General features: G+C 36.1%; 1 long non-coding RNA gene across 1 annotated transcript; it reads left to right on the top strand.

The window, feature by feature from the left end:
- Positions 1–40,874: 40,874 nt before the first annotated feature.
- On the top strand, positions 40,875–43,164 carry LOC122197037 (uncharacterized). The gene is made up of 3 exons (XR_006189812.2): positions 40,875–41,544; positions 41,632–41,788; positions 42,381–43,164. It is a non-coding gene; the product is annotated as an uncharacterized LOC122197037 (long non-coding RNA).
- The last annotated feature ends 28,925 nt before the right edge of the window (positions 43,165–72,089 follow it).

Consider the following 72,089-nt stretch of genomic DNA (forward strand, 5'->3'; position numbering starts at 1 on the left):
GTACCCAACTCGTCATGGAACTTCTTCCAGAACTTAGAAGTAAACCGTACATCTCTGTCTGAAATCACGGAGACCGGCACTCCGTGCCGCGCCACCACCTCTCGGATTTAGATATCGGCCAACTTCTCAGCTGAAATACTCTCCTGGATCGGTATGAAGTGGGCGCTCTTAGTCAATTGATCCATGATGACCCATATATAATCCACTCCCCGTGCGGTCCTGGGAAGCTTGGTGATGAAATCCATTGTGATGTCTTCCCATTTCCACAACGGAATCTCCAATGGCTGCATCTTGACGTGGCACCTCTGGTGCTCGGCCTTGACCTTCCTGCAAGTCAAGCACCGCTCCACATACCAAGCTATATCCCGCTTCATGCAGGGCCACCAATAGTCTAGATGAAGATCCCTATACATCTTTGTCGCCCCCAGATGAATGGAGAATCGAGATTTGTGCACCTCCTCCATCAAAACCTGGCACACACCCCCGTGATATGGCACCCACACCCTACGGTGTAGTGTCAGAAATCCTATATTGTCATAGTCGAATGAGGAAACCTGTCCCACAATCTGCTCGCTTTTCCGATGTTCCTCCTTCATGGCCGCCTGCTGGGCCTCCCGAATCCGCTCCAACAACGGAGTCACCACTGTCATCCTTAGGCAGATATCTTGGATCGGCGCTGCCTTGTGGCTAAGCGCGTCAGCCACCACATTGGCTTTCCCCGGATGGTAAAGGATCTCACAATCATAATCCTTTACCATGTGAAGCCACCGACGTTGTCTCATGTTCAGATTCGGCTGGTCCATAAGATACCTCAGGCTCTTGTGGTCCGTGTAGATGGTACAACGAACCCCATAGAGGTAATGACGGCAAATCTTGAGGGCGAACACAACAGCCCCTAGCTCCAAATCATGTGTCAGGTAGTTCTCCTTGTGAAGCTTTAGTTGCCTCGAAGCCTAAGCAATAACGTTCCCTCTCTACATCAACACTACACCCAAACCCGAGATGGACGCATCGCAGTACACAACAAAATCCTCCATGCCCTTTGGCAGGGCTAAGATTGGTGCCTCGCACAATCTCTGTCTCAACGTCTCAAATGCGGCCTGCTGCTCGGGCCCCCAACAAAAAACCACGGCTTTCCTCGTCAGCCTGATCAGGGGTAAGGCTATCTTGGAGTAGTCCTGAATGAATCTCTGATAGTAGTCTGCCAATCCTAGGAAGCTCCGAATCTCAAATGGAGACCTCAGGACCTCCCATCTCATCATGGCCTCTACCTTGGCCGGATCCACTGATATCCCATCCTGGTTGACAAGGTACCCCAGAAACCACGGCTTTCCTCGTCAGCCTGATCAGGGGTACGGCTATCTTGGAGTAGTCCTGAATGAATCTCCGATAGTAGTCTGCCAATCCTAGGAAGCTCCGAATCTCGGATGGAGACCTCGGGACCTCCCATCTCATCACGGCCTCTACCTTGGCCGGATCCACTGATATCCCATCCTGGTTGACAAGGTGCCCCAAAAACTGCACCTCGCGCAACCAGAACTCACACTTGGAGAACTTAGCATATAAGCTCTCCCTCATCAAAGTACTCAAAACCTCACGCAAGTGCTCCTCATGCTGCTCTCGCATCTTGGAATAAACCAAGATATCGTCAATGAAAACAATCACAGAACAATCCAACATCGGCCGGCACACGTGATTCATGAGATCTATGAACGCGGCAGGAGCATTGGTGAGCCCAAAAGGCATCACCACAAACTCGTAATGACCATAGCGTGTCCGAAAAGCAGTCTTCTGCACATCCTCCTCTCCGACCCTCATCTGATGATACTCTGATTGCAAATCAATCTTGGAGAACCAAGATGCTCCCTGAAGCTGGTCGAATAGGTCATCGATCCTCAGGAGTGGGTAACAGTTCTTCACTGTTACCTTATTCAGCTCCCGATAGTATATACACATCCGATGCGACCCGTCCTTCTCCTTCACAAACAGAATCGGGGCTCCCCTGGGTGAACTGATCGGTCTAATGAATCCCTTTGTCTAACAGCTCCTGCAGCTATGTAGACAACTCCTGCATCTCAGGAGGAGCCAACCGATACGGCGCCTTGGTTATCGGAGCCGCACCAGGGACTAGGTCGATCCTAAACTCCACCTGCCTCTCTAGAGGTATCCCAGGAAACTGCATGGGGAATACATCCATAAACTCCCGCACCACGGGTACATCGCCCACTGTCGCCTTACCCGCCTCCCGGGTGTCCATAACATAAGCGATATATCCTGCGCAACCTTGCTGAAGGTAGCGCCTAGCTCTCGCTGCTGAACATACAGCTGGTCCTCGTTTTGGCCTCTCGCCATGAACTACCTACTCTCCCCCACTTTGGGTCCTGATCCGTACCAGCTGATGTGGAAAATCTATCACTGCCCCATTAGGGCTCAACCAATCCATTCCTATAATAACCTCGTTCCCCCGCAACGGTATGGGAACCAAGTCTACCAGGTAACGTTCCTCGAACAGCCTCAAAACACAATCTTGGTAGACCTCCGATGCTCGCACTGATCGGTCGTCTGCAATCTCGACCTCTAGAGGGCAGTCCAACATGCCCGCAGACTCAGGAAACTTCTTGTTAAGCACAAGAGAGACAAATGATCGGGTAGCACCCGAATCAAACAACACCTGAATTGCAATACCGTTCACATGGAATGATCCTAAACGCATATACATAGAGCACATATCAATATCATAACATCATACAAATAAATCAGATGGAAAGAATCATACCCATCACCACATCGGGTCCAGCATGTGCCTCCTCGGCTGTCAGCTGAAATGCTCGGCTGCGAACCACTGGAGCCTCCGACATGACCTTCCGTCCATCCATAACCCGTGATGTCGCTGACGTTGGCGCCACTGCCGGCGCTGCTGCTGCTGCTATCAACCTGGGACAATTGGCCTTTTTATGGCCCTTCTGATTGCAATGGAAGCAAATCAGGTCTGGTGTCTGAATCGCAGAAGCAGGGGCAGTACAATCTCTACCAAAATGCCCAACCTTGCCGCACTTATAGCAGCCTGAACCCGACCCAGTGTGAAAAACTCCCTCATGTGGCCGCCCGCATTTCCCACAGCGGTCCCGCCCTGACTGGCCTTTCGGCCTACCATCGGATCCCTTGGGCTTCTTCCCCGAAGCCCCCATCGTCTGCCCCTCAGCGACCTTTCTTTTCCGTATGTGCTCCAAATCAATCTCTCTCTCCCTAGCCCTAGCAATCATGGAATCCAGGGTAGGGCAAACAGAGAAACTAACATGCTCCCGAATATCAGCCCACAGCATGTCATGGTATCGGGTCCTCTTCATATCCTCATTCCCCGCATACTGGGGTACCAACAAGGCCCTCTCCCAGAAATTGGCGGTGATCTCCGCCACAGTCTCTGTAGTCTGCCTCATATCCAAGAACTCTCTGGCCAACTGTTGAAGCTTCACAGCTGGTGCAAACTCAGCCCTGAATCAGGTCACGAAATCTGACCATGTCATAGCCTCAATGGCTGGGGCTCCCAACGTATCGCCAATCAACTCCCACCAATCTCTGGCTCTATCCCTCAAACAACCTGCAGCAAAACGGACCTTCTACCCTTCCGGGCAGAAGCTCGTCAGCTGCGCATACTCGATGTCTGTGATCCATCTCCTAGCAGAAATGGGGTCCTTCACCCCATGAAAATCCGGTGCACTACTCCCACGGAAGTCCTTAAAGGACATTGTACGTGTACCCACCTGGCTAGACACTAGATCACTCCTTAATGCCCGAAGGCGATCCTCCATCAGATCAATAATCCCTTCCTTGATCGACCCAAAAATGACCAGGGTCGCCTCAAGGATACCTCTCGTAATCTCAGACGCGATGAACTCGCATAACCCATCATCGACGTGCTCGGATCCCGCTCCCAAACCCGATCTTGAACCAGATCCTGATCCCCTGCTCCATCACGTGTGACCACCATTCTGAAAATAATAACATAATTTTCAAGATCACATATACCCCCGAAAGGTCTCACACACTCTCCAAGTTTCCAGGTTCCATCTCGGCCTTCCTTGAATCGAGTACGGATCCTCTGCTTTCAGTAGTACGGACCCATACTACCTTCCACATTTATCCGTACTTTCCTCAAGGATTTCCTTGACTTCACCAAGTACCTTTTCACCGATGCTCTTCCCACTGATCACATCCTAGGTTTCCCTAGGGCACTCACCGACATACTCCCCGCCATCAGCTGCATTAGGAGTCCTTACCGCGTCCCCCTAACTAGTTTGCGGATACTGTTACATATCCGTTCACTAGTTAGTCGAAGTTTGCCAGAACCCCCATAGCACAAGCAAGCAGCATTCGTGCGTTGAGTAACCAAACCAGGCATAACCTACACAGGCCATCCTACAGCTGACTAAACAGTCCTAGCATACAGCTCAAACAACAGGAATATAAGGCATCCTTCCTAGATCCTTAGCCCTAACAAGCATGCAATTATCAGAATCATATATCAGGCACACAAGGCATCCTCCTAGATCCTTAGTCCTATTCTAGCATGCAGTTTTCTGAGTCAAAACCATACAACATAACATAACAAGTATGGGTATCTTGGGGAAAACTTACTTGATCCCGGCCGGTCACACGCATAACACACTTCGTGTTTCTTAAAACATCCCATTTTAGATTTTAGAAAACCATTTTCCTTGTAAAAATCTTTTAGTCCCTCGGTTTGAGTCTAGACACCCCCGTGGGTGTATCCGAATCCCTCAAACCAGGGCTCTGATACCAACTTGTAACATCCCAAATTTCGAGGCCAAAAAATTTCATTTTTGAATTTAACATATAATAAAGCGTGTTACTAAAACATTGTCAAAGTTACATTAATTATAAAACATAAGTTTATGTCTCAAAACAATATCATCGGAAACAAGAAAATCAGAGTACGATCCCATCAAAATCCACTGCAGAAATCATGTGTGTGATGCGCCGCTGCGCCGCCAACTCTTTCCCCTTTGACGAAGAGGTACCTAAAACCACAACTAAAACTGTAAGCACGAAGCTTAGTGAGTTCCCCCATCATACCACATACCATACAATACCATCGGTATCTTTCAACCGGTAATCATCACCGGTATCTTTCAACCGGTAATCATCATCGGTATCTTTCAACCGGTAACTGGGGTCTATTCCACCCCCTACTACTAGCATACAACAACAAGGTATAGGCATACAATCAGACATATCCGAGTACTCACCTACCCTTCGGTCCTAAGGACCACTGTCAGGAGAAAACTATCCCTATCATACACGTAACATATCATATAGATATATCTCATGACCAAACACGTATCCATACCAAGATAATTATCACAAAACAATCATCTTCTAAAATACTCCTACTTGGTGGGCCATCATTGTGGCCTTAGACCTACCCCTACTGGAAGGTAACTCACCTCGAAAGGCTGGCTGCTGAAAAGCTGATCTGCAAATGTCTGACTGCTACTCCGGTGATCCTTCGGCTATATTTCCATAAAGCACTTAATCAGACATTGATACTATTTCCAGGGTAAAATGACTATTTTACCCCTGACCGATTCCAAACTAAAATCAAGTTAAAGTCAAAGTCAACTTCCAGTTGGCCCGGCTCGCCGAGTTGGCTTGCCAACTCGTCGAGTCCATATCCAGTCGATTGTCCCTACTCCCGTCTCTACTCGTCGAGTTAGGCATTGACTCGTCGAGTTCACTTCCTAACTGATACTCAATGGTCCTTCATCCAACCCGCCGAGTTGTATGAACAACTCATCGTGTTGATCTTCATCCGATGAACACTCTAGGCTATGACTCGCCGAGTTGTATGAACAACTCGTCGAGTCTGTTCTTGAGGCAAGAAGATTGCCTTGGACTCGCCGAGTCAGGGCATTGACTCGCCCAGTCCCTCCATTGTTGAGTCTGGCTTCCGACTTACTGAGTCCACCTATGGCTCACTGTTCTACTCACATACTCGAAAAGGGGAAAAATCGAGGACTCGCGACTAGACTCGTCGAGTCCGAAGAACAACTCGTCGAGTCACATACATGCAATCTCTATGCACTCGATTCTGCGTGAATCCAGTGCATTCCATTCATAGATCTGGGTTCCTAGGGCTCGATTAACACGTAAAGTTTCCTGCTTTACGTGTATATAATCATTAATGGGGATTTTAAGGCTCAAAACACACTAAAAGGGGTAGATCTAGGGCTTTTATGCAATATGGCCCCATAAAGGTATTAGATCCAGGCTTCTGGAACTCGAACATAGCTAGATCTAGCAGCTATTCAACCCATTATGATCCCTATACTACTAACAAGCTTTGAAATGGTTCAAAGATAGTTTTTATGGTGTTCTAATGGGGATTTGAGCATGGAAACAAAATAGATCCAAATTATACCTCAAATTTCTAATTAACATAATAAATCAAATTTCTATTTTTTTTTAATTTTCATTTTTTTAATGGAGATTTTTTACTTTTTTCTAGAAAACATGATTTTTTAAAAAATGGAAAAAAAACATTTGTAAAAAACTACAATTTTTTTAAAATAAACAACATTTTTTTAAAAAACTGTATTTTTTCCAAAAAAACTACATTTTTTTTATAAAAAAACTGCAACTTTTTTCAAAAAAAAAACTGTATTTTTTATAAAAAAAAATTGCATTTTTTTAAAAAGTAAATATTTAAAAATCATTAAATTAAAAAAAAAACTAGAATATTTAAAAAAAACTTTAACTTTTTAACCAAAAGAATCAAAGTTTTAGGTGCATATATGCATATTTTTTCAAATTTGTATATGCATATTTGTTATACTATAATATTCGTAAGTAAATCATAAAAAATCTCATTTTTTTAATCAATCTATAAACATAATAATATAAAAATTTTATTTGATACAAAATATAATATAAAAATAAAAAATGATACAAAGATTCACAGTCTTGTCATTTTTTCATATCAAAATTTTCATATTTTCTTCAATGTATCACTTTTTACATCTTCAATATTTTTCCACAAATTCTTCAAAATCTACAATAAAATTAAAAAAAATAATTAATGCAAGAACACTCACAAAAATGCACATGTATATATATCATGTAAGATTCACATGTGATTATATCATGTAAGATTCACATATTAATTATATAATGTGATATTCACATGTGATTGTATATTTTAAGATTCAAATGTGAAATTGACAAGATAATTTAATAAATAATTAACGAAGAATACGCACACAAAATGCATGTGTGCATCTAGACATAGTTCATATGTGATTCACTTGTGATTTAAATGTGAATCACATGTAATTCATAAGTTATTCACTTGTGATTTACATATGAATCACATGTAATTGATATGTGATTTACATGTGATTCATATGTGAATTACATGTGATTCATATGTGAATTACATGTGAATCACATGTAATTGATATGTGTTTCACTTTTGATTACATGTGAATCACATGTTATTAATATGTGAATTACATGCGAATCACATGTACTTCATATGTGAATTACATGTTATTTACATATGAATCACATGTAATTCATATGTGTTTCACTCGTGATTTACATGTGAATCATATATGAATTACATGTTATTTACATATGAATCACATGTAATTCATATGACTCGTGATTTATATATGAATCACGTCTGATTCATATGTAAATTAATTGTGAATCACATGTAATTCATGTGAATTACAAGTGAATCACATGTAATTCATATGTGTTTCACTCGTGATTTACATGTGAATTACATGTGAATTAAATGTGATTTTCATGTGAATCACATGTAATTCATATGTGAATTACATGTTATTTACATGTGAATCACATGTAATTCATGTGTTGCACTCATGATTTACATGTGATTCATATGTGAATTACATGTAATTTACATGTGAATCACATGTAATTCTTATGTGATTCACGTTTGATTTACATATAAACTAAACTTGAGTGCTTTCAAAGATGATCAAATAAGTAACTTTGTGCTCACAGGGAAACAGGATGACAGTTTCAACAAAGCACTCAAACACATAGCTTTGGTAGTAAGATCCTATGTGTAGTAGTTGATTGCAAATTCAACAACATCATTTTCAGTTACCTATCCATGAAAACTCAAAAATTAACAAATATATCATATGCATAATATGTCAATTATCATAAGAAAGACAGAAAGAAAACTAACAGTTATAACAATCAAACACATCAACAACATAATATTCAGTTACATGTTCATAAAAACTCAAAAATTAACAAATATGTCATATGCATAATATTTCAATCGTCATAAGAATGACAAAAAGAAAACTAGCAGTTATAACAATCAAACACATCAACAAAATCATTTTCAGTTACCTGTTCATAAAAACTCAAAAATTAACAAATATATCATATGCATAATATGTCAATTGTCATAAGATGACTTATTTCAATGAAAAATTTAGAAAATTAAACTCAAAAATTCACAAAACTAATGAATTATAGGAATTAAAAGTTAGAGAAATGTTCAGTACCTAGAAATCTGAACATTAAGAAAAATTGTTGGCAGTAATTTCTTCAAGCATTAAAAGAAGTAATAATCCAACAAAAAAATTCATGGCCTGAATGTAATACAACAGATTAGCATCATTAAGCAATTTCATTACATTTCACATAGTCTATAAGAATATCTAAAAAAAATGTACAATATTAGTTGTCAAATGAGTTTAATACTAACTTGACAATAACCAACAGAGGGGTTATGGTTAGCATATGCGGTGAGTAAACGTCTCAAAACATTTACCACCTTCATTTAGAGCATGGTGACCTGGAAAAGTCTGAGGCAAATCCTGTAAAAACAAAACAGTATATCTGATCTGATTAGGAATTGAACAAAAAAAAAAAAAACTAGGACTAATGTATCAAGACAGTAACCTGTTAACATATTTGATGAATATCATGAAGATTTATCCATTCATACAACGCTATAAAAAAAACCAATAACTTAAATTTCAGCCACTTTAAGTAGAATCATATAGTTAGTACCTGTGTGATGGCTTTATTGGCAACGAGTTCATCGACATTTTCAATGTTGACATGGACAGAATCCTAAATTGGAATTGGTTCATCATTCATGAAGTCAAAGTGAAGTTAACATGTGATATTTCTCATTGAGGCATTTCATCAAACAATTTTAGTGTAAACAAATATCTATATTTTTCAATAACACAGGTGTCTATTTTTAATACCTACAATCAACACAAGGATTTAGCTCTTTTAAAAAACATATTGATTAAATTGGCTCAACTTAACAATTAGGAAAAAACAATTCATAAAGGTCAAAAAAAGGTCGGGAGTCAACAATAGAAACCAATGATACCTAAATTCTGATCGAAAATGGATCATCTTCTTCGTTCAGGTCTTCAATCCACAGTGGAGGACGAGATGAAGTCGGTGATTACGGTGTACTCTGGGGAACAAATTGATGGAGGATAAAACGATTCAAAATCATAGCATCTTCATTGGAGTTTTTTCTATGAAGAACGTGAGATCAAGGAGTTCAGCAACAATGAAACTTCGATCATTGGGGGATTTCATATTTCATATAGATTGATGATTGATGATGATAGTTTGATCGATTAGGATCTGGAAATCGACGATAAATGTGGTTCGACGTTTATCTTCATCGTATTCGTGTGAGTAGAAGCAATTTTAGAATCGAAATCATGGAATTGGATGAAGGATTGAAGGCAATTCGACGGAGGTGAGTCGTCGGGGGATGGATCGTAGGTTTGAGCAAGAGAGGAAAAGGGGGAGGCGAGAGAGAGATGAAAATTTATTTTATTAGATATTAGATTTAAGAATTCATTAAATTATATTTTTATTCCTATAATACCCTTGAATGAATTAATTAAGATACCCCTCCTTTTTTTGTCTACTTATCTACAAAAACGTCACTTTGCATCTCGACCCTTCCTTTTTTTGATCCAATGTTCCACCTGTAGTTCTCGGGTTCTTGGGAAACTTTGAGTTCTCAAATGATTCTTCCTCTCTCTCTCTCTCTTTATATATATATATATATATATATATATATATATATATATATATATATATATATATATATATATATATATATATATATAAGATGAGGTTCAATAGATAACCATAATTAACCAAGGAACCAATCTTTTTTTTCAACTTTTAGAACTTATTTTTTATCAAAAAAAAAACTAAAAATACTGAAATTCATAACTTTTTATCCTTTTTCCAATGATATCAAATTCGAATTTCTTTTTTAACGTCAAATTCACAATGTGAATACAGATTTACACGGTGAATCCGGAAAACATTTTTCACATTCACAATGTTAATATATGAATTTAGATATTTTTAGATTTTTTTTTCGATAAAGAATAAGCTCTAGAAATTGAAAACAAGATTTGGTTCCTTGAAGAACCAATAATTATGGTTCTCTATTGAACTTTTCTATATATATATATATATATATATATATATATATATATATATATATATATATATATATATATATATATATATATATATATATATATATATATATATATAAAGGTTGTAAAAATCGCTCGACGTTAGCTAGTGAGTGGACTGGGGTTAAGAGATTAATCGGCTAGGCGAAGATTAATCGAGGGATTAATCCGGGACTATTAATTGCTAATTTGTTAGATTATAAAAAATTAAATAGGACTAATATCATATAAAAGTTCATAAATACCACTAATATCATAACAAAATAGGTTAATATGATAAATACAACACTAATCATACTCAAATAGTTTCTATTGAGATATAACTTCTTCAAAGTGTTAAAATTTCATCGGGTTCTACTGTTTCAGTCATTTTGTATGCATGGATTAATCGCTAGGCGCTCTCTAATCGGTTGAGTAGTGCCTAGGGATTAATCGGAGATTAATCAAGATCTAATCGGGATTTTTACAACATTGATATATATAGGGGAGAGTTCAATTGCGGAAAAAAAAAGGTTGAGAGTGGGGGAATAATTCTCTGTCACTCATTTATTTTTGCCGTAAAAGCCTCCGTCGTACCAGCGGAAATGGGAAAAGAATAGACATGTGTTTTCCAACAAAATATATTTCCTTAAACTATCCTAATCATTACCTTAATATATATACAAAAACATAGTCTTTTTCGTTTTTTTTAATTTTAAGAAGCTATTTTTATCGAAAAATTATTTTAAATATACCAAAATTCATGATTTTTATTCTCTACAAATAGACATCCATATTGATATAGTTTTAAAATAAAATAAAAAATTTATTTTTTTTATATTTTCAGCTAACGTTATTCATAAGTGAATAAAAATGAATCAAGTTTTTTCTACAGTACATTCGTTATTCACTTGTGAATAAAAACTATGATTAATTTTTTTTACATTTTAAGTATCATTCATATATGAATATAGCATATACTAAACATAGTATATTCATATTTAAATATTAGACGATTCATTTACTTGTGAATATTACATAGTATATTCACTTGTGAATATTAGATGGTATATTCACTTATGAATATTAGATAATATTTTTCATATCTGAATATTACATAGTATTACATGGTATATCACATGTGAATAATACATAGTATATTCACTTGTGAATATTAGATGATATATTCACCTATGAATATTACACAGTATATTGACATATGAATATTACAATGTGTTTTCACAAATATATGTAATTTTTATATGTTATTCACATATGAATAACATACAGACTTGCATATTCGTTTTTTTTAATAATCATATACTGATTCAAGTGAGAAAACATATTCATATATGAATATAACGTTGTAATTTAGTTTATGCATTTCATCAAACAGTTGGAGTGCATACAAGTTAACTATTTTAAAAATGTTAAAAACATCAAGTTATCAATTCCAAATCATCATATACTTCCGATTTCGACTTCAAATGCGACCTATGTCTGATCGATTTCTCATTTTGATTTTGATTTCCAAAAATCCGATTGGGAACCTGTGAGTACCGATTCTGAGTCCTTCAATGTCGACCGTGACTGCAAGTCAAGAACTCCAATTCCAATTTCATGAACATCAAAGAAATTCCGATTCCAACTGATTTCGTTTGCGAATCTGGGAAATTCCAGTTCCAAACTTTAACAAATCGATGAAATTGATGAATTTGGGTTGCGAATTTGTCTTGAACGACGAACCTCCCATCTACGAATATTGATGATTGATTAACACTGGATGACATTGATGATAGTTTAGTTGAAGAAATTTGGATGATTGTTGAAGGTTGGAGGAGAAATTTTGAGGATGAACGAACTGTTATCGAATTCTCTATAGTTACGTATTTGACATTGAAGGTTATTAACATATTTACAAGTTTGACACCGTGTCTTTTTTATGCTTAGATAAATGAGTAGCTGAGAATGATTCCCCCATTCTCAACATTTTTTATTTTTCTCAATTGAACCCACCTCTCTCTCTCTCTCTCTCTCTCTCTCTCTCTCTCTATATATATATATATATATATATATATATATATATATATATATATATATATATATATATATATATATATATATATATATATATATATATATATATATATATATATATATATATATATATATATATATATATCGCATTAGTTCTACTACTAAAAGTTGAATCAATAATTTAATAACAAATATAGTATTTAATATCGTTATTGTTGGTATCTAACAAGCTTTGAAGTATTAATCCGAATATAGTATTTAGTAATGTAACGATCTTAGGGAAGTAAGAATATGAGGGAAAATATTTTCGGATATATGTAATATTTATAAAGGAAAAGCTTACAATTTAGTTTATTAATCAAAATAACATAGTTTAAAATGGTTCTATACACATACATGACAACCATATATATATATATATATATATATATATATATATATATATATATATATATATATATATATATATATATATATATATATATATATATATATATATATATATCCCTATTCTAATAAATAAATATTATATCATTTGTCATGTAGATATATTAGGCAACTCATTTCAAAATTCAAATGTGTCTCGTATCTATTGTGTGTTAGAATACACCAATAACAATTTAATAAAAATTATATATATATTAAATGATATCCATCAGGGGCGGGCCTAAGGGTGGTCTACGGTGGCACCGACAACCCCTAACTTTTTCGACCGCAGTGAAAAAGTTTTTAAAATTTTTATTTTTTCTACTACCATTCAACCCCTAACTCTCCTGTCTAACCCTACTGTAAAATCTTGTGTGAGCCCTTGATATCCATACTTATAATTCATTTTTATGGAAATTAATTAAATTCGTTATTAATGTCAACAACAATATTTTTTTGGAATGAATTCGTATCTAGAAAAATGAGAGTGTAATCTAACAGAATGAGAGTGTATTCTTTGTTCATATTTCATGCAACTTTATTGTATTTTAAGTGAGTTGGTCCTAAAACAAACAATGAATCCATACATAAAAACCTAAGTATGAATTTATTCTGAAAAACTGTTAATCTTGACATTAATAACGAATTTAATTAGTTACATAAAAAAATATAACTATAGATATCATTTAATATACATTCAATTATGGAAATAATTTAATATCTATTTTTATTTTTAATTAAATAATTATTTAATTTTAATCAACTTGTATTGATGCATTATAACCCATAATAAATATAAGAAACATATTAACCTATCTATATATATATATATATATATATATATATATATATATATATATATATATATATATATATATATATATTAAAAATGGGATCGAAGAAACTTATTTTAATGGGACAAGTGGAACAAATATTTATTCAATTTCGGTATGTTCCCTAAATACTTTAATGTGGGAGTGGGACATCCGCCGACGGAAAACGACAAAAGTTGGATTAACATAGGTACAGTTGAGTAAGTGCATTGACTGAATTACCTTTACCGGGTGTGTAACAAAGCGACATAGCAATTTTTTTTTTTTTTAATCACAAAAAGGTGTGAAATCCGTGTATTACACGAATTGATTTAAAAAAATTTAAATATTAAATTAAAATGTAAACAGAAAAATATTTGTTAATGTACAATTTTAAAATAAAAATGGAATTACGTATTTATTAGAATTTAAGATCATATATATTATATTTAATACCTTACATATATAAATATATGATTTTAATTTTAAAAATTGTAACAAACCAAAAATTGACAAATGGATAATATTTACTTCAAAAATGTCATAAAATGAAAAGTGTCAAAACTCATGAGAGATTGACATGTGGCAAAAAAACATTCATTTATTAAGGAGGATAAGAAAAAATCAACTTAACGTACTTTAAATAGATATTATTTTTGCAGGAATTAAAAAAGCAACTTTTATCTTTATAAAAAAAAATTGACTTAATTTACGTCTGTTTTTATATTACTTAATGTAATGATATTTATAAAAATATTCGATTTTATTTTTGTCTATGATTATTGTTTTCAAATGACCATAATATTATATTCTCCAACAAATCGTTAAGTTTCCTTTTTCTTTTTACCCTTTTATCTTTTAGTTATTTTTTTAAAATTATACATATTAATGTATAAAAAACATATTTATATATGAAAACATGTTTGTATGCAATATCTTTTACGTATTTATACTTCTAAGAATTTTTTTTTTATACTTTTAAAAAACATAGAAATATGTATTTGCACATTAGAAGTATAAATATATTTTTAGAAGTATAATCATATTTTGCAAAAATATAAATATGTAATTAGAAGTATAAATGCATATTAATATTTCTAAAAAAAATACATATTTATACTTCTAAGAATATATTTTGACATACTTCAAAACTATATGTACATATTAATATTTCTAAATGAAAAATATAAAAATCCATTTTTATAGTTCTAAAAACTCTCTCTCTCTCTCTCTCTCTCTCTCTCTCTCTCTCTCTCTCTCACACACACACACACACACACACACATATATATATATATATATATATATATATATATATATATATATATATCTTTCAAAACTTGATCAAATGTAATTTGACCAAATTGTATGAGAGTTTGTGATGTTAGTGTAATGTAAGTATGAATGGTAATAAAAGTGAGACAAATCAGTTACAAGGAAAGCCGTTGATGCTTTGTAGGATCTTCGACATAAAAACATGGGAGACGATAATAATCACCTCCCTTGATGTGTTTTATTGATATTAATATGAGATTACAAAGATTATAAAAGTAATACGAGTATAAGAGAAATGCTAGGGCCAATTGTGTATATTGTGTGCTAGATAAATGTGTTATTTATAGTCTAGTGTAAGTAACAAGAAGTCTGATAATTCCGAGATCCTCCGAAATCAACATATGGACATTATTTGACTTGGTATTCCGAGTCTTTTGTCTGGTTGACATGACTCTCCGTTGAGTTTGGGTCTTGCGTTGATTAGTTCTGCACATGTGAGAAAAATAAAGAAAATATAGTCGTTATAAGTGTTAAGAAATATTAGTAGTAATAATCAGGATCCAATTATATGTTTAAGGATCCTGAGGCTTCAGAAATATTTAAGGATCCTAGATATGATTCAAGGAATTATACCTACGAAATATAAATGTTAGTTTTAATATTTGGAGGTATAATTTAATTTAAAAAATAAAAGAGATAAAACAATTTGAACTTCAAACCATAGTCAGATTGGTTTTATCCGTTCCATAAGCATCATTACCTAGTCAAATCATTTTCTCTCTTTTCTGCTACTTATGTTAAATTGGGTTAATAACCGTAACTCCTTCCACCTTCCCCAATACTTCCTACGATCGTCTCCGGCCATATTCACGGGTAACTTCTTTCTCTTGTTTTGGTTTTATTCTATTCTTTACTCTGATCATGAGCAAGAAGGCGACTCGTTCTCGTGCCAACGTTATGGCTCCTCTAGAGATTGATTTCATTGATCAGGGGATTTTGGCCTATGATGAAGTCTGCTCCTTCAGTGACGAGGACATGCAGTTTCTCAAAATCTGATTAACAATCGTAGCTCTCAAAAGCCGTTGTCGAACTCTAACCTAGTCAGTTGTGTGTCCTTAAGATAAGGGATCATATAACCCTCTGTTCTGCAAGATATCATGTGGACAAACACATGGAATAGAACTATTCTCATTTTCCAACAATTTGTTTCCCGATTTCTGATTTGTATGACAAGGAACTTAATTCAACACATCAATTTAGTCCTGACCGGGCCCGACATATAAGTCAACACCAAATCATCGAGGGGCCCAAGATATCGCTTTTACCCCTTGAGATAAAAGGAATGGATAAACTTTGACTTATATGCTTGTACTATTTATTCATAAAATCATACACAACAACATGTTTTATAACATCAAGTTACTGATGCATTTAGCATTATCAATGCACAACCAACTCATAAACAACAACTCATATATCTCAGTTTAAAGACTATATGATATTATCGTCACACAATTACTCATGATAAATTCCATGAAGTAATTCAAATGAGCGTGGGTTTAATCCAATACTCAAATCCCCATTTCAGGAGTACTCATGAACGTTGTAGCAAACCATTGATATGTCTAAATACTCAGACAATCTGCAAGCCAATTTATGACAGTCTTAATTCACTACTTACTTCCAAAGTATGATCGACTGTGGATAATTTGAATAATCAAATTATTCTGGAAGTAAAACATGCAAAGTTGAAACACAAAATAGAAAATTGACAAAATATAGAAAACAATATTTATATATAAATCTCCATTATATAATCGCCAAATGTCAATTACATTTATCTATTACAAGTTTTTAAATATCTATATAATCACTAAAATTAATATCGTCCTTCAGATCAATGCTCCTTGCATGCTGAACGTGCTTAATCCTACTCAGACTCTTTGTGAGGGGATCTGCAGGATTCTCTTGAACTGATACCCTCTTGACAACGAGTAGTCCTTCTTCTACTCGATGTCTGATGAAGTGGTATTTTTTGTCGATATGTCTGGATCTTCCATGATCCCTTGGTTCCTTGGTCAAGGAAACCGCTCCTTCATTATCACAAAAAATCTCCATGGGATCCTTTATGACTAGCACAAATCCAAGGTCTCCAATGAAGTTTTTCAACTATATAGCCTCCTTTGACGCTTCGCTCGCGGCTATATAATCTAACTCACACGTTGAATCAGCCACGGTCTCCTGTTTGGAACTTTTCCAAGTTACTACTCCTCCATTGAGTGTAAAGACCCAACCAGGCAGAGAGCAGAAGTTGTCTCAGTCTGTCTGAAAAATGGTGTCACTATAACTAGTAACTCTCAATTCATCACTCCCACTAGGAACTAGGACCCAATCCTTTTTCCTTTGTAGATACATAAGAATGTTCTTTACCTCTATCTAGTGAGCTTTACCCAGGTGCCTTGATATCGGCTAACCATGCTCAAAGCAAAAGCCACATCAGGGCAAGTACATGTCATAGCATACATGATTGAGCCAACGGAGGAAGCATATGGAACTCTACTGATTTCTGCCATCTCGGCATCAGTACTTAGACTCTGAGTCTTACTCAGCTTAGTATTGCTCTGGATAGATAACTCTCCTTTATTGGAATTTTCCATGTTAAAACGCTTTAACATTTATCTAAGTAAGTACATTTACTAAGTCCAATTAGTCTTCTACTCCTATTTCTCACTCCTAAAGAAGCTAAACTCTTTAACCTTCTCATGAAAGCAAAGATTCCATCTGCGAGAAGCTTGCTTCAATTCATAGATTCATTTCTCAAGCTTACACGCTGTATTGGGGTATTTAGCATCCTCAAAACCTTTTGGCTGACACATGTAAACATTTTCAGCCAGCTTCCTATTGAGGAAACGGTTTTAACATCCATCTGCAAGATTTCATAATCATGAAACGTAGCTATGGATAACATAACCCTAATAGACTTGATCTTGGTCACTGGTGAGAAGGTCTCATTGTAGTCAGCCCCTGGGGTTTGAGTAAAGCCCTTCGCAACCAGTCGTTCCTTAAATGTGTGCACCTTTTCCATCCATGTTGGTCTTCTTCTTGAATATCCATTTATGCCCAACTGTCTTGTGACCTGGTACATTGTCAACCAAGTTCCAAACTTAATTGCCATACATGGATTGGATTTCGCTGTCCATTGCCTCTTTCCATTTAGCAAACTCTGATCCCGCCATGGCTTCCTTGTAGTTAGCAGGTTCATCCAAATTTATCAATGTACTATCATTGATAAACGTATCACCTTATGCAATTATATGGAAACCATACAACATGGGAGGAACGCTAACCATACTAGAACGCCTAAGAGATAACGATTCGTCAATTGGTTCAACAGGAATTTCTTCCTCGGGTTGAGTGCCAGTGTTATAAGTTTATTTATCTCTTGACTCTTGAATTTCTTCAAGATCAATTATACACCCACTATCCTCTTTGAATATGAGTTCCCTCTTGCGGAAAACTCTCCTTCGTGATATGAAGATCACGTTTTCACTAGATCTGTAGAACAAGTATCTAAAGGACTTATGTGGGTAGCCGATGAAAATATGCTGCTCACTTTGAGGTTCAAGATTGTCGTGAGTCTCTCTTCTAACGAAAGCTTCACAACCCCTAACCTTGATATGTGCCAAAAAGGGAACCATCCCTATCCACATCTTGTGAGGTGTTTTGGCAACCTTATTTGTTGGGACTAGATTAAGAATATGGGCGGCAGTCTCTAAGCCATACCCCCAGAACGATAGCAGAAGCGAAGCTCGACTCATCATGGAACGAACCATGTCCAATAAGGTTCGATTACGCCTCTCAGCCACACAATTAAGCTGTGGTGTCCTAGGAAGTGTCAATTGTGAAAAAATTTCACATTCCTTGAGGTAGTCGTGGAACTCGATACTAAGATACTCAGCACCACTATCGGATCTGAGCATCTTGATCTTCCTGACCAATTGATTCTTGACTTCATGTTTGAACTCTTTGAACTTTTCAAATGTTTCTGACTTATACTTGATTAAGTAGATATATCCATATCTACTATAATCATCGGTAAAAGTCACATAAAATCAATTTGCATCCCTTGTGGTGGATCTAAAGGGCCCACACACATCGATGTGTATGAGATCCAATAATTCCTCACCTCTTTCACATGAACTAGTGAAAGGTGATTTAGTAATCTTTCAAAGAAAACAAGATTTGCATGTTAGTTGATTTTAATCCTTAATTATTAACCAAAAAATATAAATTAAAGCTAGGATCCATATTTTCGATTCGAATTCTAAAGAAGGATGTCGTAATTAAATTCGAATCTATTTTAGGTAGGTAAGGCATTTACCAATTTCAATATTATGAAACTCCTAGAACTTTTGAGATTCATTTAACTATTCAATGACATGTTTAATCTCAATTACGCTCTCACTTTGTGACTGGGATGCCGAGGATCACAAATGAGATGTGAATAACCATGCAAATTATCTTCGTACTCTTGATGTCATTTATCATCTGAAATTAATGTGTATGTTAACCACACGTGCTCCATTAATTCAATGATAATTTACGAGACACCTATTGCCAATAATATTAGTCCCATATTAGTGTGCCAGTTAACCACACACGCTCCACTAACGACCAATAAGGTGCAATGTGTAATTTCATGGGTTAGCATCAAATTCACATTTCTCCTGAAGTAACTAAGAGTGGGATTTTTAGAAAAATCATTTAGTTGCTTTATAATTCATTATACTTATTAATGAGGATTATTATTTCCTATCAAACCCTTTCGATTAACGACCCTCCTCCAATCAAGGGAGCGGTGGGTAAGAGTCGATACCCAATGGCGGTGATATTATAGGCTGGTTCCTTAAACTCCCCTTATAAACTGGCTTTGTGAATGAGGCGTACTAGTGGTTCGACTGACTAGTCTTATATATATATGGTAATATTAGACTTTTAATGTTAAATATAATATAAGTATATTTTAAAACATTTTAAAATAGCAAGGGTTTAATCTTTTAATAAATTAAACTTTTAATTTAATTAAATTTAAACGTATTTTGGATTTATTAATTGTATTAGATCAATTTGTAACAGATCTGATGACTCGCATGCCTTGAGCATGACAAGTCGGATTAGATCAATTTGATGAGAATAAGATCAAGAACATTCTTATGTGTCCTAGGAGAATAGATGAAATGATCTTGACATTATGGAATATATCATTGTAAAAGTTTCAATGATGTTGAGTTCCTCGCTGATAAAGACGATCGTGTCAGCAATTAGAATTCATGCTTTTACTGAATGGTGACGTATTAGATTGGAAGAGTACCAAGTAATACACCATAGTGGATTTGGTACACTTAGAGTATATTGCAGTTGGTTAAATTGCAAAGAAGTCAGTGTGACTAAAAGAGATTTATTAGTGACATCTTTATTGAAAGTCAATCGTTGATGGTCCTTTTGAACTTTCTTGTGACTATAAGGGTGAACTTACCTCGAGTATGGATTCCAAGTCATAGAAGCTCTCTTGACATATACTCAATAAGTACCAAAACATTTGATAGCGACTCAAATATAAAGACATCATATTCAATTAGTCATATCGAAAGATAATCTTGTTGATCCATTCCATAAGCCAATGTCATTGACCAATTCTGACAATCAAACAAAGTCGAGAGGCATTAGATTTTAAAATGAATTGCCTTAAATACTCTTAGTTTAGTTTGTTTTAAACTTGAGAACTAAAGCAGTATAAGTTTTAATTTGATTTGGTGATTATTATGTGGAGATCTTAATATATGATGGAGTTCAGTCATTTCGATTAGCATATCACTATGTTCTCCTTTTGCATGTTTGGAACCCACTTCCCGAGTATTAATTTACTCAAACGTCCACATCCAGTCATACTCTTGGAAGTAAGTAGTGATTTAAGACTATCGTGAGTATTACTGGATTGTCCATAATGATTGGACATAGCATAGAGATTACGCTAAAACTCATTAGTGCTTAATAAAGATTTAAGTATTGGACCAACCTGCACTTAGAAATTACTTCATGGATTTAGTCAAAAGTAATTCTAAGATGATAATATCCTTTATTCTTCAAACCTAGATACATGTGGGGTTTTGCGCTATGATTCTGTTATGCATTGGTCTACTACAACGTTATCTGTAATTGGTAGTCATAAAGGGTATGTCCATGTATGACACGATTAAATAGACAAAAACTATGTAGTCGAAGTTTATTCGTTCCTTCTGCCTTAGAAAGAGAAGCTATATCTATGGTCCCTTCGATGATTTGGTGCTGACATCTAAAGTGCTTGGCCGAGCCCTGACTGGAATTGATGTATTCAATTTATAAGTCAGATGCAGTCGTCACAAATCTATATCGGGAAACATAATATTCAATTCTGAGATTGACCATTACCCATGTCTCGAATTCATATAGATATCACAGAACAAAGGGATAGTTGATCACTTATCTAAGGGATGAATCTTGATTAGATCAAGAGTTCGATAGTTGCATTGGATGGCCAACTCTCTGTTGATTATAGGAGATGTATTGGTCCTCGTATAATTGATGACTTGTCCATGTGGGAGATTGTTGGAATAGTGTCCATGGTCATTAACTAATGGTAATATCTCTAATAATAACAGGGTCCTTTTGGATTGCCCTCAAGACCCAAATTGAGTAGAATAAATAAAGGATAAATTGGTTTATTAATTATTATGGTTAACAATTAATTAGAAACTAATTACAAATACATTTTGAGAATTAAGTAACAGTTTAATTAATTAAAAGGTTGAGTATTCATTAATCGATATTCGGTTAATCAGGAATGATCAAGAACCCTTATGGGATTAGGGTTGGATGAAAATCACTTCATCCCACATGGGAAAGGATTGAAATTTCGTGGTTATGCTCCCCTCCCACATGGGAAACAGTACAAAACCCAGGAAGGGATCCAAGGCTATAAATAGGGCCTTAGGGATTTCAATCCTCCTTGCACCTTGGATTGAAGTTTCGCCAACCCTTATTCCTCCCCCTCTTAGGAAAGATTTCTAAACCATCTTTGGGTTTGAAATTGACCCTTCTCCTAGTTATTTTTATTCCACTCTTTGGTGTCATTGGGCGTGATACCATTAGAAGGATTCTGGTTTTGGACCTCTCATCCAAGCAACTATGTGGAGGATCAAGATCTCAAGCATGCAGATCAAGGGCTACATAAGAGTTATGTTTTCTTCCTTATGTTTTTGTTTTCTAGAGTTGATGTAATTTGCATGAAACCATAGATCCATAGGTTGCGTGTACACTTAGGTACATCATAGTGTCGATTTTTCCGCTACCCAGTTTAAAATGTATTTGATGCGTTGAAAAACCAACATAAACAATATATGTTAAGTATTATAGTGTTATTATAATACCTTTTAAATACTTGCGGTACGGGGAACCTGGTTTGAAGGGCCGCATAGAGTTGTTGGATTTCAGAACAACTTAAATACCAAAATGTTCCAGCCCTCCGGTGTTTCACGTCTTTCCCCTGTCTCTACAAAGTGGTTAAAAAGGATTATTTCACACTTATATAATACAAGAAAACAATATTATTTAGACTAATAAGTAGTCGCAATGAATATTAAACTAAGATCTTGTGATAATGACACTAGGATTCGTCGAACGAAAATAACATTATTAGAAGCAAAGCGCTGCCCGAGTTTGGAATCGTCACTTTAACAAGTGAGTGCATGGTTACTATCATATTACACATAGATATAAATTATTTAAAATAAATTATGTGATATATGTGCATATTATCTGTGCTCTTGATATCTATGGTGGATGCACGTTGTATACATGTTTTTACTTGATTTAAACTGTAAATGTATTTTATACTTATCATTATGTTAGGAAAGATGGATAGATGAAATAGATGATGAGCGATGACATAAAATGAAGAGAGGTCTCGATGTTTAAGATGATCCAGTCATCTAGCAGAGTATGGATAACGACCACTGACTATTCTAGACAGTCTAGTGGAGCGCTGGCAGGCTAACAACCTGGAGGTGTTTTTAAACTAGGTACTCACCAGGTGTACTCCATCCCCCTCATGGTTTCCTTTTTGACATATATTGCTGAGGAATCCCCTATGCAGTGCTGTCACCAGGATGAAAAAATCCTTAGGCTAGGTCCCATAATTTAAATGCTTTAGAGACAGAAAGTGAGGAAACGGGAACGAGTAATCGAGTGGATTGATTGATGAAATTAATAAACTTAATTATTGTGGGTTAAAAGCCCTATTTGCTCACCAGGCTCTGAAGTCTAACCCACTCAATTTCTTGCATTATAGGTAGTGGCAAAAGAGCACATGACTGTTGATCTGATGAGAGATCTATGAATTATAGGCCATTAGATTAATAGATGTTGTAAGGCCTATACTATTTCTATTTATGCTTATGTACTGTATTGACAATGACATCCCAACATTTTTTAATATAATGAAAACACATTCTTTCGCGAATGCTTTGATAGTTTACTTATCATATTTTTGGGAACAAATTCTACAACATATTTCTTCAAAAGTATACTTTGAGTTTCAAATAAAACATAAATAAATCGGTCTTTTCTGTCCATGAAAATGGGGATGCCACATTGATGATATGCTCATTACATACAAGGACATGGTTGGAATAAATGAGTTTGAGATGAGGAGTTTAGGAGCTACAAAGAAGATAATTGTAATGGAGATTTGAAGGGATCAAAGAGCAGGGCGGTTGTGTATTTCTCAACGAAAGGACATTTAGAAAGTCTTGCAGGCATTCTACCTTTACCAATCCAAACTAGTTAGAACTTCTTTTACAGCACACTTTAAGCTTTGTCCAAGTACTATGCCCACAACTAATGAAGAAAGGAAATAAATGAGCAGGGTTCCATACTCTAATGTTGTTGGATGTTACGTGTACGCTATGGTCTATAATAGACCTGACTTGACTCATTTAGTTAGTGTAGTAAGTAGGTTTATGAGCAATCATGGAAAGACACACTGGTAATTAGTCAAGTGGATCTTGTGATACTTTAAGAGAATGCTAAATGTTTTATTGGTGTATGGAGCTAATACTAAAAGTGACTTGGTTGGATATGTAGATTCATACTATGGTGTTTTATTGAATCGTAGGTCATGTGTATTTTCACCTTTTTCGGATGTGCCATCAGTTGATAGTCAACATTACAAGATATTGTTGCTTTGTCTACAATGGAATTAGAGTACATGTCTATGAATTAAGCAATAAAGGAAGATATATGGTTGTACACTCTTATTCGTAGTCTTGGTCTGAAGACATAGAAGCCTATCTTAAACTGTAACAGTCAGAGTGCACTAAATCCTGCAAAAATCATATATATCATGAGAATATGAAGAACATCGATGTTAGTTTGAATTTTATTCATGACATTTTCGAAATAGACAAGTACTTTATACTGAAGATAAATACCAAGTGAACCCAACATATATACTGAGAAAGCTATTGTCCATAGAGAAGTTCAAGCATTGCTTGGACTTGGTTGATGTTCGTATGAGTTAGGTCCCTTCGGGGATGGAAGGCATGAAAGGATAGGAGATTCTTGTTTAAGTTGGAGTTTAATGGATACTAAAGTCATGTTGGAGATTGTTAAATATGACTTGAGTATTTGGAGTATTCGCATGTAGCATTTAAGTTCACTGGAGAACTTTGAACTCAATGGAGCACTAAGGGTTCATGGATCATGTGACAAAGGAACAGATCATTTGATCAGAGAATTGATCATCTGACAAAGGACGGATCATGTGACAAGGGAACGAATCTTCTAAAAGGGTGTCGTATAGAGCAACTATGAGTGGAATGGAGCATCTTGGTGCATGGTTGCACCATCTATGATCAAGATGCGCCATATTTTTCTTGGATGTGCCACTTAGAAGACAAGGTGCGCCATTGAGAATCATGATGCACCATTCCTTAATCAAATGTGCCCTCATACTTGGATGCACCACTTAGAAGACAAGGTGCGACATTGAGAATCATGATGCACCATTCCTTAATCAAGTTCACCGTCTATAGCCTAGATGCATAATTATTAAAGCTAAATGTGCCATTATGCACAGGGTGCGCCAACTTGGAGTCCAGATGAACCATTTGAGATGGAGACGTGACAACATTGAAAAGGATGCACCACCCAGAGGATGAGCGATCTCTTAATCAAAATGCGCCATCTACATGACCGATGCACCATCTTGATGAAATGATGCACCATTTGGTTCCTTGATGTGCCATGGTACACTTGATGAGCAACTTATGTTGTGATGTCCCCTATGATGCTCAAGATTGTTCAAGGATGCTCAGAAGTTGAAGATGCTGAAGGATTATTTCTTTATGCTCCATTATGGTGGTTGGCGTGCCATGGTGATCTTGATGTGCCACTCTTGTGTCATGACGAGCCACTATAGATCATGACACTCCATCATGTATGTTGTTGATGTTCATGCAATGTATATCAACGATGAAGGTTCCATAAGCTATTGTATGGTGGATTGTGATTGGTTGACACCATTCATCCACATATGGACCAATGGGCTTGGCCGATTATGGTTTTAGGTCTGATCCCTTCAATATAAATTAGGATGCTTGCTAGTCATTGTTTGTGTCTTGAATTCTAAAGTGATAGACAAATCTTTGTTGAATTATTCTCGTAACCTCTGTTTGAGAGCTCATAAATAAAGAATACTCCCTTTCTTCCGGTGGACGTAGGTCACCTTGACCAAACCATGTAAATAATGTGTCTTGTGTTCTTTTGGTTTTGCTCGTTTTCCTCTTTACTTCCTAACGATTCCTTTCTAAGATGATTAATTCCTTTTTCAAATGATCCATTCACTTCATAGGTGCTCTATGCACTTTTAAGTCCTCCATTAAACTCAAAATGCTCCATTGAATTCCAAGTGCACCATTAAACCCAAATGCTACATGAGAATGCTTCAAATGCTCAAGTCACATTTAACATAGTGTTTTTTGAAACTCGCTACAAAGGATTTGGTGTTTTTGATCATCTGAGTAAACTGAACGATAAAGTATCGATTACTTCAACCAACCCAAAATGGAATCACATTGATTCCATTATAAATATGTGCATATATGAAACCATCTCCTAGTTTCTCCTTCAGACGATTCTTAAGAAAATGCCATTACTAGACATGTATAGATAAGCTTTATGATCTTTCTTGATAATAAAGATGAAAATGTCATTTAATTAGATAATGAATTTCAAAATATTAATATTAGGGATTTGACTATTACCGATTACTACAATCTCATCTAAACTATTATTGGCATACTTAACAACAATGATGTGACTATTTCGGATAAAAACGTTGTCACTTACACCATCAACGGGCTATCCCCTAAATTTTACTACGTTGTCTGTTTAATTCTTCGTTGATCTAATATTTTTGTTTGTTAGAAACTTTTTCCATTCTTTTACTAAAAGAACAAAGGATAAATTAGGTTAGAACTAGCTTGTTTAAACGTCCCACTTAGATCATTCTTCGTCTTCAAAAACTTTAAATACTTATCATACAAGCAACAATCATGTTTCTTGTGGAGGATTTCAACGTGATAACAGATATAGAAAAAAAAAAGCGACTATGTAACAGGAGGACATGGTGGCTATGTCACAATACAATACCCTGTAAGGTGTGGGTTTGGGATGGTGTCTCTGGGTATATCCCATCAGACAATTATAGTTGCCTAATGCACTTTTGGGCCGTTTTTCTTTAAATAGGGCCTGCTACCAATGCCAACACCTACCCATCATTTTGTCGGGCCTTGTTAGTATCCATTTTAGTCTACTAGCTGGACAGGGGCGAACGCAAGGTTGCATGGGAAAGTTAGAGGTTGAATGGTAGTAGAAAAAATAAAATTTTCGAACAATTTCAACTGCGGCCGGAAAAGTTAGGGGTTGCCGGTGTCACCGTGGACCACCCCTAGGTCCGCCCCTGTAGCTGGACCACTCAACCTTATTATGACCAATTGACACCTCCTCCATCCATTTTGGCCCATAAGCCTCCGTTCCACATATATTTGACCCAATAGTAACTTCCTACGACCCACATACTACTGAGAATGCCTCTAATAACCAAACATTCCTCTTGTCCTAAAGTCTTGGATTGGCCTAATGGATCTGGATCAAAAAATTGGTTCAAGAACAACATACCACTCTTCTGAAAATGCTCAATTAAGTGAAATTAAATAATATGGGCAACAAGTGATGGTACATAAACTATAGTGCAACCTCCTATCTTCATGTCGATGCAAGTATACAAAAAACGGTTAATGATAATTTCTTGCCTTCTTTTATATTAGTTAGTGATGCTTCACTAATTTCTGTAAAAATTGCGGGAAATTCCACTCTTACTCTATCACATCCTTACCCTCCTCTATCTCCATCAAATTCTTATTACTCGATATATTATTAAAAAAATTAATTTGTGTTCGTCGTTTCACTCATGAAACTAAATGTTTTATCAAATTTGATGCTTTTGGATTTTTTGTGAAGGATTATTAGACAAGATAACCTCTTCTACAATGTGATAGATCAAACGACCTTATTCCGTAATGCGTCTAACTCAAAAAGCTCTCTTTTCCGTTGGCATCAACACCTCGGTTATCCTGATCATTATATTTTCAAACATTTAGTTTCTAGCTATTTGATTCCTTGTAGGTACTCAAAAAGTTCCAGTAATTTCATGCATGTAAATTAGGAAAACAATTCATTTACTATTTAATTTATCTAATTATGCGGCAACTAATCTGTTCCAAATTATCCATTCTAATTAACGGGATTCTCTATTTTAAAGTAGGGATTTTCTAATATGTGCCATAAGGGCACATATAAGAAGTATTAATTAATCACAATTATTACCATAATTAGATGTTAAGCACATTAATTATAAGAAATATTACCATAATTAAATATAAAATTCATTAATAATCTCCATAATTAATGCATTTCACATTTAATTATGGTAATAATTGTGATTAATTAATACTTCTTATATGTGCCCTTAGGGCACATATTAGAAAATCCCTTTAAAGTATAATTGAAATTAAATATTATGTTGTATTTCTTGATCATGTTAAGCATTTTATTTTGGTCCACCCCTTCATGTAAAATCAAACGTTTTCTAAAAAAATTTACTTTCGTAATCATGTAAAAAAGCAATTCCATTATGACATCAAAGCTTCAAATATGATAATGGTGGAGAATATGATAATTGATAAATCTTAATTTTATAACATATGTTATTCTCATGGAATGCATATCCATTTTTCATGCTTACATAGGGCTGTAAATGAACCGTACAAAAACGAACAAGGGATTATTCATGCTCGTCCGTTTAAGTTGGTCGAACAACGAATGAATACGAACGGATAAAAAAACGATTTTTCTTGTTCATGTTCATTCGTTTAACAAATTACCTTGTTCATGTTTGCTCGTTTATGTTCGTGAATATGCTAAATGAACATAAACGCACAAAGATAAACAAACAAAATTAAACATATATTAACGTAAATAAACATATAATATAGTAATGTAATAAAAATCAATTCAACATATATGAACATGAATAAACTTAAACGTACATAAACAGATAACATAAACGAATGTTCGCAAATATAAATGAATGAACCAGACAATTTGTCATGTTCTTTCCTTTAACAAAACGAATGGGAATGTGTGTTCATGGTTGTTCATTTATTAAATAAATGAAAGTAAATGAAATTCCCGCCAAACGGTTCACCAAACTTTTGGTTCGTTTATAGGCCTACGCTCACATACTTCGTATGATCACCAACATTAGTGTTTGTACCCGTCTATTTCAAGTTTATCTTCTGATCACGTACATGGTTGAAGCTCTTCATATGGGTAGCGATTTTTTAAACATACTCTCATTTACCTAATTTGAAAATGACACTACTTACCATGATCTATTGCATAAGATAACCATCCGACAACCACTTACAAGTGTTCGAGTGTCTATACTACCCTCAAATCACAACTCCTCACAAACTCACTACACAAAATATTTCATGTGTATACCTCGGTTATCAATCTAATGATCATATACACTGACTACTTAATCTCGTCAGCTTAAGTATCATCATATCGCATCATGTAACATTCAGTAAAACCATCTTCCCATTCGACTCTATAACACCTAATCACCCTCCCGCATAAGCTTTCTTAGAATTCATGGAAACGTAAAACATTCCAATTCGAACACATAATATGAATTAAATGGATAGTAATTTCCCACAAACATATATTATGGTCTCCACTTAATAATCATTACTTCATTTTTAAATATCATGATGTATTAGTTCAACCTATCAATCAACTAATATTTACTATGTTCTCTATACATCAAAATTTAAACAATTGATTGTAAGAGTTCTAGATTGATTAGGTCTACAACTTGGTGTTACCAAATATTCCATTTCAAAGTCACTCTTAAGTGTCTATCAATCTTGAGTATGCAATTTATGTGTTAGCGTGAAAATGTATTAAAAGATTTTGGATGAAATCCTTTATTCACATTGTACTCCCTACATCTTCACTAGCTAGAACATATTCAAACTCAACTGTTGATTTTTAACTATGTCTAACTTGTTACTCCTGCAAGTTACTATTATTCAATTTTGAATGAATACATGTCTTGAGTTTGAACAAGAATGATTTATGTTATTGTGGAATTGCCATTTAACTTATCATACTAATCTTTGCCTCAAGAATCAAGACAACTTTCTAGAACTTGAGATTGGTCTTGATTAATTTTCCTTTTGGTCTTGTAGAATAACCATGTTATCATCTCAAAATGATTGTATCATATGAGATAAAGTATTCTTACATAACATCTATGCCTATTAAATAGAGATAGTTATAGAGTCATCTTAGAGGAACTAGGACACTAAGTTTAGCTCAGTTCTAAAACTTTCAAAATCCATTTTTTTTAACTATACCTAAGTGTTATCTATATATTCTTTGGCTTAACCAATTTATCCCTTTATGATCTATCTCTATAGATATTTCATGTTTTCATAAACCAATTTCCTAGCCAAGGTTTAATACATCGCTTAAGTAGGGACATTATTATTCATGAGATTTGAATATCACTCCCGCACAGTTGTGACATTGTTTTAAGCTTCTCTTTCACTCTTGACAAAATCTAACCTATTTGATTTTCTAAACATAAATATGACTCATACCTTCTATATGCTTGTTTTATTCCATTAATATCCATTTAAATCTCACACATTTAGGGATGTACAAAAACTCTTAGGCGGTTCCATTGATACGTCCTAAGTGAATGTTTCATTACTGATAACAGTTTTATGTCCGACTGTTACACCGAAACTTGCTTTTAAGCCTGTTTTAATAATGGAAGTAGTCTATGTAAACTCATTCCATGTGTGTCTTTACTATTAAATACTCTAATAGTCAACATTAGTTAGCAATTTTGATCATTCAAGTTCATACTTGATTATCATGCATCAAATGCATCTATTATGGTCTTTTTTGTTTATCGTTTTTGAAAGATTAGCATATTCACAATGATATTCCATTGTCTTATTATCATATTATATTTATAAATCACATCTTCTTGATGTGTCACATGCTCTATCAATATTTTGGATATTAATTATGTACATATCACGTTTTTTAATAACACGTTGTTTAAGTTCAACAAGTTTCAACATCTCTTGTTGAGTACGAGTGCCAACATTTGGTTTTATTATTGACTAATGGAACTTTAAAGATTAATCAGGCTCCTAATGTTTTTTGGATGTCTATTTCTTTAATGAAGAATAACTATCTTTTTAAGCAACATGACTTTGTTTTCAATTGTATACTAAATTAATAGACAATGTCACTTTGATATGGGTTTAAGTCTTCCCACCCAAACCACTTTCTAAAATCTTGTTGAATATCCATCAACCACTTTCTTAATCAAGGAAGTGTGAGGTATAACTTCTTTTTATATCATTTAAAGATATGATGATCCGTTCCCAAACATTGTTTCCTACCACATTATTTTCTCTAACCAAAACACCCAATTGCAATCGTCTATATAGATAATCACTTTTAGCCACAAAGCATTATCTTCGTTCACAAAACTCCATCTCTATTTTTGTAAAAAAAAAAAAAGCAACATTAAAATTCCCCTGGATTCCAATAACAATACCTCATTTATGTTTCGACGCGAAAAAAAATCCCATTTAATCCATGATGTTAGGTAAAAAGTTCTCCATTAGATGGCTACTAAAGGCTTAGCTTGAGAAGACCCACTTGCATATGTGAGATTGGAGCCTTGTGACATGTGAGAGAGAGAGAGAAAGAGAGACTTGTTATCACGTCAATAAGTAGTGGGTTGCATACCACTATTAGAGTGTTCTTGAAAAATGTAACATTGAGAGTCTTAGTGTGAGCTATTTATTTGTCTAGATCTAGCTTATACTTTTTATAACACCTTTCATAATCAAAATGCATCTATTAGACACCCAAATCACCATGTTCATTGTGCTCTTTACAATTCTGCATGACAAATCTAATTATTCATCTCACTACAATTGGTATCAGAGTGAGTCTTTGAAGATTAAAGTGATTTTTGAAGAAACAAATCTTGATTTGGCAACAATCAACACAATTTGAACGATCTATGGCAAGTCTCTCTTAATCTCTCATAATATCTTAAAATCATGCTTATGTTATTGATTTTTGATCATTTTGACACATTGGATCAAATTTGTTTCAACCCAATTTTTATGATCCAATAAAATTTTTCAATAAATCAAGACCAAAACCAAAATTCCAATCTACTACTGGTCATCCGATTCATATTTCATAAGCCCAATCCGATCCTATTTTATTATTTTTGATCAAATTTTCATGTATAATTATTCATTTGAGCCAAGTCGTTTTTTATTCATTACTGATCCTTACCAATGTCGAGCCCAAATTCATTTACCGTTCATTCAAGTGCAAAATCTTGATCCAATAATTCAAGTATTTGATTCTCTTGTCTCGCTTCATACTTAATTCGACTAATTTCACAATAGAAACTCAAAATTGATTCCAATCAATTAGTCATTTATCAAATCCAATCGACTTCTCTTTTCATGTAGGCATATGTCGTTCGATTTTGTATACCTAACTTCATAGATACGAGCTTAAAATGTTTGATTTGCATAGCTTGTTTGTCAAATAGATAATTTTTTTTCTTGTGAATCAAACTTGTTTTCTAATTGATATATTTTGGTGCAATTCATTCACTTTTTGATTCAATTCTTCAAATGATTTACTTAGAGAAATTCAGCAGTGTTGTTGATGAATCAAAATATCAATATTTTTTAGTTCTAGTGATGAACTGATGTAGATGAATCTGATTTGGGTTGATAATGAAAAAGTTATTTGAAATTGGACATGGAGATGATGAAATGTGTTTGAATTTCAAAGATGAAGAACGAAAGATTTTGATTGAATAGATATGTTTAATCATAAAATCAATATAGAGATAACGGATTTGGTGTTCATCGAGGTCAAACAAAAAGTAAAAAATTGTGTTCATCGGAATGGTGAAAATTGCTTTCACCTGCAGATCATAATGAAAGCTGTTCTAGCTTGGATTTGATTTTAGCATTCACTTGAGGCAGAATTGTTGGAGATACTATCCAATTGTGATGAAATGAAATCGATGGTCGAAAGTTTTTGGTAGAAAAAGTCTTCGGTTTTGCTAATAAAGATTAAAGTCAAAACGATTTTGATAGTCAAATGGAAAGTCAAAGTTGGATTTTGATGCATTCTAGTTTCGATACATAATCAAGAGTCACCGAAGGAACATGTATTTCATACTTTTGATGGTAGTATACGAAAGTCTCTTGAGAATTGACTGTGAATGGACGAACTTGTATTTTTGATTAATGAAACGAATGTCTACTAGGTCTTGGATTTCAACTGTAAACTGGGTTTGATAATCGAAGAATATCGAGAAGAAGTATACAGTGGCTGTCATTTGGATTCGCGTTGAATCTATTCACATGTTGATAATGAATGATATGGGTTTAAGTCGATTGGCTAGATATTGGATGACGTCGAAAGTCTCGATTGTGAGGGTTGAATTGATTTTATAATCGAAAGTGTATTCTCAATTGCAATTGGATTCATATTGAGATTAACAATCGCAACTTAGATTGTATGGGTGAAAGTTCAAAGGGTTGTGGAATCGGTAGTTGGACTTTTGAGTCAAATTTAAAGGATATAGATATGAGGATCGAAAGTCAAGTTTGGAGATTATCAGTTGGAACATGTTTCTGTGAGGAAGGAAAGGAGGGTTTCGACTTTGAATGGCTGATATTAAGGTCAATAGTCGAAAATCTTGGGATGGGATCGAAACGTCGGGTCGAAACTTGGAACCTGAAGTGGAAAATTGTTTTACCAATATTGGAATTAAAAGTTCAATGGCACTTAGTATTGAAACTGATTATGCTCGAGTCGAAATTTGTTGACGAGAGCTCGAGTCGCAATTGGATTTGAGGGCCTGGTAACGAAAAGTGAACTTTCAAGTCGAAAGTTGGAAATGGGAATGTCGAAAGTGAAGATTTTGACTTAAGTTGCCTGCGTACGTGCATACCTGCATCTGAAATTAGGGAAGGCAACAAAGGTTTCGAATTTAGTCCATGCAACTTAAGAATTTTGACACTTTTTACCCATAAAGCAAAAAATTTCATTTTTCAAGATTTATTTTGGAATTTTCAAGAAGTGGTGATTTTTGAAAGTATTTTTCTGCAATATGAACTATTTTGTTCATTTCCGAGTCAAAGGTGGTCTGCGAAGTGAAGATTTCAAAAATTTGTGATATTTTTTGGATTTTCTCGGATTTGTGTAAAATGTTTATGCTACATGCCAAGGAGGAATTTTGCATAGAAAATTTCAAATTGAGCATTTTTTTCATTCCCTTTTGGGTTTTATAATCATATTTTGATTATAAAAATGGGGAGAGATTTGAATATCAGAATTTGAAAATTTTGGATTTTCATATTAGGCGAATTTGAAGACCAATTTGACCTTGAGAAGGAAAGTTTATGAAGTGAATCGAATTGGAAATTCAGAAGTGGTTTGGGTTTTTCCCGGTTCATGAAGGGGTTGGACATAATGAAGCTTGTTGGGGTATGTTTTTACGCTTAAAGTTGAGTAATTGATTTGTGGACATTTGGATACTCCAAATTACCTTTTGATTCTCGGATTGTAATGTCTCGCACTCTAGAACCCAGATTGGAAAGTCATTGAAGACTTGAAGATTCGATGCTCATTTCTACATTTGTCACACTTGAGGTTTCGTTCGTGAAGTTGCTCTTTTTGGAGATTGAAGTCGAGTCATCCATTCCTAACTTTGCGGGGGAGAATGGTGGGTATAAAGTTCTCCATTAGATGACTAGTGAAGGATTGGCTTAAGAAGACCCACTTGCACATGTGGGATTGGAGCCTTGTGACATGTGTGTGTATGTGAGAGAGAGAGAGATAGAGATAGAGAGAGAGAGAAGAGAGAGAGAGAGAGAGACTTGTTAGCACCTCTATAAATAGTGGGTTGCATACCATTATCAGAGTGTGCTTGAGAGATGTAACATTGATAGTGTTAGTGTGAGCTTTTTATTTGTCTAGATCGAGCTTATACTTTTTTGTAACACCTTTCATAATGAAATGCATCTCTTAGACACCCAAATCAACATGTTTATTGTGTTCTTTACAATTATGCATGTCAAATCAAATTGTTCGTCTCATTACACATGATATCTTCTAATTAATGCCATCACTACCTCAAAAAATCGAGACTTCGAGGACTCCAAGTAGTTCTTCACGGAAATTGGACATATAATACATACCCATTTCCCCCAATGTTGACTTTAACAACATAGAACGAGAACCAACTGAAACTAATCAAATTTTCCAATTTGACAACTTACTTTCAAACCGTTGCAAAAAAGTTTTCCACCCCTCAGTTCTAGCCATATCTATAGCAATAGGCCTTCCAAGATATAGAAAAGGAAGTGTACCTACTTTACATGCCATAAGAGTCGTCACATGCTCCACCGCTTGGAAATCAACTCCTATGCTAAAAAGATTGGACTTATGCAAATTGATCTTTAGTCTAAACACTAAATAATTAAAAGAATCTGAGTACATGTACTACATTTTGGATGTTCTCTTGCATCCAATCTCCCATGAACAAAACATTATCTGCATAAAAAAGATGTGAAATATAGAAATCACGAGACCCCACTTTCGCTCCCATAAGAAAATTAGCATGCAATGCATCTAAAATTGACACATTCAACCATTTCATAACAATCATGAACAAAAAAAAAATGACATTAGATCTCCCTATCTCAACCATCTCTCCAAAGATAATTCTTTAGTCGGACTCGTTTGAAACTCTAGTTGAAGACAAACATGCCATAACCCAACCTCTCCATTCCTAATCAAAACCCACGACCTCTCGTATGATGTAGGGATTATTCACTTTTACATTACCCTCTACCACTCTATGCCTCTTTTTGGCCCCTCTTCGCCATACAATTGTAAGACATTTTCAATTTTTTTAATCACTTAATCTTTGGAATTTAGGTTAACAATATAGTTTGTGTTAGTAACAATCTTACCCAATAACAAAATTTTTAGATCATGTTAATTTTATAAGAAGTGATTCATACACAACAATTCTTCTCCATATACAACGTTTTGTACTTAATAGAGTTGTACAATACAACATTTTAAAATATAAATTATTGTATATGGAGGAATAAGTTAAATCGGTTAAATTAAATATAAACGAGTTGGAAGTTTGTATTTACCATGGACAATTTCATTAATAGAGATGCTATTACATTAATGCATTGTTGCCTAAATCATTTAGCTAAAACATCGTTATCATGAAAAATTTGAACCTTGAAAAAATGGAAATACATGACTCAATAATGCATAATGTCTTTATATTAAATAGTTTTCTTCAAAGAGCTTCTAGCTCAGCGGTATCAGGTGGTGCCTTTCCTTTTTGAGGTCGAGGGTTCAAGTCCTGTTGTGGACATAGGTGGAATTAAGTGTTAGTTTAGGAGTAGATTATAATATTTGTATTTGCTGGTTAAAAAAAATAGTTTTCTTCAATTAATAAAGCTTTTATGACTTGATAACTAAACAAGTTATCTTCTAAACGCGAGTTATTTGGAAATGATACGTAGGTAATAATTATTCTCCATTAGACGTAAGACCTGTATATTATACGGATTTATTAAAATTAAAAATTTTATATTAAGATATAAATGTTAAATATTTTTAACCCCTACTTCATCTCAAAGTTTAATAAAATATATTTTATTATATCTCAATTTTGACAATATTGTTTTATAATATTTCATTATTTTAATATAAGTAACAAATAAATCATAATAAATGTTTTTAGTGGTAGAAAAACAAACTATTTATTATTATATTCATTTTATAGAGAAAAATATATTTATTAATATGTTCATTTTATGGAGAAAAATATATACTTTAATCTATAATAATAGAGATATTAATTAGTTGAATTTATTAATTTTTTTATTAATAAAACAATAAAAATACCACATAATAACATGTATAATTTAAGTAATTCAATAATCTTACATAATAACATATGTCAAAAATGACAATTGACAAAATAATTTTCATTTATTAAGATAGATATATAAAATTTTTGTACATATCTAAAACATAAATATGGACAAACATGGTAAAATATATCTATTTTGATAAAATACGTGCTCGCATTAAAACTAATGTATAGGAATTTAATTAACTAAATAGAATTATGACATACGATGACAACACTATTTATAAAGTTGAAACAATGATTTGACGTATCAATAGTTGGACTCCAATTGTTCCCACTTGGACAAAACAAAACAAAGCTCATTTTAATGTGAAATGTTACGCGAACAACTATTATAATGCAACATGTACACATAAAATTATTTCATAAAACTATTTTTTTAAAGGTAAATCTAATATAATATACTCATAAACTATTCTATAATTCTATCTATGTGCACGACGACGAAACTCAAAACCCATATCTATTACTAAACTAGAAACCCTTTGATATAAGATAAAACTATTGTAGATAAAAGCATATATACAAAACATCCATTTAGATTGACCCTCAAGTTGATTTAAGTGTTTTGAATTAAGAAAAAGGGTAAAATGTTTGGAACCTTGTGATTTTGGGTAGATCTGCACAAATGACTATACAGTGACGAGTCTAAAACAGAAACTCACACGGTTCACTATTTAAATTAAACCGATAATATGAAAGAGTAAAAATATTATTATTAGTGGGTTGGGTCGGTAGTGAACAGCGATGACGACCGTGAAGAGTTAAAGTCTTTTCTTTGCTATTTACATCTTCGCTCGTGCGTAATGCTAAGGGGCGACACTTGAATTATGAATCAATATGCACGATTTGGTTTTTTTTTTTTTTTTTTTTTTAAATCTAATTTGAAGTTGTATTAAGTTATTTCTTAATAGGTAATATTCTAAGTGAACTAAATATTTGTGTTATTAGATATAAAAGATGGGCAAAAAAAAAGTCTTACTTTATCTCAATATTTTTGCTAAAGTTGTTCATTCATTAAAAATTTAAGGTATGTCATATATAATTTTTATATATTTTTTGTTACAAAAGAAAAGAACTTAGGTGGGTCAAATGATCGGTGTTGTCATCGACACCTAGTTAAAAGGTCAAAACCACTATTTATTCATGTCAAAACCACATTTTGGTCAAAATTCAAATTCAAATGACTTTATATATTATTTTATATCAAAACATTATTAAGACCCGTTAAACAATTATATATACGATTCTATTTTTATATATTATTTGAATAAAATATCTTTATTTTATGTTTTCTTTTTCCTTTCAATTTTCATATATATATATATATATATATATATATATATATATATATATATATATATATATATATATATATATATATATATATATATATATATATATATATAGACTTAAAAGGGTAATATATTTTTTGATCTATGTACATTATTAAGTTTTTTTCTCATCCATATTTATCCATTCAACCTCTTAAACTGTACATATTCAGTGCTTATGAACGCTTACTCCAGGCTAGCCGGTAAAAATGACTTAATAGGGTAATATATTTCTTATTTTGTATACATTTAGTCCTTAATAAGCATAGAAAAAAAACTTATTTTAAAATAAAAAAAATATTAAAGACAAAATATGTACAAAAATATTAAGGACTAAATGTGAATACAATGAGAAATATATTATACTATTAAGTCATTTTCCGGGCTAATTTGGAGTAATCAGTTATAAAGACTGGATCTATACAGTTTAACAAGTTGAATGAATGTGAACGGAAAAAAAACTCAATAACCAAATGTGTAAAAACTTGAAAAAAACCCGATGGTGGTCATATATATGTATGTAAAATACGTAATATGGTATCTTTGGTAAGTACATAATTATGTTACGCAAAATTGATGAGTTCAAATAATTATACAAACAATATATTTTCAAATTTTTTTGAAGTTATATATATATATATATATATATATATATATATATATATATATATATATATATATATATATATATATATATATATATATAATTTAATTAAAATAACAATATAAAATGAAAAAATGTAAAAAAGTTTTTTTATGGCAAAAAGGACTATGACGTGCAAATTTTAATACCACGGAAGCTAATGTCTAAAAGTGTTAATTATTCCGTTTGTTTTGAAAAATATAGGACCAATCGTGTAATTTTATTTTATAATTATAAATATAGTCAAAAAGTTAATTAGTTTGAACCAAAAAATAAAAATAAACAAAATTATTTATATCATACCACATAAATTACATTAGGTTATCATTATTTAAATAAAGTCAATATATTTTTTTAACATTTATTAAGATTGATTTGACTAAGGTGGTTTTGACCATTATAAATGGTTTCTATTATTGTGCCGATAGAATGCCCGTTCAAGTGACCAGCCTTGGACTTATATATACTTGCCACTCTGACTATATAGGTTGTAGAAATTTATTTATGCCTAATACAACTATACGAAATATTTTTGAGGCCATAATTTGTTAACTGGATGAGATTTTGTTATATTTTACTCGATGTTCTAAATGACATGGGTCGTGTCGCGTAGGGGTCTTGTAGAAACCGAAGCCAAAAAACTTACCCGAACCAAATAAGCTTTAGGTTGTTCGGTTAACAAAATAAAGATATAATTATCTGGTTTAAGTTTTGTTAAAACTTTTATTTATTCAGGTTAACCGAAAAGCTATTAATTAATATTGTTAAATTTTGTTTTTATACATTACTTATAAAAGTTAAAACCCATATTTTTGTTATATTTTGATTTGATTAATCTCTTTTGGTTTAATCATATTCACTACAATTACTAATGAAAGTTGACAGAATCTATTAAGCTCTTATCAATCATCCAATATTCTGTTAGTCCTTTGTGAGCAAATTTGGAAACACCTTTCATATATTTCTTGTCATTGAGACGGATGAACACCATGGCGTGTTTATCTAAAAAATACCTTTCTTTTAGGCTGCAGGGTACGGTGCGGTTTCAGGGAGTGCAGTTTCGCCACATAAGCAGCGAACACTGCCCCCTGGGTGCGGTTTCGTGCGGTTCAAACCGCAGTGCGGCAAAAAATGGCCGCGGCTTGTGATTGGCTGCAGATAATTTGACTGTTTTTTGATTGGGTGGGAAGAAATTAAAGTTTTTATTTATTTATTTATTTTTTAAATGAAGTGTGGCACCACTCCTTGAGTGTGGCAGGGAACCGCACTTTTGTGGTAAAAATGACGTGGCGCTTACGTGACAACGAAGAGAGTACGGTTTCGATGGAACGACACCCTCCGACCTTATAAGTCCATCTAATATTTGTATCACTTGTGCAACAATTCTCTTTGACCACTATCAACACGGCCTTTTGGTCTTGGTTTTGTCAAGACCAATAACTTGACGAACAAGGTCTATGATCTTTGCTTGTTAAGTAGACATTTCATTATGCAACATTTAAATCTTGCAACATATCTTATTTTTAATTTATTTCGTAATTTGTTGTACGTAAAAATTTTGAAATGACAAATTAATAAATGTTTTTTTCTTTATCACAGTGTGTAAGTGAAAAACATTAGCTTAAAAATAAGAAACCGGTTTATCCAACCGACCGAAACGAATAAACCAAAATCTTTTAAAACAAACGTTGTTTATTTATTTAATTTTTAGACAAACTAACAAACTCACTCACTAATCTACTGCTAATAAATCTATACCTTTTGTCTCTAACGAGACTTGAACCCTCTTCGTCTGAGGACATCTTTCCGTCAATTCCTAATACAGCTAGACTATAAGTCATTTGGTAAAAAAAAATATGATTAAACTAAAATTAACCCAGATAGACCAACACCCGGTAATGTCACGTGAAGTTTTATGTCAGAAATGGTCGATAACTAACCAAGATTCTGTCTGTAAATGATGAACGGATCTCGGAGATATATCCGTTGGAAATGAGTTACCCATGCTTTTTTCCGACGGATGTTTTTCTCTGTCGGACTTTATTGGTTACAGGCTTTTCTGGCGGATTACCGATGGAAATAGACCTGGAATACTTCCTTTTTCTAGTGGCTAATCGTCTTAACTCACATATGCTTCTCATGCTTGATATAAATAGATAGCATTTCTCTTATAATGTAAACAATACGAATAATCGAAATCCAGTTGCTCTCTAAATACATTGGCTTTTAGTTTCTCATTTTCCAATTCATTTACGGGTTTCATTTATACAAAAACTTTCTTGAACATGAAATAGGACCTGGTGTAAAGAAGTACACCTACTTTCTATGTGCACTACACTTCTTACGCTTATCCAGCCATTGCACAGTGTAATTAAGTAACAATTACACACTTGATTCTTTTCTAATTTTTCACGATGTCTTTATAGAACAAGTGCGTAAATATAAAATCATAAAACTGCCGAGGAAAATTAATTAACCATCCATGTAAAACATTAAATGTTACTTGTTTGTATTCCCAACTAGATATGCTTAAAAGTCTCAATGACAGATGAGTATGTGCCGACAACTCCTAGTAGAATAGCCAATACTACTAATCCCATAATAACAAAAAAATCGAAACCAAAACTTCTGTACACTTGAAAGATCTTCAGGTAACAAGCACAAGGGAGCAAGAAAGAAACAGAAACCACAAGGGCTGCTCCACTAAGAGATGCTACAGACTCGAATGATGGTAATGTTATAGCTAATACCACTGTACTCGCCAATACACACATCTTTATTGTCGCACTGATTACCTTATTATGTCTGTGTTTCACAGGTAAGTAGTTCTCGATAGCAGAAGCAATTGGCATTATCGTTATAGCATATTTCGCAACCGGACCTGCCAAAATTGTGTATATTGCTACCTTTGCACTAGCTTTCTCGGTTGGTAGGTTTAGCGTTACTTGTGATTGTACATCGTCGCCATAAATAAGGTAACCCAGTATTGCCATTGTCATATATGTGATTGTACAGATCATAAAACTAAGAAGTAGAACCTGAAAATTATTAGAAAAATGTCAAAAACTGTCAAGAGAGATCCAATTCTAACATAGGTCTTATATACCAAACCATAAAATTGATATCTTTCCTCGATCCAGTTTCACCTACAGATGTAAAAGAGGGATCGAGGGTGTTTCGCTTTGACACTAGTAGAGTTTAGGATGTAGACTATTCATTTTCCAATAAACATGCATCCTAAGAAGGAAATGTGTCGTGAAGCGTGTTAGAAGGACACAAGTTTTATCCATTTTGTTTGAGTTTAGTTCTCGTGTTTTGTTTAATTGGATTTGCAGACAGCTAGATAAATCAAAGTGTTGGGAAATCAAATTTGGAAGGAATACCAAGTGCATATTTTTTGTGAATATTTTTAAATAGCGAAACTAATATTGTTATATAGTGCAAACATATAACTTGATTGATTGAATAACAGGTAGATTTGAAGTGATAACTTTATATTCATTTGCTTTCAGATAGCTAGGCTTGAAAACTTACTATTGAAAATTGGCTTTTCTTTTTCATGGAAAGGTAAATGGCAGGGAACATAGCATGAGCTCCATAGCAGAAAGTGTATAGACTAACTGCTGTTGGTAGTCCTTCGAAATTCACAAGGCTCCCCTTCCTATGAAATCCAACCCCAGATGCACCAACACAAAATACACAGATGAGCACTATAAGTGAGGAGAGCACCCCACCTAACGAAAGATATGAGAGAACACTCAGATCACTTAGCCACATAGAAGGCAAGATGATAAGCCCAGCTACAATCACAAACGAGTGCCTTCCATCCATTTTCAAGCTTCCAAACTTGAAACCAAAATGGGGAGAAAGTTTATGTAAATTGTCACCTTCTAGAATCAGTAGACCAGTGGCAACAAGGTAGAGTTCTAAACAGGTGAAAACCAAGGCTATAATTCTTCCCTTTCGACCAAAAGCAATCCCAGCTATATCAGGATAGCTAGTGGCTAAAGGGTTTGATTCCATACAACGGCGGATTAAAAGCCCTGTAAAGAAGGCAGCGAGAGAAATCAAGATCAGGACAACCAAGCTTAGCCAGCCACCTGAAGAGAGTGCATATGGGATTGAGAGAATGCCAATACCTGATGATAAAATAGTTAGTATATTATGATTGGTGTATGCTATTTCATTTTAGCTTGATTGCTAGGCATTATCATTTTCATTAATCACAGGTTTTGATTCTTCATATAACATTTGCATGTGTATATTTGGAACGTAGAAAATCACTGTATCAAAAAAAGTATTCCACATGAGGAACACGAAGGTCAGCAATTAAATGATTCTTGTGACTTGTATCACCTTATGACGTTTGGACCTATAAACATCCCTTATTCCAATCGTTTTACACTCCCAACACTGGCTTCATAAAATTTAAAAAAGATAGAGTAATTACTCAAGGATTGTGTCTATTCTGTGAGCTGAAATGGATAGGCATTATCTTGGCAAGAAGAAACGTGAGTCTTCTAAAACTCATATAGAGAATGTGAAATCTTTAGGAATTCAGCAAGGCTAAACATTAAACATTTTTGCAATTATACCAATCAGGCAACCAAGCGCGCTACGCCCTCAGTGGATCCAAACTAGGGTTTTTATATATTGGTTTACAAAAAACTTTTTCTTTAAATTAATCTTGATCTACGATTGTAAAGGCAAGCATAAAAATATTCTTGACTAATACGCATCATATGAATAGGTAATGCGTGCATACCTGATAAAGCGTTGATGCCATTAATGCATGTCTTGAGAAAATTCGCCTGTCTTCTTGTTGAATGAACAGAATCCATAAGAAAATGTTAGTCTTGTGAAGAAGAACAGGTTCACGTAGAATAGTACTAAGTGAATCGCACCACACATTGGTAGCTAATTCTTACGTTTATATTTAGAAAATGACACTCGCTACAAAAGGAAAGAGAAACAAACTCAGTCAAGTATAACTAACCTCTAACCCCAACAATTCTCGGGAATGTACTTCAAAACAATTTTCATGTATTACGGTCCTATAAAAAGAGTTAATCGTTGTATAGAAAAGAAATGAAACGTAAAATTTATATGTAATTTGATAAAGATACTTGAGTTCTGATCATATATCTATCTAAAAATTAGAAAGGAACTTATATCAAATAATAAAGTAGTCGCTCTGCAACTACATCAATTTCCATCTAACATTACTATCAGAATTTGGTTCTTATTGCTATTAAACTAAATTAAACTAATGAATTCTGTAACATCCAATTATCAGGTATTATCATTTTAGCCCTTAACTTTATCAAAGTTGCATAATTGGTCTCATGTAGTAAAAGTTTTGCGTTTTAGCCCGTACGATAGGCGTACGTGAGGGTACGCGCAGCGTACTCGTGAGATTCAGGATCGCGGAAGCCCTGCTAGTATGTTGGGCGTACGTGTGGTACGCCGGGCATACTAGCCTAGTCCCTAAACCCTAATTTTACGGGTTGCTCCCTATTTAAACCACCTTATGCCTTCCTTGGACATTCCTTATCAACCATCATTCCCTCAAAAACCTAATCTCAAGTATAAGCTTGTTTGTGAGAGTTTGGGAGCTTATTAAGTGGTTTTAGTGCATATTTGTGAAGAAGAAGGCCAGAGAAGAACGAGGTGTTGCTTACAAGCTTGTAAATCCAAAAACTACTCCTCATTGTGCATCTTTTTTAGGTATAAAGTTTATACCTTGATGAGTTTCCTTTTGATCTCCATGGATGAGTTTTATAAGCTCTTTGTCCCAAACTTTGAACCTTTATGAGTTTGGAGCACTCCATAGAATATTAGTTGTCCTTTCATGTATTTTAGGACTTGTAGATTCATAAAAAAATGGTTGTTGGATCTTTTCCTTTGGCCCATGCATGAGTAAAGTGACTTAGAGTGTGATGGAAGTTAAAGTTTATTGCATTGGGTCCTTTCTAGCCATGCAAAGGCTTAAAGTCAACGACTTTATAGGTTAAGACAACCTAGGATGGTTAGATCTGAAATTGGGATAAGTTTCTTAACGGATTAAGACATAAAAGCTCATGAAGTTGGATCAGGAGGAGTACGTCAGGCGTACTCCTGGCTACGCCGCAGGGCGTAGCCAGTCCCGTCCCTGATGAGTCGTTGATCGATTTGTACGCCCTGAATAAGAGAAAGTACGCCCAACATATGCGGTGGGATATTGACTTTCGTTGACTTTTGACCTTTGGTCAGGATGTAGGGTTTTGGACCATGAGAAGGGCAAAATGGCCTTTTAGCCCTTAAGGGACTTAGTTGTGGGATTTGAACTGGTTAGTTGAGTTTTGAACCTTAACTATTAATTAGGTTTAATTATTTTGTTGATTAGGCGGAGTCTAGTTCCAGCAGTTCGGGTGAGAGGTTTATATGTTATCAGTATTAGGTGAGTTTCCTCACTTATTCTTACATGTATGGTAGAATAATTGTATTTTTGGTGACCAACTGGTTCTAACTAATAACTCACATTATGTTGTGTATGTGTGACTAAGACTGTGGATAGTCTCCAGGTTGCTGATAACCCATTGGAGGTGTTGTTGCCCACTAGGACTGCTGATAGTCCTCAGGGTTGTTGATATTGTTAGATTAGTGTCTAAGTCCATAACTATTTTGGTATGTACTTGACCCGCTGGTGCATGGTCTTTTTGGGTTGCCTTCACCAAAGCAACTTGATAGGATGAATTATGGAGAGAAATGATTAAATATGATTTATTAATATATTATGAGAATAATATATTAAAGGAGAAATCATATTGTTTAATTAATATTAGTCAAGAATTAATAAGAATTAAGTTTGTGGCTAAAAGAGATTAATTAAACTTAAGGGACTGGAATTGTAATTATAAGATAATTGCAATTGGGCTATGGATTACCTTATGATATAAGGTTGGACGAATTCTATGGGGAAACCCATTAGAAATCGTCCAAGGCTTATTAAAGAAGGGTCAATGGGCTGCTTAGGGCTTAAGCAGTCAGTTTAGGGTTTCCTAGTTCAAAACCCTAATAGCCTACATCTATTTAAAGGACCCTTAAGCCCCAAAAACGTGGTGAGCAAGATCCTTAGGGTTTCCACACGTTTTGGGCAGCCTCCTTCTCTTCTCCTCTTCATCCTCTTGCTCTTGGTGTTTGTGAACCATTAGAGGAGTGACATTTGTGACTCTAAGCTTTCTAAAGTCATTACAAGAAGGATTTGAGATTGTTATTGCTACATAACAATCAAGGTATGATCTAAACCCTAATTCATATATTATATTGTTTATCATATGCTAGATCTAGGGTTTAAAGTCTTGGATTGTAACAGCCCGGAATTTCAGGTATTTCTTTAAATTATTTTTGGGGCACATTTAGGAGGGGACTCGGCGAGTTGGTGCACGACTCGCCGAGTAGGGCCATGGTCTTGGTCGCAGATACGCGACTGGACTCGACGAGTCCAATAAGGGACTCGGCGAGTCGACGCTGTTCAGCTGAACCCTAGCCGTTTCGATTCTGAATCGTATATAATGATCTTATGGCCGTCATGTCGCGTCTTTTGGCCGATTGAAGATACCTTGGGAGTTTGTGGGCATCTGGAGCAAGAGTGAGGGCTAGAGGAAGGTTGAAGAGATTGTTAGACAAGGAGAGGCAAGGTGGTGATCAAAGGAAGTCCAAGGAGTCGAGTACTAGAGGTTGGGGACACAGGGAACACGTTTCCAGGTAATCGTCGGATCATAATCTGTAGCTTTTACGTTGTATGCGAATTTAGGGTTTAGGAAACCCATTTAAGGAATTGTTAGATTATAGTGTTGCTACAAGTGTTTAAAAACCCCTGTAATAGTATATGTGAAAGTCCAGGAAGCCCCATATCTATATACTTCGAAATCATGCGAAATACAGGAGGCAGCGGATTGACTGCATGGCGAGGACTCGCCGAGTTGTTCTTCAGACTCGGCGAGTAGCTTGAAGATTCACTAGGACTCGCCGAGTTGTTCTTCAGACTCGGCGAGTAGCTTGAAGATCTACTAGAACTCGTCGAGTCGTCCTTTAGACTCGGCGAGTGGAGTCGGGGTGTCTATACTCGCCGAGTTGCCCTTTTCACTCGACGAGTCTGGTCAAGATTGACCGTTGACCTGTATGTAACTTAGTAGGGTCAATTGTCTTGTTTGATAAGATCATTAATAAAGGTATGTGGTATTATAGGGAACCTGCGGATTAGCGGATCGAGTGCGAGTAGCTCAAAGGGTTTATAGCTTGCTTACTACGAGGTGAGTCTTCTCACTATACTTTACCCGGAAGGGTTTGACTGTGAGACCGGAAGGTCGTATGTGTTATATTTATGCTATGTCTAGAGAGATAGATGCTTTATATGTGATGTGTGCTTATATGTGATGTATGCTTATACGGGCCGGAAGGTGAGACTTTATGTGATAGAAAGAGCGGTATGACGTATGACTTATGTGTTATGTGCGTTATGTTACATGTGTTATGTTTTATACTATTATGGGCCGGAAGGCAAAATACTATGGGCCGGAAGGCAATTTAATACGGGCCGGAAGGCGATATGTTATGGGCCGGAAGGCGATTATGTTACGGGACGGAAGGCAATGTTATGTGGACCGAAAGGTCCGGGCCGGAAGGCGTATGTGGGTAAGTCGTATACTGGGGAACTCACTAAGCATTTATGCTTACTAGATGTGTTTATGTTTTTCAGGTACTAGTGATGACCGTGGAAAGGCGCCGGCGTGACACGTACACACTGCCATTGTTGAAGATCTTGGAGATTTATTATTTATACTTTTGCAATAAACTTGGAATAAACTCTTTTGTCGAATAATGAGGTTTTGTTTTAAATGAAAATTTTATTTGAAAATTTGAGCTGTTACAATTGGTATCAGAGCCTTGGTTTGAGGGATTCGGGTGTACTTTTGGGTGCAACTGAACTCAGACCGGGGATTTGAGGAAAAACCTTTTTAAATAATAAGGACACAACATTTTATAAACGGTAAGGTGGTAAAACAAGGATGGAACAGTGTGTACGAGCAGCCAGCGTCCGAACGGTAAAGATCCCCAGAATACCTTACGATGTTATGTGATGCACTGAATTATGAATTGTTATGCATGCTAGAAGACTAGGTATACATGATAGGACCAGAATCGCCTGTTTGTGATGCCTTAGTCTAGAGAGATTGCTTATATGAGATATTTTGTAGCATGCAAGTAGGTAGTGCATACTAGAGGTAGAGTACTCATTATTCGGGATTTGGGGAGGAAGATTTGGGACGAATACTGATACGGTGTGGTCGGTAGTATTGGGCCCGTACTACCGAAGGCACCGGATCAGTAGAAGACTCAAGTAAGAATCCCTGGAAATCGGAGACTGGGTAGGGCGCGTATCGAGTACAATTGTACTTGGTGGAGTCTCTGATGATTTTATGTTGTATTTCAGAGACATCATGGTTATCACACGCAATGGGGCGAGTTCGAGCGGTGCGAGTGACGGGGAGATTCGTCAGATTATTCAGGAAGAGGTAGCTGCGGCGGTCCGGGCTGAGATCCCGGAGATGTTTGGGTCTATTAAGACCACGCTGATGGAGGAGTTTGAGGAGCGGTACGCCGCACTTACTGAAGCTGCAGTTGCTGCCGCTACCGCAGCTGTGGCTGCTGCCAGGCCGCAAGGGGGTGATTCATTACTATTCAGAGAATTCAGCAACACGAAACCCCCTGAATTTGATGGGACGCAGGATCCGATTGCAGCTATGAGGTGGATCGCCGACATCGAGGGGTGCTTCTATACTTGCGCATGCCCGGAGCACTTGAGGGTACGGTTCGCCTTGAACCAGCTCCGTCTGGGAGCGAAGGATTGGTGGAAGTTCGTGACGGCAAACTTCGCTCAGGCAGAGATTTCGGCGGTGACATGGGAGAGGTTTACGGAGATGTTCAGGGACGAGTACGTTCCCCCGGTAGAGAGGGAGCGATTGATTCAGGAGTTCTTGACCCTTAAGCAGGGTACTGATTCCGTGGCAGTGATCACACGGAAGTTTCATGAGAGGGCAATGTTCTGCCCCGAGCTGGTATCTACGGAGCAGTCGCGGATGAGCCGCTATTTGGGTGTTTTGAAGAGGGAGATCCGGGAGTTTGTGTCAAACTCCACCTATCGTACTTTCACTGAGCTTCAGGCGAACGCCAGGAAGCGCGAGATCGAGTTGGAGACTCAAGCGAGGGAGGAGGCTGAGTCTCGGCAGGTGGATCGACGGCCGGCCCAGTCTCAGCCGGCAGCCAAGCGGACTAAGTTCGCTGATTCGAGGATGGGAGGTTCGAAGGGTCGCACTTGCGCGAAGTGCGGCAAGAGTCACGAGGGGGCGTGTCGAGCTGGTGGTTGCTACAAGTGTGGCAAGGAGGGACATATTGCCAGGGATTGCCCTAAGGGGTTTATGGTTTGCTTTCACTGCAACCAGACAGGCCATCGGAAGGCCGAGTGTCCGCAACTTCGTCAGGGAGCTACACCTACTACCCGGACTACTGAGACCCGACCGGCGAAGGTCGAGGCCTCGAGGGCTCGCGGGAGAGCCTTTCAGCTGACTGCGGAGGAGGTCCGCGCTGCGCCCGATATTGTGGCAGGTATGTTATCATTCGCGTATTTAATTAAAGGTCGAAATGTTATGCTTATGTTAATGAATGTGTAGGTACTTTCCTTGTGAACTCTATGCCTGCTCTAGTGTTATTTGATTCGGGTGCGAGTAGATCGTTTGTATCGTTAGCTTTTAGTCAGCACATCGGCATTAGTCGTGAGCCGTTAAGTCGACCTTTGAGCGTTTCTATTGCGGCTGAGAGGGTGATTTGTGCTACGGAGGTTCTTCGGGGATGTGTGCTAGAGATCTTCGGGGTCGCGTTTCCGATTGACCTCATTCCTATTGCGATGGGGGATGTCTGTGTCATTGTAGGCATGGACTGGTTGAGCCGATTCAGCGCTGTTATCGACTGCGAGCGTCAGCTGGTGACTATACGAGACCCTAGTGGGGGAGTTCTTACGGTATACGGCGAGGGTACCCGTTCGGGATCAGCTTTTTGTTCGGCCGCTAGGGCGAGGCAATGCCTACAGCGGGGATGTAATGGTTTTGTGGCGTATGTGATGGATACGCGGGAGAGTTCCGAGAGACCGAAGACATTGAAGGAGGTTCCAGTGGTGCGCGAGTTTCCAGATGTTTTTCCCGAGGATTTGCCAGGAATACCTCCTGCGAGGCAAGTGGAGTTTGGTATCGATCTAGTTCCAGGGGCTGCGCCTATTGCGAAGGTGCCTTATCGTCTTGCACCTCCAGAGATGCAAGAATTGTCCTCGCAACTTCAAGAGTTGTTGGGGAAGGGATTTATTCGGCCGAGTAGCTCGCCGTGGGGAGCACCGATTCTGTTCGTCAAGAAGAAGGATGGTTCACACCGGATGTGTATCGATTACCGGGAGCTGAACAAGGTGACAGTCAAGAACCGCTATCCGTTACCGAGGATCGATGATCTATTCGATCAGTTGCAAGGGGCATCTTGGTTTTCCAAGATTGATTTGAGATCAGGGTACCATCAGGTAAGAGTGCGGGATGAGGACGTCCAGAAGACAGCCTTTAGGACGCGGTATGGGCATTACGAGTTCGTGGTGATGCCTTTTGGGCTCACCAATGCCCCAGCAGTGTTTATGGATCTCATGAACAGGGTATGCAGGCCGATGCTGGATCGGTCTGTGATTGTATTCATCGACGACATTCTGGTGTATTCGCGGTCTAGGGAGCAGCATGAGGGACATTTGAGGGAGGTCCTTGAGGTACTGAGGTCGGAGAAGCTATATGCAAAATTCTCCAAATGTGACTTCTGGTTGCGGGAAGTTCAATTTCTGGGGCACGTTGTTAATCATGCAGGGATATTGGTCGATCCGGCCAAGGTGGAAGCGGTGATGAGTTGGGAGGCACCGAAGTCACCTTCGGAGATCAGGAGTTTCCTTGGGTTGGCGGGGTACTATCGAAGGTTCATTAGGGACTTCTCCAAGATCGCGGTGCCACTTACCAAATTGACCCGAAAGGGTGTTACATTCTCATGGGGACCCGAGCAGCAGACTTCCTTCGAGACACTTCGTCAGAGACTGTGCGAAGCACCAGTATTAGCTCTCCCGGAGGGGATGGAGGACTTTGTCGTATATTGCGACGCATCGATTTCAGGACTGGGTGCAGTGTTGATGCAGAGGGGCCATGTGATAGCCTATGCATCGAGGCAGCTGAAGCCTCACGAAGCGAGATATCCCACGCATGACTTAGAGTTGGGGGCAGTAGTGTTCGCCCTCAAAATTTGGCGTCACTACCTGTACGGGGTTCGTTGTACCATATACACGGACCATAAGAGTTTGAAGTATTTGATGGATCAACCCAACCTAAACATGCGTCAGAGGAGATGGTTAGACGTGGTTAAGGATTATGACTGTGAGATCCTATACCACCCAGGCAAGGCTAATGTGGTAGCTGATGCATTGAGTCGTAGGGCGGAGAGTACTCCATTGCGGGACGTGTGTTTGAGATTGACGGTGATGACTCCGGTATTAGATGCTATTCGTGGGGCACAGACCGAGGTCGTGAAGTCTGGGATGCAGAAACAGGAGCGGGTCGTCGGGTTGATTTCAGAGTTCGTTACGGATGGGCGGGGACTTCTGACATTTCGGGGTCGGATCTGGGTACCATTCATGGGCGGTACGCGTGTTACTTTGATGGAGGAGGCACACAGATCGAAATTCTCGATCCATCCCGGTGCTACGAAAATGTATTTGGATTTGAAAAAGGAGTACTGGTGGCCTTGCATGAAGAGAGACGTTGCCTGGTTCGTTGAGAGGTGTTTGACCTGCCGTAGGGTTAAGGCCGAGCACCAGAGACCGCACGGTAAGTTGCAACCCTTGGAGGTTCCTGAGTGGAAGTGGGATCAGATCACGATGGATTTCATCACCAAATTGCCGAAAACTGCCAGGGGAGTCGATGCAATTTGGGTGATTGTGGATAGGCTAACAAAGAGTGCACACTTCCTTGCCATTAGCGAAAGTTCATCAGCAGAGAAGTTGGCAGAGTTATACGTGAGAGAGATAGTATCTCGGCATGGAGTGCCGACCTCGATTGTTTCGGACCACGATGTACGTTTCACTTCCAGGTTCTGGAAGAAATTCCATGAGGAGTTGGGTACTAAACTGCATTTTAGTACCGCATACCATCCCCAGACCGACGGTCAGAGCGAGAGGACGATCCAGACATTGGAAGATATGCTTAGAGCGTGTGTGTTAGACTTCGGGGGTAGCTGGGATGCGCATCTGCCGCTGGCTGAGTTTTCCTACAACAACAGCCATCATTCGAGCATTGGTATGCCACCATTTGAGTTGTTGTATGGCAGGAGGTGTCGGACTCCCATTTGCTGGGGAGAAGTGGGACAGAGAGTGATGGGCAGTACAGAGATCGTACTTCAAACGACCGAACAGATCCAACGAGTGAGGCAGAGGTTATTGACCGCCCAGAGCCGACAGAAGAGTTATGCGGACAGACGCCGGTCCGAGCTCGAATTCCAGGTCGGCGACTTCGTTCTCCTAAAGGTTTCTCCTTGGAAAGGGGTGATCCGGTTCAGGAAGAGGGGCAAATTGGGGCCCCGGTTCATAGGTCCATTTCGGGTAATTGCAAGGGTAGGTCGGGTAGCTTATCGATTGGAGTTGCCAGCGGAGCTGAGTCAGATTCACAATACCTTCCACGTATCACAGCTGAGGAAGTGTATAGCCGATGAGGCAGCAGTGGTTCCGTTAGAAGATATTCAGGTAGATGCGAGTCTGAATTACGCCGAGAGACCAGTAGCTATCAGGGATCGGAAGATCAAGGTTCTACGGAACAAGGAGATACCTCTAGTGTTGGTTCAGTGGCAACATCGGAAGGGATCGGAGATGACGTGGGAGCCGGAAAGAGAAATGCGGGAGCAACATCCGGAGTTATTCGCAGAATGAGACTTCGAGGGCGAAGTCTAGTTCTAGTGGGGGAGAGTTGTAACAGCCCGGAATTTCAGGTATTTCTTTAAATTATTTTTGGGGCACATTTAGGAGGGGACTCGGCGAGTTGGTGCACGACTCGCCGAGTAGGGCCATGGTCTTGGTCGCAGATACGCGACTGGACTCGACGAGTCCAATAAGGGACTCGGCGAGTCGACGCTGTTCAGCTGAACCCTAGCCGTTTCGATTCTGAATCGTATATAATGATCTTATGGCCGTCATGTCGCGTCTTTTGGCCGATTGAAGATACCTTGGGAGTTTGTGGGCATCTGGAGCAAGAGTGAGGGCTAGAGGAAGGTTGAAGAGATTGTTAGACAAGGAGAGGCAAGGTGGTGATCAAAGGAAGTCCAAGGAGTCGAGTACTGGAGGTTGGGGACACAGGGAACACGTTTCCAGGTAATCGTCGGATCATAATCTGTAGCTTTTACGTTGTATGCGAATGTAGGGTTTAGGAAACCCATTTAAGGAATTGTTAGATTATAGTATTGCTACAAGTGTTTAAAAACCCCTGTAATAGTATATGTGAAAGTCCAGGAAGCCCCATATCTATATACTTCGAAATCATGCGAAATACAGGAGGCAGTGGATTGACTGCATGGCGAGGACTCGCCGAGTTGTTCTTCAGACTCGGCGAGTAGCTTGAAGATTCACTAGGACTCGCCGAGTTGTTCTTCAGACTCGGCGAGTAGCTTGAAGATCTACTAGAACTCGTCGAGTCGTCCTTTAGACTCGGCGAGTGGAGTCGGGGTGTCTATACTCGCCGAGTTGCCCTTTTCACTCGACGAGTCTGGTCAAGATTGACCGTTGACCTGTATGTAACTTAGTAGGGTCAATTGTCTTGTTTGATAAGATCATTAATAAAGGTATGTGGTATTATAGGGAACCTGCGGATTAGCGGATCGAGTGCGAGTAGCTCAAAGGGTTTATAGCTTGCTTACTACGAGGTGAGTCTTCTCACTATACTTTACCCGGAAGGGTTTGACTGTAAGACCGGAAGGTCGTATGTGTTATATTTATGCTATGTCTAGAGAGATAGATGCTTTATATGTGATGTGTGCTTATATGTGATGTATGCTTATACGGGCCGGAAGGCGAGACTTTATGTGATAGAAAGAGCGGTATGACGTATGACTTATGTGTTATGTGCGTTATGTTACATGTGTTATGTTTTATACTATTATGGGCCGGAAGGCAAAATACTATGGGCCGGAAGGCAATTTAATACGGGCCGGAAGGCGATATGTTATGGGCCGGAAGGCGATTATGTTACGGGCCGGAAGGCAATGTTATGTGGACCGAAAGGTCCGGGCCGGAAGGCGTATGTGGGTAAGTCGTATACTGGGGAACTCACTAAGCATTTATGCTTACTAGATGTGTTTATGTTTTTCAGGTACTAGTGATGACCGTGGAAAGGCGCCGGCGTGACACGTACACACTGCCATTGTTGAAGATCTTGGAGATTTATTATTTATACTTTTGCAATAAACTTGGAATAAACTCTTTTGTCGAATAATGAGGTTTTGTTTTAAATGAAAATTTTATTTGAAAATTTGAGCTGTTACATGGATGAATTGCATGTACAATAGAGAAACCTAGATCCAAGCATTAGGGTTTGTATGAGCACATAGGAAGTTCTTATGGCCAAAACCCATCAGTGGTATCAGAGCCTTGATTGGTTTCTATTGTATTGATGCCTAGCATGTTCATTTTTGTTGCAAAATCGAAATTTTGGCTTTCTGACTGATGAACTCGGCGAGTCCATAAAGGAACTCGGCGAGTTCGAGCGTCAAAAGGAGGCAATTTCGGGATTTCTTGCTGTTTTTCTCAAAGATACTTACCTGAACTGTTATGGGTCATTAAAATTCGAATTTTAATCATATTTTGAGTGTATCCTTGATTAAACAAAAGATAATTACCAATTGATTAGATAATAACTTCCTTATTTGATTAAAGTTTGATTATTTGTATTAATTGGGTAACGTATCTTGCAAGAAATTGATTTTAGATCAAATTAGATAATAATTAGATTAATTGTTTAATTTAAGTTATTTGCTATTTGATCATTGTGTTTTGAAAAGTTTCAAAACTTGCCCTCAAGGTTTGGAATTTAAATTTGATTAAAAGGTTTGATTTTGAAATATTTAAATTCTAAACCCTAATGTTTTGAAATGTTTCAAAACTTGCCCTCAAGTTTTGGAATTTAAAAGTTGATTAAAAGCTTAATGTAGGAATGTTAAATTCTAAAACCCTAGTATTTTTTTAAAAATATCAAATCACACCCTTATGGTTTTATTAATTAATTAAAGTGTGTAATTAAAAGAGGTTTAATAAATCCATAGAAGTTTTGGTTTACATTTAATTAAAGGTATAATTTTTTAAATTAGACCAACTAGTATTTTAAAAGTGTAAATACACCATATACTATATATAACATTAAAAGTCTAACGTTATATATATGAGTAAAAGTCAGTCTTACCGTTAGTAGGCCTCATTCACGAAGCTGGTCTATAAGAGGTGTTTAAGGAAATTGCCTATAAAATGTCGATTGAATGGGTATCCACTCTTACCCACCGCACTCTTGACTAGTGGAGGGTCGTTAGCCGAACGGGTAGGATAGGACGAAACCTTCCATTATAAGTATAATGAAGTACAAAAGTAACTAAATGTTTTTACAAATTCCCAATCTTAGTTCCTTTAGGCAAAAGTGAATTGATGCAATTCCATGAAATTACACTTTGTACCCTTGCGAAGACGTTAGTGGAGCGTGTGTGGTTAACCGACACACTAAATGGTTCTAAGCAAAGGTAGCAAAGGGTGACTCAATGTTTGTCATAGTTCGGTGGAGCGTGTGTGGTTAACCGACACATCGAATAGGTGACTGTAACATGTGGGGGCACCATGTAAATTTGCATGATTATTCACACCCGCTTTGTGATCCTCGGCATCCCAGTCACAAACTAGAGGGGCATATCGAGATTTAAACATGCCATTGAAAAGTTCGATGAATCTCAAAGGATCTAGGAGTTTTCAATACATTTAAAACTTAATCAGTTTTTCGTTTTTCATGGTGGAAAATTAGTGAATCCTCATTCACTTACCTTCAAATGTTCTACATTTTGGGTTACGGCATCCCTCTCCCGAGTTGTGGAATATTGTGTTGGGTCCTAGCCTTAATATCTCATTTGGGTGATTTATTAAGGACTCAATCGATCAACTAACTTGAATTTATTTTCTCCCGTTTTGTAGATGTCAAAGTACGACAAGTATGATCTTCCTAAATCCTGTGGAACAAGCATTCCACATGAAGATGATATTCCACGATTCGATCGAGGAACAAGAGATCATGCTTCACTTCCTCCACCTCCTCCAATTATTCTCCCTAACCCACAAGACCGAAGAATTGAAAGGTTCAATGTCACTAAAGCCCTATTGGAAATGAAACATGAAGATGGTAAACCTGTGTGTGCCCATGTTTTGGGAATGAAATCACACATCGATAGGTTGATAATGTTGGGTGCGTCATTCCCTGATTAGTTGGTTGTGGACTGGGTTTTGCAGTCACTCCCTGAATCATATAATGAGCTCAAAAGAAAGTATCATATGATGGATCATGACGTAAGCCTCATTGACTTAACTTACATGCTCATTGCTGCTGAATCAGAAATGATTTGGCAAGGCAATGGAGCATATTTGTTGGGAAAGTCAACCAACCATGCTTCAGAGGAGTTTCTAGGAGAACCGACCTGTGTTTGCTGCCAAGTGAAAGGGCGCTGGATACAAGTCTGCCCTAAGAGCTTGAAGAGTCCAGAAGATGGGAAAGTCAAAAAGTATGGTTGTGCTTCAGGTAAAATCCACTATCTAACTCCATTAAGTTCATATTCGTTGATTCTTAATACATAATGTGATAAGATTGCATTTGAATGTTTTGCAGGATCAGTGAAAAGAGAGGAAGATTGATGAAAAAGCAAGATGAGTCTAATAAAAAAGAAATGGATCTCGATCGCATGGACTTGAAGATTAGATTTTAAGCTTAGAGAGTTATGATAGAGTTGTTAGGAATATTTTACTACATAGTTTTTCAGTTGATTTTGCATTGTAAGGACAAATGTTTTCCGCTGCTTTTATGAATAAAGTAAATTTTGGCTTGACTCATTTATTTATTTCCTTGCAATGAAATCGTTATGAAAAATTGATGTTCCTATATTTCTACAACGAGTGGATGTGATTCTTAATTATGTTGTTTGTTGAAATGACAAGAATATACCAAATAAGGAGGGTTTCTCATCACCCAAGTTTCAATTGGACAGAAACTTGGAATCATGCAACTTGGTTGCACGATGAATGATAAATTTCATATTTAAAAAAAATTAGACTAATTCGTTGACAAAGTGTCAAGTGAAAGACTAGGAGATCGAGTACACAAAGTTGTGTGTTGATCAAATCCACCACAAGAGAAACAAAGATATTCGTCATGATTTACTAAAGGTTTAACTTATAAGATTAAGTGTAATTCTGAATTGATTGAAAAAGTTTAAATCAATAGCAGAACAAATAAGAAGAATCAAGTAGACAGAAAGATAAAAGTTTCTCTATTCTAAGAAGAAGGGAGAGTACCTTTTATTATGTTTTATGATAGGTCTTAATGATTAAGAACCATATCTCAATTGATCCTCTAAGTGAGTCTTAGTATAATTGTATGTATGAGAAGAGGAATCAAGAATTGAAGAAATGGTTAAATCAAAAGGTCAATCATACTTCGTTCCAATAACAAGTCTTAGTGTTAAGATTGTGACATTGAGTGACAAGTCTAAAGAAGGTTTATAACATTCATCGAATGTGGAAAGTTGTGATGTCTTGGACAAGACAAAGACCAACTAGGACCAATTTCATGAAGTGTTTTGATAAAAGCTACACTAACTCTTGAATATTTGTTTGTCAAGAAATGTTATTGACAAAAGAATCTTATATGTCAAGGAGTCAGTGGGAGTCTCAATTGTCTTGAATGGTTTCAAGAACAAATCAAGAATAAACTTTATCGATCATCACTAGCACACGACTTGAGTGCTGACACTATCTTGTTTCCATGCCATTTCAATTGAGTTAATTATGCATGTGAGTTCTGTGCGTTCTCATTTGAATGCATAAAAGACAAGCACCTTGATCAATGAAAAGTACATTGATAGGAAAGGGTGAGCAGCTTAACTACTTGGAAGACATGGTGGGCACTCGTGTTACCATAAGGCAAGAAATCAAGATTTAGAAGTTCGGTCCATATGAGTTTGGATTTGTCACAAACTTTAGTTTTGAAAAATTCGCATGGATAGGAACACATACACCGTTAAAATCTAAGTGTCATAAGATTCCCTCCTTCATGAAAATGACTGTGAGGAAATGCTTTCACTAAGAAAGATTTTAAGAAGATAGTGATTGTGAAATTGTATTCTCGAATTTGATTATGGTTACGGCATCCCTTTCCATGATTCGAATTGTGAGATTTGGCAATTAGTCTAAATTGTTTAAACACACATATGAGCTATCTAAGGCAAAGGTGTATAAGCTTAGATAAAGGATTATCAAAGCATTAGGTATTAGAAATATGAACTTAAAAAAATTCAATAGGCATTGTTTTTCTGAAAGTTAAGTTGTTTCTGAATACATGTCAAAGCTAGTGGGAGCATAAGTGTTATCTTTATAATAATCATCGTGATAGTGGGAACATAAATGTTATGCTTGTATGATTATTAAGGCAAATATTGCAAGTTAGCAATATTAATTATAGAAAACAAGAGTCATACTTTGCAAAGTTGTAAGGGTTGAATAGTTTTTTTTTTCTATAATTAAGGGAGAGAATATTATGCTTCATTTCAAATCTAAAGGCTTAGGTTGTGGAATGTTAATAAATTTAGTCAAGGATACATAGTGTGTTCTTAAATTTCGATTATGATTATGGCATTCCTCTTCATAGTTCGAATTGTGAGAACGTAGCACATAAAATATTATGGCAGAGGATTGATAAAGTATCAAATCTTTATGTAAGACATTATGCATTGTGTCCCATACGCTTCGGGTATAGGATCGATTGCAAATGCTATAATATTTGACCATTCTAAAATTTTCCAAATGTATAGCGCATTAAGAAGGAAAAAGGACAAGAATCGGTTTTTTGACAAATATAATTAAACAATTATCAAAGGACGATCCAAAGCTCGCTGAGGATTGGTCGCATGTGAGTAGTTGGAAGTATGGTATTGGATGGACCATATCGATATTATTATGAATATATAAGATTCTATTAAGAATGAGTTGTCATATGGAAAATATGGAAATGTTTCCATATTGGGAGTTGGATATTGAGAATCTATGTTAGAAACTTTTATGCAAAAGGATGTTCAAAGGAATGTACTTTGAGTAAGAGACATCATATCTATAGAATTGTTTCTTATAGAGATTGGCCAAGTCTTGATGATTTGGAGCTATGACTTTACGAAAGGATCATTACATAAAATGTTAAAATCTAGCATATTCTATAAGTGGCAAGAATTTGATATTCTTACACTTGTGATAGGGATTGGGAGTTGTGAAATGAGTATGATTGGAAATGTGTTCATTTAATCTATTTGACAAAGTAAGGACCATAGGTAAACATTGTGTGCATGCTAGGAGCATGGGACAAGTGTAGTAATAATTCAAGAAAGAAGTTGATTACCCGAAACAACAAATAATGAGTAATCGATATGGTGTTAAATAAAAGGTGTTTTATTTATACTTAAGGGTTTGGGACCATATAGGATTAGTATTATTCTTATGTTTCACTTTGCATGTTTTGACTTCCTGAATAATTAATTATTTCAGAATAATCGAATTATTCGAACGGATCACAGTCGCTCATATGTTGGAAGTAGGTATGAATGAAGACTGTCGTGAATTGGTGTGTGGATTGTCTAAAGAGTATTAGACATAAGCAAATGTTTGATGCAATGTTCATGAGTGCTTATGAATATGATTTGAGCATTGGATTAAACCCGCGCTCACTTGGATCACTTCATGGATTTAATCACGAGTGATTGGTGAGACGATAACATCTTATATTCTTGAAACCGAGATGTGTGAGTTGTATCTTGCGAGTCGGTTGCACATTGATAATATGTAAACGCACCAGTAACTTGGTGTCATAAAACATATTGTTTTTTGTGATTCGGTGAGTGTCACAACTAGAAATTTTTGTGCCTTGTAACTACAACACTTATGTCAATTATGAATCAAAAACATGAAAGCATGTATGATGCTTACTCTATGACAACAAAATTTCAATCAAACACTTCATACAAGAACTGCAAATAGTCAACAAACAATTGGAAACCTTAGAAATCCTTGTTTAAATCCATTTTGGACTAGGATTTCTTTATTGGGCCCAATGGATCAATAAGCTTCCAAATGGACTATCATGGGCTTAGAACTCTTGAATGGGCTCTAATTGGACCCACTTTCATTTATTTCAATATTTTGGGCCATATTGGGCCTAGAATGAAATAAATTATTTAAATGAACCTTTTTGGGCCATAATTAACCTAATTTAGCCCTAATAGGTCATAAAAATCACATTTATATTTATTTGGACCAAAAATCACTCAACATAACCATGAAAATTGGGCTTAAGCATTTAAGGCCCACACATTCTCTTTGCCCCTCCATTCTCGGCCCATGCCGAAATGAAAGGAGGAGTTGACTTCTTGCATGACACATCATCTTTGTATGGAGGATATCTAAGTATTACACTTCAAACATCCATGTATTATCATCTTTCCATGCAAGCTCATTCTCTCTTCTCCCTCTCGGCCGAAACCAAACAAACACACACACACACACACTTCACTTAAAAATTTCCTCTCAAGAAACTCTCTCCATTTCTCTCCAAATTTTCGAGATCTAAGAGGTGTTCAAGGGATTTCTTCCATAAAAATCATCATCTAAGTTAAGATATTGCTTAGATCCATAATCTAGCTACTTCTTTTCATCAAAAATCATCTCTTAATCCATTCAAGTTCATGATCTTTCATCTTAGAACCCACTAAGTTTGAGATCCATCCAAGGAACTTGATACGGCCGAAAATAGCACCAAACTTCCACAATTCTTCTTCAAAACCGAGACCACACCCAAGGTGAGTTTCACACCCCCTTCTTTTCGGTTTTTATGAGTTTTTATGGAGGAGAATACAAGTAAATGTGTAGATCTATGTGTAAATGTATGCTATGTGTGATTTGATGCATGTATGTGTGTGATATCATGTGTTTGTGATGAATATATTATCCAAAAAGTGTGTAAAAACCAAGATCTAAAACATGGAGAAGGAAATAAACATAACTTAAACTATTTTACACTAATCAAGTCAAGAAAAATAGGTTATATGGTTAGGATGAACATACTTGAACATAAAACTCATTTTTGGGCTTAAATTGTCAAAAATACAAAACTTGGGGTCCAAACCGACAAATTATAAATTATGGAGGATCAAAAGGGTCCAAACAGTTTCTATGTTGATTTTTCTGGACAACAACATTTTTTAGGGGCTTAAAATGTAAATTTTTGATTTAATGGGTTAAATTTGGGCTTTTCGGCCCAATAAGCTTCAAATTTGCGAGATTTCTAAAATTGAGGGGCTGAAATTGCAATTTTCTATAAAACAGGGGATTTGAAGTGCATTAAAACTATTTCAATGGTCAAGAACGCTTTTCAAATTCAAAAAGGATAAAAAAATGTAAAAAATTTCTATTTTGGGCCAAAACTGTAAAATTTGCGAAATTGAGGGTTTTAACCGAGAAAACATTATTCTGGAAGGACTAAAGCTGTTTACAAAACAAAATTTAGTTAAAAATGTCTTTTCAACAAGTTTATGATACAAAAGTGTCAAAATAATGTTTTAAGGACTAAAAGGAAATTCTTTTATATAAAGGACCAAAAGTGCTATTTTTATAAAAGAAAGGTTGTGAAAAGGTAAAGATCTTACCTTTAAACAATTTAATTCATTAAGACAAAATACAAGATACACGACTACTGACGAAACATAAAAACAAATACACTCTCAACACCCAATATCATTACAAAACGAATTGATTCGGTCTCGAATCAATAACAAAACAAAAAAATCAATAAACCAAAGTATTTCAATGAACACGCGACAACCATGATGAGTCAATAAACAAACTTTGGGCTTGAAAGTTTCAAATCATGCTTGTTGGGCCTTGCTAGCCCAATAACATGATCTTTGGGCCCGAAGGGAATACGCTTACGTGTTAGTGGGCCTTCTATGACCCAATTACATGTAAAAGGACTTCAATAGCTCTAATGTGTTATTGGGCCCTAATGGTCCATTAGTACTGCTAGTGAGGTCGAGAAGTCAAATACGAGTTGGGCCAAGTGCTTTTCGCATTCCCGTTAGCCTTGATTAACTTATGGAAATAAAGGGGGCTTCGTACCCTCCTTTCTCCTCGGTTGACTGGATTATGAGAATTCGAGTAAACAGATTTGTGACGTTAAACAAGAGAAGTCAGGGTGGTTGGATTATGTGAGTAGTATGGACGACGCCTTAAGGATTGTTCGTAATCTATAGTTATAAATTAGTCATTTTCATTAATGCGTGATTGTAACAACTCACAAACCCTAATTAATCCAATGTCACCTGGGTAATCAAAAACAATCGTCGTATCGGTATAACAATAAACAAGTCATGTAATTTACGTATTGGGAAAACATCGGGTTTTCCCAAAAGTTCAACATTTTCACCTATGTGATGTAAACAAAATTCAACAATTATACATGTTTTCAAAATCGACAAACATATTTACGGATCTTCACACTTTTTATAAACAAATACTCTTTTCAAAAAATATCGGATTTTCTGGATTTTTCAAACTTCACAAAAATCATTTTTCCATAACATTACTTATGAACTCACCAACATTTCATATGTTGACGTTTTCCAAAATAACTTGTATTCTCAGGTACCAGGTAAGCCGAAGAATAAGTATCAAGTTATGTCATGGTGTTTTGCTTAGATTATTTATCGAACGGTTTATGTTATGAAATTGTAATGTTTAAAACAATGTATCGAATGTAAACAATATCGGTTGTAATATTTCAATGCATGGTGATGAATGATGTTATGATTCATGTATAATCATTGTGATGATACTCAATTTAAGTCACAATAGCCCTCAGACGTTTCCGCCATCCGGTTCGGGGGTGTGACAGTGAGTGAGTGCAAGCAAGCATTGAATCAAAGTTTATACGTTCCTTTTATCCAAAGTAGGATAAAAGCGATATCTTTGGGCCCCTCGATGATTTAGTGATGGCACCTAAGCGCTTGGCCAAGCCGGGACTAAATTGATGTGTTCAATTGTAGTCTGTTGTCAGTCGTCATAAATCGGAAATCGGGAAACAACACATAGACAGAGAGAATGATTTAGATCCATGTCAATACGATATCTAGAATGGAGGAATATATGATCCCTTATCTAAAGGACACGTGTATCTGATAAGATCAGAGTTGACAGCGGCTTTGGAAAGCTACGATTTCAGATTAGGATCTGAAGTCATACGCAGAATAGTTATTAGACTTATCCAAGTGGGAGACTGTTGGGTTAGTGTCTAAGTCCATAACTATTTTGGTATGTACTTGACCCGATGGAGCATGGTCCTTTTGGGTTGCCTTCACCAAAGCAACTTGATAGGATGAATTATGGAGAGAAAGGATTAAATATGATTTATTAATATATTATGAGAATAATATATTAAAGGAGAAATCATATTGTTTAATTAATATTAGTCAAGAATTAATAAGAATTAAGTTTGTGGCTAAAAGAGATTAATTAAACTTAAGGGACTGGAATTGTAATTATAAGATAATTGCAATTGGGCTATGGATTACCTTATAATATAAGGTTGGACGAATTCTATGGGGAAACCCATTAGAAATCGTCCAAGGCTTATTAAAGAAGGGTCCATGGGCTGCTTAGGGCTTAAGCAGTCAGTTTAGGGTTTCCTAGTTCAAAACCCTAATAGCCTACATCTATTTAAAGGACCCTTAAGCCCCAAAAACGTGGTGAACAAGATCCTTAGGGTTTCCACACGTTTTGGGCAGCCTTCTTCTCTTCTCCTCTTCATCCTCTTGCTCTTGGTGTTTGTGAACCATTAGAGGAGTGACATTTGTGACTCTAAGCTTTCTAAAATCATTACAAGAAGTATTTGAGATTGTTATTACTACATAACAATCAAGGTATGATCTAAACCCTAATTCATATATTATATTGTTTATCATATGCTAGATCTAAGGTTTAAAGTCTTGGATGAATTGCATGTACAATAGAGAAACCTAGATCCAAGCATTAGGGTTTGTATGAGCACATAGGATGTTCTTATGGCCAAAACCCATCAGATATACCATAGTTTTTTCTTTTATGATGTGTATAAGTGGTATTTTGGGGAACTCACTAAGTTTCGTGCTTACAATTGTTGAATTATGTCTTTCAGGTACTTCTGAGGACCGCGGGAAGACGAATGGCTGAGTGTACACACTCGTTGGAAGAATTGTTATTGGGACAGTTTGAGATACTCTGATATTTTGTGATGATGTTTGTTTTAGACACTTATGTTTTTGCTGACTTGGTTTGTGAAACTTTATTTTTTTAAATGAAAAATGAAAATTTTGGTTTAAAATATGAAGTGTTACAAATTTTAGTTATGTTTAAATTCATATTAATGACCAATAACAAATTTTAATTTCTTCTCATTATACCCACTACAAAGGAAAAAGGTTTAAGAGATGGTCTGTCGCCATCCGTCACTAAGTTGCCTAGCGAAGTGAAAGAGTAAGTATTTAGTATCCGATGGCTAATTTTAGTTATGGAAATTATGTAACACCTGGTTCTTGATATGTATTTAAATTCATGTAATTTTGTATTTTACTTTGGTATTCAGCGAGTTGGAGGCTCAACTCGTCGAGTAGACTCGACTTTATGCGAGGGTTTTAGTGACCTACTCTATAAGTCGGGGGACCGACTCGACGAGTAGAAGTTGTCTGGATGAAACCCTAATATTTAGGGTTTGCACCTTATTTAAATGACTTATCTCGCCTCAAACCAGCCTCCATCGTCCCTCTCACTCCCAGAAGACCCTAACTCGAAACCCTAGCCATTTATTGAGTGTTCTTGGGCTTTGTGGTACCTTTTTGTGTGTTTTTGAAGTTCGAAAGGAGGAAGGAAGCTTGTAAGATTAAGAGGAAGCAAGAAGATCTAGAGGTTTGGGCACATTTCTAGCTCATTTGAGGTATAAAGCTTGAACCTTGACCATCTATCCCTTAGATCCTGTTTTAGGGCTATTTCCTACCCTTTTCATGAGTTTAGAGAAGCTAAAATCGGATTTTGTGGGTATGCTTGGAGTTGCACTTCAAATCTGGAACTATTGGGGGTCCTTATGGCATAAAGGTGCCAACTTTGTTGCCATAAGCATCCCATGCATCTTGTAGACCTCTTTTTATGGCTTTTTGAGCCAAAGGCCCAATGCATGGACCTCAAGTTTGTAGCTTTATGTATAAAATGGACCCTAGGAGGCCAGATCTATGGTTTTGATGCATTAAGACCCATTATAATCGACTTAATAGTTTTGGACAAAGAGGGACTCGGCGAGTCGGATCGCATTTTCCCCCAAATATCTTCTGGTAATGGTCTTTGGTTGAGTGGAAGGAACACTTAGCCTGTTAGGGGTTTGTCATGGACTTGAAGATCAAAGGACTCGACGAGTGGATGAACAGACTTGGTAAGTTCAAGGCAATGTCCCAACCACATGAATACGAACTCGACGAGTTCAAGGAGAATTCGGCGAGTCTTAGACTGAACACCTTCATATGGATGAAGATGAACTCGACAAGTTCAAGGACGAACTCGGCGAGTCGGTTGAAGATAGTTTGATGTGTTGTTGAAGGCGAACTCATCGAGCTCTTGCTAGACTCGACGAGTATGGACAAGACTATGGCAGTGTATGGACATGGGGACTCGGCGAGTTGGTGGACCAACTCGGCGAGTCGAGTCGTCCAGATGTTGACTTTGACCAAGGTTTTGACCTTGACTTTGACCTAGACTTGAGTGACCCGTATAAGGGTTATAAGTATGAATAGATAACTTAGAAAAGTTTTCGTGCAGGGATTGAGGGGTCAAGGAGATTCGATTTTCATACCGAGGACTATGCAGATACTACACGACATCAAGGTGAGTTGCCTTCCAGTAGAAGTGGGTCTAAGGCACCAAGGCCGGCCAACTAGTGGTTGATTCTAGTTGAGATGATTGTCTTAGTGATAATTGTCTGGCTTGCTACTACCTGGTATGTTTATGCGCTAGCATGATATGTTATATATGATAGTGGTAGTAGGAGTGGACTAGTCCCCAAGTTCGGTTGTTAGCACCAAAGGGTAGGTCAGCACCGCAGAATGGCTTGACATGGGTAGATCAGCACCCCATAATGGCTTGACATGGGTAGGTCGGGCACCCCAGAATTGCCTAACAGTATGTATGCTATGTGATTGTATGGTAGGTGGTATGATGAGGGAACTCACTAAGCATTGAGCTTATAGTTTTTAGTTTTGTTTCAGGTACCTCTTCAGCAAAGGGGAAGGAGCCGGCACGGTAGCTACACATCACATGCACACCAGTTTTTCGCATTTTGCGATTCATGGGATGGTACTCTGATTTTATTACTACTTGCTGATATGATTTCGGAAACATGATCACTATGGTTTATGGATTGTTATGTTAACAACTATGTTTTGAGAAATGATTTTATAAGTTATTTAATTAAAAACGAAATTTTTGGCTTGAAATTTTGGGATGTTACAAGTTAGTATCAGAGCCTTGGTTTGAGGGATTTGGACACACCTTCGGGGGTGTCTGGACTCAAACTGAGGGTTTGAAAGTATTTTAACAAGAGAAATGTTTTCTAAAGTTAAATTAAGAAGTTTGAGAAAGAACGAGATGTGTGATGTACACGACCGGCCGAGCTCAAGTAAGTTTTCCTAAGATACACATACATGTTATGTTATATTATGATATGATTATGAGAACTACATGCTAGATTAGGGCTAAGGATCTAGGAAATGTTTGTGATGCCTGTTGTATGTGCTTAATGAGTTGCATGATAGTACTGAGTAGTCAATGATATGATGGCCTAGATAGGATATGCTGGGTTACCCAATGCCCGAATGCTGATTGCTTTGTGCTTTTAGGAGTTCTAGTTACCTTTAAATAACTAGTAAACGAATACGTTAAGTTACATAATATGAGGACTAAATAATTTCAGAAGGTTAGGTCTAGCCCTATTTCGTAGCTCTTGTTTGAGTCCAACCGTTGTAAGGAAGGACCTCTTATTCGAAGAATTATCTGGTCTTAGTAATATTTAATGGTATTCGCGAGCTAGTCAGGGAGAGATACCATGGACTTCTTACGCAACTGATGGTGGAGAGTAGGTCAGAGAGTTACCCTAGGGTAAGCCTAGGAGGAGATTAGCAAAGAAGCAACAGTAGTAGGAGTGACTTGGTGAAGTCAAGGCAATCCTTGAAGAAAGTACGGATATATGTGGAAGGTAGTATGGGCCCGTACTACTGAAAGAATAGGATTCGTACTTGAGTCAAGGAGGGCCGAGATAGAACCAAGGAACTTGTAGAGTGTGTAAGATCTCTCGAGATTATGTATGCCTCTGACATTATGTATCTTTTTCAAAATGGTGATGATTACGCGACACGGAGCAGGAGGATCGAGATCATGGTCAGGATCAGGATCAGGATCGAGTTGAGTCACCGAGCAAGTGGATGAGAGGTTACGCGAATTCATCGTGTCATAGATCATGAGAGGTATCCTTGAGGCGACCCCGGTTATCTTTGGGTCGATCAAGGAAGGGATCATAGAGTTGATGGAGGATCGCCTCAGGGCGTTCAGGAGCGACATGGCATCTAGCCATCCGGGTTTGTAGGTACGTGGTCTCTATTGGATTAGGTGTCTAAGCCTATAACTATAATTGGTATGTACTTGACCCGATAGTAGCATGGTCCATTTCGGGTTGCCTTCACCAGAATAATTTGATAGATGGATATTTGAGAAAGTGGTTATTTTTGGATTATTAATACATTTCAAGTATAATACATTAATTATGAAATCATATTATTTAATTAATATTGATCTAGAATTAATTCGGAATTAATTTAGTGATCAAAAGAGACTGATTAAATAAACAGGGACTGATTATGTAAATCGGAGATACATATGATCTGGGCTAATAATTCATAAATAATTGGTGATGGGATTAGCTTATGAGTTAGTCCATAAAGTGTTAATCCAAATCATTTGTTGGATCATAATCTTAAGTGTAAGAATTAGGGTTAAACATATGACTCTTGGAATTCCACACTATAAATGTGTACCCTAAGCTCTAAAATTGGTTACCACTTGCATTCCAAGAGAGTATATCTGATTTTGTGTCTCCTAAACCTCTCTCATATTCATCTAATTGTTTATTGGTGTTTGTGACTTGTTTGAGGCATCACAATTGAGGTGCTAAGCTCTTTTAAGGCCAACATTCTACAAGCTACTACACAAGGTAATCTTCTAACTAGTTTTTATGATACATATATCAAAGGTGCATGCTATTTAGGCTTCTTGCTTTGTAAAAAGAATGTTGCATTTATAATTAGAGAAAAAATAGATCCAAAGCATTAGGGTTGTATGTGCACCATAGGGATATTAGAGTACATAAAACCCAACAGTTGTATCAGAGTCATGAGTGTTTTCTATTATATTGATGCAATGGTGTGATTTTCGAAGTTGAAAAATTATGTTTTTTTTGCTGTCTGACTGCTGGACTCATTGATTCCATCATGGAACTCAACAAGTTGGATGATTAGACCATGAACTCGACGAGTTGGATCATCAGTTAGCAGAATTTTCGAGTTTTTGGCCTGTTTTGGATTAGGATCATTACCACAAACTGTTTTGGTTCATAAAATTCGTTTTTTATAATATGGTAGTGGTTATCCTCATCCAATAACATGATGGTTGTCAAATTTTAAGATAATTACTTGATTTTGTGAAAAACTAATTATTTATAGAGTTTGAAATTGTCTTGTTATATGAGTAATATTAGGTCAAATTGGTAAATGATAAATTATATGATTACTTTTACTAGTAAAATTTGATCTAAATGTTTCTTGAAGAGTTTCATAACTTGTCCTCAAGTTATGAAATATGAAAAGTCTCATTCATGAAACTTTAACTCTTTAAGTTATGGAATTGCAAAGGCCTTGAAGAGTTTCATAACTTGTCCTCAAGTTATGTAACATGGAAAATCTTATTTACGTAACATAAATTCTAAAACTCAAGAGGTTTTGAAGAGTTTCAAAACTTGCCCTCAAGTTTTGAAATTTGAAGAGTCACATTTATGAAACTTTAATTCCAAACCCTAGAATTTTAAAAGTTTGAAATTCAACCATATACTATTATAATATTAAAGTTTAATACGTATATATATATATATATATATATATATATGTATATATATATATATATATATATATATATATATATATATATATATATATATATATATATGTATTAGACAAGTCAGTCAAACCGTTAGTAGGCCTCATTCACGAAGCCGATTTATAAGGGGGTATAAGGAAGCCTATAAAATGACGAATGAATGAGTGTCCACTCTTACTCACCGCTTCCTTGATTGGTGGATGGTTGTTAGCCGAACGGGTAGGATAGGACATTAATCATCATTAATAAGTATAATGATATTATAAAGTAACTAAAGTTTTATAAATTCCCAATCTTAGTTACTTTAGTAAAAATGTGAAAATTGTGATATTCCATGAAATTGCACTTTGCACCTTGTTAAGTCGTTAGTTGAGCGCGTGTGATTAACTGGCACACTAATTTGGGACTAACAAAGGTGGAAAAGTGTAGGTTGATGTTAATCATGAATCAATGGGGCGTTTGTGGCTAACCGACACATTGATTAGGCGATAAGTAACATTAAGAGTACCAAGCACATTTGCATGGTTATTCACACCTTGTTTGTGATTCTCGGTATCCCAGTCGCAAACTTGAAGGGCATAATTGAGATTTAAACATGCCATTGAAAAGTTCAATAAATCTCAAAGTCCAATACCTTCTGGCTCTTTCTGTTGGATTAGTGTCTAAGTCCATAACTATTTTGGTATGTACTTGACCCGATGGTCCATGGTCCTTTTGGGTTGCCTTCACCAAAGCAACTTGATTGGAGAAATAAATAGTGAGAGAGGTTATTATGATTTATTAATATGTTATAAGAATAATATATTAAAGGAGAAATCATATTTGTTTAATTAATATTGGTCAATAATTAATTAAGAATTAATTTTGTGATCAAATGTAATTAATTAAACTAGAGGGCTGAATTGTAATTATGTGATAGTTGCAAAATTGGGCAATGGTTATCCTTGTTAAAGGATGGACGAATTCAAGGATAAGGATATCCTTAAAATCGTCCAAGGCCCAAGAGATAAGGGTTTTCAAGGCTTACCTTATGGTTGCTTGATGGGCAAGTAACTAGATAAGGATAAGGACTGAAACCCTAATCCCAACCCTATATAAAGACCCCTAAGGCCTTAGGATTTCGTGCACTTGATCCCTAGAGCATCTAAGGACAAATTTCTACCTCTCACTTCTCTCCTTATACCTTCTCCATTTGCTCTTGGTGTTTGTAAGCCATTAGAGGAGTGACACTTGTGACTCTAAGCCTTCCAAAGTCAATTCAAGGAGGAATTGGGATTGTTATTACTACATAACAATCAAGGTAACATATTAAACCTAATTATATGTTAATATTGATTTCCATATGCTAGAGTTAGGGTTTATAGTCTTGGATTGAAAGCATGTACAATAGAGAAACCTAGATCCAAGCATTAGGGTTTGTATGAGCACATAGGATGTCGTATGACCAAAACCCATCAGTGGTATCAGAGCCTTGACTGGTTTCTATTGTATTGATGCTTGATATGTTTGAAAAAAATTCGATTTTTGGTGTTCTGCTTGATGGACTCGGCGAGTCCCACTGTGGACTCGGTGAGTTGCCCCTACTCGCCGAGTTCCAGAGGGTAACTCGGCGAGTCGGTGCGTCAGACAGAGGTATATTCGGGATTTCTTGCTGTTTTTGCTTATGGATGGTTACCATATCATGTTAGATCAATATCAATCCGATTATATGATATATTTGACTATATTTTGATCTAATTGAAGATATTTATCAATTAATAAGATAATTGTTTCCTTATAAGATAATTGATTAATTATTTTGAGTAAATTGATAAATTGTTTTGCAAGAAATCATTAAATAAATTAAATATGGATAATTATGTGATTAAATGTTAATTTGAATTATTTGTTATTTGATCCTTATTGTTATGAAAAGTTTCATATTTTGCCCTTTAGGTTTTATAGTTTAAATTTGAACCCAAAAGTTTTGTTGTTTTGAAATTTCAATAGTTAAAACCCTAATGTTTTTGAAAAAAGGTTTCAAAACATGCCCTCAAGTTTTGGAATTTAAATTTTGATTAATAGTTTAATTTTGATGTACATTTAAATTCTAAACCCTAATGTGTTGAAATGTTTCAAAACTTTCCCTCAAGTTTTGGAATTTAAAAGTTGATTAAAAGTTTAATTAGGAATGTTAAATTCTAAAACTCTAGTATAGTTTTGAAAAAGTTCAAATCACACCCTTATGGTTTTAATTAATTAATTAAGGTGTATAATTAAAAGAGGTTTAATAAATCCATAAAAGTTTAGGCTTACAATTTAATTGAATTAAAAGTATAATTGTTAAATTAGACCACCTAGTATTTTGAAAGTATAAAATACACCCTATACTATATATAACATTAAAAGTCTAACATTATATATATGTATGAGTAAAAGTCAGTCTTACCGTTAGTAGGCCTCATTCACGAAGCTGGTCTATAAGGGGTGTTTAAGGAAATTGCCTATAAAATGGCGATTGAATGGGTATCCACTCTTACCCACCGCACTCTTGACTAGTGGAGGGTCGTTAGCCGAACGGGTAGGATAGGACGAAACCTTCCATTATAAGTATAATGAATTATTAAAGTAACTAAATGTTTTCATAAAAT

Source organism: Lactuca sativa, chromosome 3 (assembly GCF_002870075.4).
Source record: "Lactuca sativa cultivar Salinas chromosome 3, Lsat_Salinas_v11, whole genome shotgun sequence".
Lineage (NCBI taxonomy): Eukaryota > Viridiplantae > Streptophyta > Magnoliopsida > Asterales > Asteraceae > Lactuca > Lactuca sativa.